Genomic DNA, 70147 nt, shown 5'->3' with positions numbered 1-70147 from the left:
CACCAAATCCGAATCAAGGCAGGAGATGAATGGAAGACGGCGTTTAAGACGCGGGATGGGCTATATGAGTGGCTAGTGATGCCATTCGGGATGACCAATGCACCGAGTACTTTCATGAGATTGATGAACCAAGTGTTGGGTCCGGTGATTGGGAAGTTTGTGGTGGTCTACTTTGATGATATCCTCATCCATAGTAAGACCCTAGAAGAGCATGTAGAGCACTTGAGAACCGTATTAACCTTGCTCTGGGAAAACCAACTCTTTGCCAACACTAAGAAGTGTGATTTTGTGATGGAGAGCTTGGTGTTCCTTGGGTATGTGGTCGGTGGGAGTGGGATTCGTGTGGATGAAGAGAAAGTGAGAGCTATCCGGGAGTGGCCGACTCCGAAGACAGTTGGGCATATTAGGAGTTTCCACGGGTTGGCTACGTTCTATAGGCGGTTCATCCGAAATTTCAGCACTATCGTGGCTCCTATGACCGAATGCTTGAAGAAGGGTAGAGGTTTCAAGTGGGAAGATGAGCAAGAGAATAGTTTTGCCTTGATTAAGGAGAAGTTAAGTACCGCTCCGGTGTTAGCTTTTCCGGACTTCGAGAAGCTCTTTGAGGTGGAGTGTGATGCTAGTGGCGTTGGAGTTGGGGGAGTGTTAATGCAAGAAAAGAGGCCTATAGCGTATTTCAGCGAGAAATTGTGTGACTCAAGGCAGAAATGGGCCACTTATAATAAGGAGTTCTATGCGGTAGTGAGGGCTCTCAAGACGTGGGAGCACTACCTTATTGGGAAGGAATTCATGCTGTATACTGATCACCAAGCCCTTAAGTACTTGGGGAGTCAAAAGCAAATCCGAAGTTCCATGCATGCTAGGTGGTCCGCATTTGTGGATAAGTTTCCTTATCGACTTCTACACAAATCGGGTCAACAGAATAAGGTGGCGGATGCTTTGAGCCGGAGGGTTGCGCTTATGAAAACAGTGGCATTGGAGTTGACATATTTTGAGCACATCAAGGGAGAATACGAAGATGACACCGACTTTAGTATTGAATGGGAGAAGTGTAGAACAGGCACCGAAGAGGGTGGATATCAGCTTGTGGATGGATTTCTCATGAAGGGTAGCCAGCTGTGCCTCCCACACACGTCTATACGAGAAAGGGTGATCCGAGAGCTACATGGTGGAGTGTTGGGCGGTCATTTTGGTAGGGACAAAACCTTGGAAGCAGTTAGTTCCCGGTACTTTTGGCCCAAGATGAGGAAAGATGTGGCATATATCGTTGAGCGATGTGAGAATTGTCAAGGCTCCAAGGGGCATACCACCAATGCCAGATTACGTATGCACTTACCAATTCCGGAAACTATTTGGGAGGATCTCTCGATGGATTTCGTATTGGGGCTGCCAAGGACCCAACGGGGAATGGATTCGATCTTCGTGGTGGTGGATAGGTTCTCAAAGATGGCTCATTTCATTCCATGTCGGAAGACTAATGACGCCACCGCCATTGCTAAGCTCTTCTTCCGGGAGGTAGTGAGATTACATGGGGTTCCAAAGAGTATAGTGTCGGATCGGGACACGAAGTTTGTTAGCCACTTTTGGCGAACTCTTTGGGCTATTTTGGGAACTACCTTGAAGTTTAGCACCACAGCTCACCCCCAAACGGATGGACAAACCGAGGTGGTGAATCGGACTTTGGGAAATCTATTGCGGAGCAAGTGCCGAGATCGGCCCAAGATGTGGGATTATGTGATCGCCCAAGCCGAGTTCGCCTATAACTCAGCCGTAAGTTCAACCACCGGGAAGTCACCCTTCGAAGTGGTGTACACCAAGGCCCCTAACCATTCACTTGATTTGGGGGAGATTCCGAAGGTAGAGGAGAAGAGTGTGGCAGCCCGGAATTTGGCCAATGACTACCACCTAATGCACCAAGAAGTACGGAATAGTATCGAGAAGAATAATAGTAAGAACAAGGCCAAAATTGACGAGCACCGAAGAGATGTGCAATTTAAAGTGGGGGATGAAGTAATGGTGTATTTGGGGAAGGAGCGACTCATGCACGCCCCTAGTAGTAAATTGAGGCCGAGGAAGTACGGTCTGTTTCGAATCACCAAGAAGATGAGTGCCAATGCCTACCAACTAACCCTTCCCAACTGGCTTGGGAAGATGTCTTCTTCTTTTAATGTGCAGGACCTTAGCTTGTGGAAGCCGGAGGGAATGTTGCCGACCAAGGTCATCGAGGCGGGACCCGACTCTTTCGAAGAAGGGGAGAATGATGAGGGCATCTTATCCCTAAGCCCGAGTCCGGAACTACTAGAGGCCACCCGGGAGAACCCACTCAAAGAGAGCAAGGAACGACCCAAAACAGAGAACACGCGGGGCGTGTCCAACCTGACGCAAGGCGTGGGAATGGTGGTCTTGGATGAAAGACCAGGTCAGTTGGTGACGCGGGGCGCATCCTTTGCCACCCGGGGCGTGATTGGTCACATGAAGCAAGAAAAGTTCCAGGAGGTTAAACACGCAGGGCGCAACCCTTGGACACCCCGCGTAGATTCCACTCCGCTGGTCTGCCAGTTTCTGGAACCTCATAACGCGGGGCTTGGTCCACAGGACGCCTCACGTGACACCGAGCAACCAAGTCAGGAGCTTTCTAACGCGGGGCGTATTCCGCAGGACGCCTCGCGTACTGAACTCGAGCCAACCTCCTGAAGTCCAGGAGCCTTTTCACGCGGGGGCGTAAGATCCGATACGCGGGGCGTATCATGACCTGGAGACTACTTCTCCTCCAAGTTCTTACATTGGGGGACCATTTCTGTGACACCTTATTTACTGTATTGCCACTATGACTTATTTACTAGACTACCATTCTCCCTATTTTACCCTCTTAGCCAAGTGTTAACCAAAACCCTATTCATAGGCTTTTGGGTCTTTCTCTTTGATTTGAGGGATAGTATTTAAACTCCCATATTTTGTAATGTTCTCAACTTTTGAAGAATTAAACTTATAGCCTCCTTAAGAGCTTGGATTTCTATCCTTTGGGTTAACTCAACCTTCAAGTATAGCTTGAGAAGATTGCATTCTTTGTGGATTTAAGATTAAAATCCTCAGTCGATTTCACCCTACATCACATTACCTTAAGCGATACCACATCATTAGAGAGATTGTGGCTAGAGGAGATGTGAGAATAGAAAGAGTACCTATAGAGGACAATGTTGCAGATCCGTTGACAAAGCCTTTAACCCAGAGAATACATGATCGTCATTTAACTTCTACTGGGATAAGTTTTAGAAACAATTGGCTTTAGTCCAAGTGGGAGTATGTTGGGGTTTAGTGTCCTATAGACAATTGTTCTAGGATACAAACTTAATGTAAATGAATTGTTCTTTATATCATTTGTTTAAAGAGATATATGTTTTATAACTATATAAAGGCAATCCCTTTTAAGCACTAAATAAAGTTTAATAAAAGGAAATCCGTAAGTTTATTTAAAGTGATTATAAATTGTTCATACAAGCATGAAGTGAGACAAAACTTTATAGTAAACTGATAAACTTAAAACCACCCCAAGTCAAGTGATATGTTTGGGATTGACATATCACTGTTGAGACTTGTATGTAACAATGTCTTCTGTCCGACAGAAAGCTGATCTCACAAGCTTCATATATACAGATATCTGGACAGTTACATAGATCCGATGAAACGTTGTTCATTAGGATTGGGGATCCGATTTGAGATAACAGGATGGGTAGATTCATCCTTGTCACATGTTCATCTCATTGGTATTAATAGGTATAACTAATCCTCAGACTCAAAGGAATATTAATTGGTATTCTGGATTACGGAATGTGATGCTTTGACTCTGGTGTAACATGATCCTTAACAGAGATGACTCTGGGGTGTGAACAGTAGACGTTGGGTATCACATAAAGTAATTGCGGAGTCGTTATATATTGGATTGAGCATTTATCACTCCCGATAAATGGGAGATACATCCATGGATCGCTTGTGGAAGACTTGACTCTAAATCCTTGCAAGTTGATAGCTTAAGAGTAAGAAATACAGATTTCACTTAACCTATCTTTTTGAGTTGACTCGGCCTGTACAAGTAAAACGAACGTCTCGCTATATGTGACTTGACATCACCCATAGTCATAAGATTCAGTTCAAGGATGTAGTTGATAAAGGATCGAATTATATTGTAACTAATACGGAAAGGTTAACGACAGAATCAACCTGTCTTCTTATAGCTCTGGGGGAATGATTATGGACTTGCTAATCACATTCTCTGTACATCATTCCGTTATGCAAAGATTAAATATAATTCTTTGAAAATTAATTTAATAACGTTGCATACGGCTAGAAGCAATAAGAACCTAATGGGATCACACATAAGACTTGGAACCTAAAAGAGAGATAGATGTTAATTAATTGATAGAAGCCCAATTGAGCCCAATAAGGCCCATGGACATAAGGGGGTCGAAATTCATGCAGTGATATACATGAATAATTAATTTGATTTTGTTAATCCTAATTAGATTAGGAATATGAATTAAATTAATTAAGAGATAATTAAGTTAGGAGTTTTAATTAGATTAATATACTCCTATTATTATCCAATAAGGTTATTATTATTATCCTTAATATATTAGATATATAGTGAGATAATAATTAGCAATTCTATTCCGAATGGAATTCCTATTCAGTAACCTAATTCTATCTAACTAGGGATTAGATACAAGAGATTATAAATACCCCTTCCATTGAGATTTTCGAAATCCAAGAAAGCCATACCCTACTTGTGATTTTCGAAATTCACCTAGTCCAAGAGAGAGAAAATTCGACACCCCTAGTTCGAGGACGAGATTTCTCTACGGCTTCGTTTGATCAATTAATTTTTCATCTATTTCTTTTATCCTTGATCTTGTGTTGATTAATTAGAGGCAATCTACTTTGGTTGCTATTCAACGGTTGATTCTAAATTAATCTTCCCGTGTTTTATTTCGTGTTTGGGAACTCGAAGAAGAAAAACAAACAAAAGGGAGAAATTCGTTTTACTACTCCTACATTAGGTCAGTTCACGATTTCACGGATTTTCGGAGATTAAACCGTCGGATCGTCGCGATTTTTGGACAGGAGCTTCTAGACATATTCTTACACGTTTCCACCGAAGGGATTGTCGTTCGGAGGTCTGGAAGGTCTGTTTCGGATAGGGGCAGATTGGTAGACAGTTTCTATCTCTTTTGAAGTTGTGGGCACTTCGTTTGCAACGGTAGATAGAACTTCTAAAAGGTATTTCTTCTTATCCTTCTTTATATGAAATAACGGTTAACGGATCTTGTGGTTAAATGGAAATAGGTTAAAAAATTTATATTTCCGCTGCTATACCTTAGCCTGGATTGGTGACCACTGAATCCGTAGGTTGAGAGGGCAAGAATGCCGAATCGAGATGAGCTCTTGGCCTGAAAAAGGCTGCTTGCCATGCTGATGTACTCGGCCTAGGTGGGCGGCGGTTCAGAGGGGGGACAATCCCTGTTGTGGGTCTACCTACAACGGGATTCTCCAAATAGGCCCTCAATCGATCCGCTGTAACTGGTCCATAGATGTTTCCCACAGCTCCTGCACAAACTGCCATGAAAGAATCTGGCAACATTTCCCTTTCATCGTGAATAATTGGTGCATCAGGATCAATCCGGCCAATTCTTGTTTGGGGATTATTGACTGAAATTGGTATTGACGGTGGTGTTGTTCCAGTTGAGAGGTTAGACCCTCCACTTGCCATTTTTGTGATTGTGAACTAAGACCTTTTTGGATTAGAACTTCCACGTTCACCGCACTAATTGATGACTGGTGGTGAATTCTTGATCGGTGATCTTCCCTGCGGGGGGCGCCGTTGGGTTCGGCAGGGGAAGCTCCGATGCTAAAGTCAGTATAATGTAGTAAAATAAACTGTAAGCACAAGGAATGGTTAAGGATAACGTGAATGTGTACCTCAAGAGCTTAGGATGCAAGTTATTTATAGTCATGTAGTTATAACTCTTGGTAACTAGAAAGTCTCCATTAATGCCTCATTAATAGCGGTTATTGATCTTAGTCAAGTATGACCGTTAGCTCATTAATGAGTTATTAGTTGCCTTTATCGGAAATTGGCTCAGCCGTTCAAGGGGCGGATCGAGATGAGATGGCGGGTCTCCCGTATGTTTGACTACGGATAGCGTATGGAGGAATCCATGTGATTCGCCATCCAGGTGACTTGCTTGATACGCCATAGCTTTCCCGATCGTCTTAATACGCGGTCGTTTGGTCAATTGCTTTTTTAGTCCTGTAAATAATATCTGGATGTTATAAGTCATATTCCTCACTGAACACTATCTTCAAATATCAAAACCATCAATCCGAATTACTCTAGATGGATATAAAAATCATAAAATCACAATATGATCAAATCTCTTTTCACAATCAAACTTCCAATTTATTCCATGACCATAAAACCACTTGACTTCAATTAACTATTTTCACAAAAATAATCACAATCATTAAAATCAATGAATATTTTAATATAATTAAAATTGGTAAAAATTTATATAAAATCATCAATTCATAATTTAATCAAATTCCAAAAATTAAATAGTTCAAAATATTCTATCGATAAAATTTAATATCGTTTAGAAGTAAATATTTTTATTGGACTATTTTCGGTCACCAAAACAAAATTCTAAACTGAATAATTAATTAGAACTATTAGACTCGTTAAACCATGTTAAACTACTAAGAGTATTGATATTAGTCCTAATTTTATATTCAAATTTATATAGACTCCATTTAACAAATATTGATATTAGTCCTTCTAATTTATAATTTATTTTAACTCGGCAATTTTAAGTCACTTAAATATTATTCAAATAACTTAAAACTAAATTTTAAACCAAACATTTTTATCGGACTATTCTCGTTTGTCACCGAAATTGTAATGTGTAAACTAAACTGATATCGCTAATTCCGACAGGAGATTCAGTTAGACTCGTGACACTGCTAGGAGTCTATCCGTATAAATTTTTCTTTTTCAATTTTTTACATTATCATTTTTTTTAATATATAAAAGTTCAGACGGACAATTTAATAATTAACTCGCACCAAATCTTTCCGTGACAGAAACTTTTAAATAATCGTCGATTGTAATATCTAACTACAACAGTAGTAAAGAGAAAATAATATTACCTCTTAAACGTTACAAATCATATTACCTCGTGAACGTTACAAATATTAATGAGTAATGAAATTTAGGAGTCATGGAATGGTTTATGAAAAACAAATATAAGATTTTAATAGACAAGAAAACTAATTAATTGTATTATAACAAATAAGAAAATAGAACTAAACAAAAAGATAACATATAAAGTTACTAGGAAAAAAAATATAATATGGTTAATTTAATTGTGACATTTAGTTTAAATTGGATATATTTTTTAAACGTTAAGCTTAAATTTGTATTATTTTGTAAACATTAAACCTATATTGGTGCTATTTTGTACTTGAGGCCTAAATTGATGCTATGTTGTAAACCTTAAGCCTGTATTGGTGCTATTTTGAACGTTGAACCTAAATTTGTACTTCCCAAAAAACCTTAGGCCTATTTTGGTATCTTATCCCATAAATGAATAGCTAATTGGAAATCGGAAGAAAAGACAACGCAAAGAGAAGAAGTTTTACCTGAAAATTGACGGTCGGGAGACTCAATGGGAACCTAAAATTTCATAAAGCTGGAGTTCAGCGCCGCCGCCGATTCTAATCGAACTGTGCATTGGATTTATAGAAAAGGCATAAAAGGGGAATACCTAACTTTGGGAAATCTAACTTTTATGCGGTGTCCTTTTTACTATATTTTTATATTTTATTTTGTTTATATCCAAATTAAAAGGATAAGGTCAAATTTAATCCTAGGTTTTAAGTGTAAATTTAGTTATAATATATTAAATTATAAACATAATGTGAAAAGTAGATAATCAAACCAATCTGTAACTTAAGTATCGGAGTGTCCCCGACGAATCCAATAGCGCCTCACATGGAAGCATTCCAGTGAAGGAAATTCCGTCAGATATCAAGGCTGAATTAAATAATTAATTATGAAAATGGCCCAAATTAAAATACGGGTGAAACAATCAATGTCAATCGTGCCAGATTGTCTGTATAAATCATATTAAGGTGTCTATAATTGTCATCTACAAAATAATGTTTTTTTAGGTATTTTACCAAGACAGAGGAGTAAATTTTAAACATTTTTTACATTAAATATGTACTGCAAATATAACATGTACAAGTTGCAACTTGTCATTAAATATAATTATTTTTTATTAGAAACATTAATTATTGATTATAATTTCCCACTAAACCTTCTCGTCTATTCAAATTCCAAGTTCCAAAACAAATATAGTTATTACTCCATGTATGCCCAATGATGGAAGGGTTGGGGGATTCGAAGAGACACATGTTTTACATTTATGATGTATTTTGCATTCTTAAATAATTCTTTCGGATGACTATAATATATGCATTATTTACTAGCAAACGTTTCATATTTTTCCAATTTATTGTTCTTCCACCGCAGATATAGTCAGTAAGTAATAATGGAGGAAAGCGATTCATCCGTTGGGGAAAGCGATGTTGGGCTTATGGAGACTAATATATATAGGCCCAGCTGAAGCGATGGGCCCAACTGCAGCGATCCAACTGGGTAAATGTAACCTCTTTCTCTGTAATCTGTATCTTATTCATTATAGTGAAATATCCTGGCTTGGTAGTGCCCCCAGACGTAGTCATTCTAATCGAGTGGCGAACTGGGTAAACAATTCTTGTATGTTTGCTTATTTTTCGTTTATCGTAATTTCAATCATTCCTAACAAATGGTATCAGAGTGAGGGTAATTACGATGGGAGACGGAAAAACCCCTATGGAGAAATTCGATGGTTCAGATTTCGGTTTCTAGAAGATGCAGATCGAGGATTACCTGTACGGTAAAGATTTGTACCAGCCTTTGGGTGAGCAGCCGGAGGATATGTATGATGAAGAGTGGAAGCTGTTGGACAGAAAAGCGATGAGCGTGATTCACCTGTCGCTGTCCAGAAACGTGGGGCATCACACGGTGAAGGCAAAGACCACGAAGGAGATGTTGGAGATCTTGAGTTCGTTGTACGAGAAGCCTTCCACGGCAAATAAAGTTCATCTGATGCGGCGACTGTTTAATCTGCAGATGACGGAGAATATAGCAGTGGCGACGCACCTGAATGATTTTAATATGACAATCACTCAATTAAGTTATGTAGATATTGATTTTGACGAAGAGGTATTAGCCCTAATTCTGTTATCTTCTTTACCAGAGAGTTGGAGCGGCACGGTTACTGCCCTAAGTGCTTCAGCAGGGAAAGAAAAACTTAGGTTTGATGATGTCAGAGACTTGATTATAAGCGAGGAGATTCGCAGGAAAGAGTCAGGTTCCACATCTGGATCAGCCTTGAATGCAGAGAATCGGGGCAGGTCAAATCGCAGGTCAAAGCAGAATCGTGGCAGGTCTAAGTCCAAAGGGAGAGGGAAACCTGCGAAGGACAAGAGCCACATCAAGTGCTGGAATTGTAATGAGAATGGTCATTACAAGAGTGAATGCAAGGCACCGCAGAAGGAGAAGTCAGTGAATTCAGCCAGCGAGGATTTTGGTGATGCGTTGATTCTGAGTAATTGAACTGCAGAAACAGCAGCAGAAGCCCTGGTATTGAGTGTAAGAAGTCCTCTGGAGTCTTGGGTATTAGACTCAGGAGCTTCGTTTCATTCATGTAGTAGTGCAGATTTGATGGAAAACTATACCCTTGGGAAATCCGGAAAGGTTTATCTTGCTGATGATGAGCCTTTGGAGATTGTAGGGAAGGGAGATGTTTCGATCAAATCTCCGAATGGATCTGTGATAAAGCTGTCTGGAGTAAAGCATGTTCCTGGCCTAAAGAGAAATCTGTTGTCCATTGGGCAAATGGATGATGAAGGTTATTGTGTAATCTTTGCAGCTGGTGCTTGGAAAATGACCAAAGGAGCCATGGTGGTTGCCCGTGGTGAGAAGGTTGGATCGTTGTACTTAATAGACAACGTTTTCAATAGCATTGATGTCATGAGGGAGAATTTCAATGGAGATTTGTGGCACTGTCGTCTTGGTCACATTAGTGAAAAGGGGATGAAAGTGCTATGTTCAAAGGGTCTGGTGCCGGGTCTGAAATCTGCTGATCTTGGGCTGTGTGACGATTGCATCTTTGGGAATAAAAAAAGAGTCAGTTTCTCTAAGGGTGGCAGAACTTTGAAGAAAGAGAAGTTGGAGTTAGTTCACAACGATCTATGGGGTCCTGCACCTGTGAAATCTCTTGGTGGAGCTTTGTATTACATGACCCTCATTGACGACTCCACTAGGAAAGTGTGGATCTATTTTCTGAGAAAGAAATCTGATGCTTTTGATTCCTTTCAAAAATGGAAGGCCCTGGTTGAGAATGAGACAGGTTTGAAGGTAAAGTGTTTGAGGTCTGACAATGGTGGAGAGTATGAGCTTAGGGAATTCAAGGAATTCTGTGCTGAGAATGGAATTCGCATCGAGAAGACTCTGAAAGGAACTCCTCAAGAGAATAGAGTTGCAGAACGAATGAACAAAACTCTGTGTGAGCGTGCTAGAAGCATGAGGCTGAAGTGCGGACTTCCGAAGATGTTCTGGGCAGAAGCAGTTAACACTGCAGCATTCTTGATCAACAGAGGGCCATCGAGTCCCTTGGAGAGTGGCATTCCTGAAGAGGCTTGGAGTGCCAAACAGGTAAATCTATCCTTTCTACGAGTATTTGGATGTGATTCATATGTTCATATTGGTCCCCTTGAGAGAAGTAAGTTAGATGTGAAGTCTATTAAGTGCACGTTTATTGGATACGGTGGTAATGATTTCAGATATCGATTCTGGGACAGTCAAAACAGGAAGATTATTTGCAATCGATGTTGTTTTCAACGAGCAGATAATGTACAAGGATAGTCTGGGCGCATCTAATACTGGTGATGCAGGACTAGAGGTCGTGGACCTAGACATCACGAATTTTGGTGGGAGTAAGGAGGTAGTTGTGGAGGAGACAGTTGTGGTGGAGGCAGTTGTGGAGGAGGCAGTAAGGAGGTAGTTATGTTTTCAAAGCTTTATGAAGTTGATACACCTTGCACTCCTCTCCCTTCTTCACATATCCCTTTGGTTGTTCAACATACACTTTTTCACTAAGTTCACCATGTAGAAAAGCACATTTGACATCAAGTTGAAATATTTTCCAACCTTTGTGTGCGGCTACTGCAGTGATGGTTCGAACAATGTCTAGTCTTGCAACTGGAGCATAAACCTCTGAGTAGTCTACTCCTTCCCTTTGCGAGTACCCTTTTGCTACGAGGCGTGCTTTGTATTTTATCACCTCACCATGTTCATTCCTCTTAGTTTTGTAGATCCATTTGACCCCAATTTTCTTAGTACCGCTAGGTAAATCTGTTAGAACCTATGTCATGTTCTTCTCAATACACTGAATTTCAGAATCCATTGCAATCCTCCATTTTTCTTCTTCAACAGCTTCTTCAAAGAATATAGGATCTTCAACATCACATCACTACAAGAAAATTGATTTTTGGTAACAGAAAAAGTTGTTGCCAAAAATATGTTTGGCAACGACATGTCATATTTTGCAACGACTTTTGGTCGTTTTGATACATTCCGTTACTAAAGGTTTATGCAACGACTTTCTGTTGTTGCTAAAAATATATATTTGGCAACAAAACGCTTATTGTGAAAGCTTTGTCTTTGCGAAATCTTGATCGTAGGTGAGAGAATGAAAGTTGTCTTTTGCTACAAGTGTCAGCGTTTCTATATATTATAACGTTTCACAACAAGTTTTAACATTGTTATATATGTTGGTATTTTGCAACAACATTTATTGTTGCTGTTTATTTTGACGTTTCGCAACAACACCTGTCGTTGCTATATATTTTCCTATTGCACAGCAATACCATCGTTGCTAATATTATATTAATAGTAACAACTTTCATGTTGCCAAAGTAATTTTTTACTTTTTTTTGTTTTCCAATTATTTTAGAAATTATGATATGTTTTTATTAATTTATTTTGGACTTTCCTGTTGACGGTTCTTGAAACGTTTGGGTTTTCTATTACTTTTAGAGATTGGATTCTTAACATCCTATCCTCATCACGGATTTCAGTTATGCTGGGCGGAGCCCCCAAAGGCTATGTTAGTTGCTCGAGAGGAGTTAGACATGGAGATCCCCTTTCCCCTATTCTGTTCGGAATCGCTGAGGACTTTTTTTCCAGATGGATGTCGAATCTTGAAACTGAGGGAGCTTTCACTCCTATGTGTTATTCCGGTGGCAACAAATTTTCTTTCCCATCTTCTGTATACTGACGATGTCCTAATTTTTGGGGTTGCCTCCATGAGGAATATTCGCACTCTCAAGTCCGTGTTTCAATTTTATGGTTCAGTCTCGGGTCAACAGGTGAGTTGGAACAAATCGTCAATCTATCTTGGTATATTTGTCACTCGAACCCGTGCGAACCGCCTCCCGCATTTCCTATGGATCCAGGAGGAAAAGCTACCGTTCACCTATTTGGGTGTGCCGGTCTTTAAGGGAGCTCCAATAGCTCAGTTCCCCTGCAGCCTGGCCGACAAGTTCCTTAGGCAATTCAGTAAATGTAAAGGGACTGCCCTTTCGCTTGCAGGAAGGCTAACTCTTGTGAAATCTGCTGTGACAAGGGCCTTAGTTCATTCTTTTCTTGTCTACAAATGGCCGGTAAGCCTTCTTAAGAAATTAAACAGATGTGTCCGGAACTTCTTGTGGACGGGCTGCACTGATAAACGGAAGCTGGTTACGGTGCCATGCCATGTCGGTTGCCAAAGTTTGGAAGCCGGGGGGCTTGTTATCAAGGATTACAGGCTTTTTAATCAGGCATTGCTAGGGAAAATGAGTTGGGATCTGCTACAGGGTGATAGCTGGATCATCAACTTACTGAAATGTCAGTTTTTTTCAAGCACAGGGTCCCGAAACCTTCAATTGCACCTTCTTCAGTATCGTCATCCTGTAGGCTGTCATATGCTACAGTGAGAGGCCATTCGCATTGGTGGATTGGTCAAGTCTCCCGTCTGAACTTTTGGACGGACAGTTGGATCCACCCTACTATGGCTGAGCAACTCGGCTGGTCACCTGCACGTCAGCGGCAAACGTTCAGCAGTGTGGATCATTTCCTGACTGACTCGTCCTGGCACCACATTGACCAGCTCCCGACGGCAGTCCAGGGTAATATTCTCGCGGTTTCGCGTGGCTTAGATCCCAGTGACTTGTGCATTTGGAAACCTTCTACTAAAGGAAAATTCACGGTCAAGGAGATGTATCAAGCCCTTTGTACGGAGCTGACCCCGGTTAATTGGCACCGGTTTGTATGGGGAACTCACATCCCACCGTCCCGTTCAATAACCTTATAGAAGGTGATGTATGGTAAAATCTTAACACAGAACATTCTTCAGCAGAAAGGAATCCATCTAGTTTCCCGGTGTTTTTTGTGTCTATCATCGGTGGAAAGCATTGATCATCTTTTTCTGCAATGTTCATTCGCAAGACGGCTTTGGTAGGAAATTGGGTCTATTTTCAGTCAGCGGCTAATGCAAAATGACAATTTCGATATTTTTTTGACAGACTCATCCGATGCAGGTTTGGTGCTCAAGTGGCTGCTGTTTGGAGTTTGGCTGTCGTGAGCTGCGTATGGCTGATCTGGCGAACGAAGCCTTATTTGGCACGGAGCTCCCTTCAATCCAAATCGGTCTCCATATGCTAACCCCCCTAATTCGGGAAGCAAATAGGAAAGTGTTAAGCCCAAAATATACCTAAAATATCATTAACATTTACATCATTTTTATTACAAATTCGTGTTATTTATATCTGTTTAGATTACTTTTACTCTCGAATATCTTTCTTTCTTGCAAGGTACCTAAATATTTGGTAAAATCCAAATAGGAACGAAAAAGGATCTAAAACAGAAGAAAAGCCCTACAAAAGGAGTCAAAGACGACGTAAATCGAAAGCGCCAAGTCGAAGACACGAATGAAAGCTAAGAAGTGAGAAAAATCACCGGGCCGCGACAGTGGATCCTCAACCCGCGGCCGCGACACGCGTGGTATAGCTATTTCTCCCCTTCGTCCGAAGCTCAACTCAATGCTACGTCATTCACGGCCGCGGATTACCATCCTCGGTAAGTGCAGAAAATTTACAAAGAGCATTTAACACATGCTGAAAATCCAAGAAACGCGTTCGTTCAAGTGGATAAAGACGTCCTTTCACAACGGACACGACTCTTAACCAACGGATACATCACTTCAAACACAACCCTTCAACATCTATAAATAAAAAGTTGATGTTGAGAAAAAGTGGCTGTGAAATGTTATAATATAGATATAGAATCAGAGCGTAGAACTTATGTCGAAGTTCTAAGTAAACACATTTCGAGAGTTAGAAATTAGATTCTGTACAAAACAAGATGAGGTACACATATTGTTTATAGTTTAATTACAACTCAGTAGCGTTTAGACATTGTTCCTGTTTTAGTTTGCATCATGGTAGTGGCCGACCGAATCCCTATTACGAAGTTACAGCGAGAAGATTGAGTAGAGTGTTCGCCCCTGAGCCTGACAACCTCTTAGGAAACCCAAGGAAGCGGAACCGATCAAGCCCTTCACTTGCACGCCCTCGAAGAACTCGATGCTCCTTGTTCTCTGTAAACTTGTATCAATTTATATTTCATCTAATAAAGTCCGTTCTATTCGACAAATCGTTATGCAGCACTTATGGTAACCAATCCAATATAAGTGAGGCTGGTGTTTTCATTAATATGCACTTGAATTCAAAATCATTACAAGGAAACTTTGTTGAACACTTAGGCAAATTATCATCTCGAAAGAGTTTTAATTTGAGTAAGGGCAACTATCCCGAAAGGGTTTTATCGCGTTCAAAGCTAATTAATTAGAGGTTCCGTCATTTATTTCATCATCATAATTGATACAAAGTTTAAGTTGTTTTCTTTGATTAATGCAAATGAATAAATTCTTTCGTTTTTCTAAAAAGTTCTAAATGTTCCTGTTTTGTAAAATTCATCCTTAAAATCAGAAGACCTTTCTAACAATCGATTTATTCTAAATATAAAATCTTATTCCAGCATTTTCAAATACTCAAAGTTCACAAATTCAATTAAACAAATTTCCTAAATTCAATTAAACCAATTTTCACTTTTCATTTACATTTAATAGTAAATCTAACTAGTTCGAAATTAACAAATTCAAAAAATAAGTTTTTTCGTTAAAAAACGTATCCCTGTGGGATCGATATTTTTATTACTACAAGCGAAACCGTGCACTTGCGGAAATCGCTCAACAAGTTTTTGGCGCCGTTGTCGGGGATACGCCAAAATTTTTGACAAAATTTTTATTTTTCGTATTTTATTTTCGAATATAGGTTTATACATTATTTTTATACAATTTTTATATTTTATTTATTTTCAGTTATATAACATACTTGTTTTCAATTTTGTTTTGAAGGTAGTTTGGCTCGTGTAACAATTTCAAGTTCATGCGCAGTTTGCGAAATTCGGGCACGCCACCAGATCCTTTAGATCCAGAAATTGAAAGAACACTTAAGAAAAACAAGAAAAACAACAAAAACAAAGACAAAACACCCTTAAAAACCAAAGCAGACCAGCCAGAGATTATGGTCGATCCACCGACACTTATGGATTATGCTAGGCCAGGAATGGCTGGTGTAACTAATAGTGTAGTTAGACCTCGTATAAACGCAAATCAATTTGAAATTAAGCCTGCTTTGCTTAATATGTTGCAAAACAACGTAACGTTTTATGGACTACCTAACGAAAACCCTAATGCACATTTGACAAATTTCTTAGAAATTTGTGACACTTTTAAAATTACTGATGTAACAGCCGAAGCAATCAAACTTCGCCTCTTTCCTTTCACTTTGAAGGATAAGGCAAAAATTTGGTTAACTTCTATGCCTGCTGCAACATTTGAAACTTAGGACCAATTAGCCCAAGCATTTTTACAAAAATATTTTCCCTTAGCAAAAACCGCAAGAGTCATCAAAGAGTTGACATCTTTTACACAAAATGATAATGAAACTCTTTATGAAGCTTGGGAACGTTTTAAAGAACTTCAATGTTTATGCCCACACCACCAACTGCCAGATGCACTTTTAATGCAGACATTCTATAATGGATTAAATCCTACAACTAGAGGTTCATTAGATGCTATGTCTGGAGGGTTATTTATGAAGAAGACGTCCGCCCAAGCAAGAGAACTTTTGGAAGAAATGGCAATCAACAGCAGTATGTGGCCCGCCGAGCGTGGCCATATACCGACAGCGAAACCATCATCCTCAGGTACATCATCGGTTAAAGGTATAATGAATCTTGATCCTGTAGCAATGTTACAAGCCCAATTTTCTGCCTTATCGCACAAAATTGATAAATTTATGGCACCATGCGATCCTAATGATCCAATCCAGAGAGACATTGATTACGAAGGTATGAATGAGATAGAACAGGTAAATTTTGTCCAAGGACAAAACCAAACTACTAATCCTTATTCTAATACTTATAATCCTGGATGGAGAAATCATCCTAACTTTAACTGGAAAGATGGTAATAATAATAATAATGCAAATGCTAATCAATATCGGATAAATAATTATCAAAATCAAACAAGAGATACGATTAGCACTTTATCTTCAAAAATCGACAAATTTATTGATGCTATGAATGGAAAGGTAAGTAATCAAGACGATGGTTTTAAACGGATCGAAAATAAATTCGATCAGCTTATCAAAAACCAATCATTTAGCATCCATAATTTGGAGGTTCAAATTGGACAACTTGCTAAATCAATTCCATCCCGCAAAGAGGGAAGTCTTCCCAGCCAAACAGAAGAAAATCCGAAAGAGCATGTTAAGGCTATCACTCTTCGCTCAGGAAAAAACTACATAGGTCCGGAAATGCCCGGAAATTCAACTTTACCTGGAAATGATTTACCAAAATCCAAAGAAGATACATTAAAACAAAAAGATACAAAAATTGACTCTAATCCGAAACCTTTTGTACCAAAACCACCTTTTCCACACAGGGTCCGAAATAAGGACCATGATAAACAACTTTTATCATTTTTAGATAAACTTAAAAATTTGCATATAAATTTAACATTCATGGATGCAATTACGCAAATTCCTAACTATGGAAAATTCTTGAAAGATTTAATCTCAAAAAAGATTAGTTGGGAAGGAATTTCATCCATTTCACTTTCTGAAGAATGTAGTTCGATAGTATCAAGCAAATTACCTACTAAACTCAAAGATCCCGGATGCTTTACCATTCCGTGTACTTTGGGAAATATGGAATTCCCAAGTTGTCTTTGTGATTTAGGAGCTAGTATAAACTTGATGCCATTGTCTATTTTTGAGAAATTAGGTTTAGGAGAAGACATCAAGCGTACCAATATGGTTTTGCAATTAGCGAATCAATCCACTAAAAGACCATATGGTATAATTGAAGACGTTTTGGTGAAAGTTGACAAATTTATTTTTCCTACTGACTTTGTTATCTTAGATTTTGCTTATGATGCTAATTGTCCACTAATCTTTGGTAGACCATTCATGAACACGGGACGTGCTCTAGTTGATGTGTCGGAAGGAAAAGTAGTTTTAAGAATAGGTGACGATAAGATCGAGTTCGATATGAATCAAGCAATGAAATATCCTATGGAGGATTTCGCTTGTATGAAGCTTGATTTAGTTGAAGAATGTGTTAATGAAATTGTTCAAAGAGAAGAAATAATGGAACCTATAATGGGTGAAGAATTAGAAGATAAGGACCCAGAGCCCTTAATTCGAGAAGATGGACCAGTTCCGCCTTCAGTAATAGTTCCACCTAAATTAGAACTTAAAGAATTACCAAACCATCTGAGATACACTTTCCTAGGCGGAAGTGATACTCTACCTATAATCATCTCTAACAAATTAACAGAAAATCAAGAAGAAAAATTGAAAGAAGTTGTTAGAAATAGAATAGGAAGTATGGGATGGCAGATTTCAGATTTAAAAGGAATTAATCCTAGTATTGTAATGCATAGGATTCACTTAGAAGAAGATAAGCCACCTAAAGCGGATAGACAAAGACGTTTAAATCCGAACATGAAAGAAGTAGTCAAAAATGAGATTACTAAACTTTTAGACAATGGAATCATTTATCCTATTTCGGATAGTGAATGGGTTAGTCCAATCCATTGTGTACCCAAAAAGGGAGGTATAACTGTAGTAAGGAATGATGAAGGTGAATTAATACCTACGCGAACCACCACCGGTTGGAGGGTTTGTATAGATTATAGGAACCTAAATAAGGCAACTAGGAAAGATCACTTTCCTTTACCTTTCATCGATCAAATGATCGAAAGGATAGCCGGTCATGCATTTTATTGTTTTATTGATGGCTATTCCGGATTCTTTCAAATATATATTTACCCGGATGACCAAGATAAAACAACCTTCACATGTCCTTATGGAACATTTGCATATAGAACAATGCCTTTTGGTCTATGTAATGCACCAGCAACTTTTCAACGTTGTATGACTGCAATTTTTAATGATTTCATCGAAGATATCATGGAAGTATTTATGGATGATTTTTCAGTTTATGGAGATTCTTTTGATGCATGTTTAAAAAACTTAGATAAAGTTCTTTCTAGATGCGAAGAAATGAATTTAGTATTAAATTGGGAAAAATGTCATTTCATGGTTGACGAAGGAATTGTTTTAGGTCATAAAATATCCGAAAAAGGATTAGAAGTGGATAGAGCAAAAACTTCAGTAATAGAAAAATTACCCCCACCAACAACTGTCAAGGGAGTAAGATCTTTTCTAGGACATGCAGGTTTTTACAGAAGATTTATAAAAAACTTTTCTGTAATTTCCAAACCACTTACTAATTTACTTATGAAGGATTCAACCTTCGACTTTAATGAAGATTGCATTAAAGCTTTCGAAACATTGAAAACAGCCTTAGTCAGTGCACCCATAATTGCTAAGCCCGATTGGGATTTACCTTTTGAAATCATGTGTGATGCAAGTGACCTAGCAGTGGGATGTGTTTTAGGTCAAAGAAAGGATAAAAGATTACATGTTATTTATTATGCAAGTCACACATTGTCCGGTGCACAATTAAATTACACAACAACAGAAAAAGAGATGTTAGCCGTAGTATTTGCATGTGATAAGTTTAGGTCATACTTGTTAGGATCTAAAGTTATTATTTATACAGATCACGCAGCTTTACGTTATCTGTTTGCTAAGAAAGATGCAAAACCGCGTCTGATTAGATGGGTTTTGTTGTTACAAGAATTTGATATAGAAATTAAAGACAAAAAGGGAGTAGAAAACCTTATCGCCGATCATCTATCGAGACTAGAAGATGAAAACGGTCCTATAGGTGAAACTGTCGGTATACGAGATGATTTCCCCGATGAACATCTCTATCAAGTAGAAAGTATCATGTCACCATGGTATGCAGATTTTGCTAATTATCTTGCAACCGATATTGTTCCGGAAGGATTATCTTCCCAACAAAGGAAGAAATTTTTCTTCGATATTAAACAATATTTTTGGGAAGATCTCTTTCTATTCAAATCATGTGGTGACGGGATAATTAGGAGATGTGTTGGAGAAAATGAATATGAATCTATAATAACAGAATGTCATTCCAGCTCATATGGAGGACATAATGGAGTTAATAAAACGGTAGCTAAAATATTAGAATGTGGTTTCTTTTGGCCTACAATGTTTAAGGACGTTGGTTCATTTATTACTCGTTGTGATAAATGCCAAAGAACGGGAAATTTAGGAAGGAAAGATGAGATGCCCCTCAAAAACGTGTTGGAAGTTGAAATCTTCGACATGTGGGGAATTGATTTCATGGGACCTTTTCCGCCTTCCAATGGTAAAACTTACATATTAGTAGCCGTTGATTATGTTTCGAAGTGGGTTGAAGCAATTGCAACCCCTACGAATGATTCTAAAGTAGTTATTAATTTTCTTGACGATATATTTTATAGATTCGGTTGTCCTAGATTCGTTGTTAGTGATGGCGGTACCCATTTCATAAATCGAAATTTTGATATGCTTATGAAAAAATATGGAGCACGCCACCGCGTGTCAACGCCATACCATCCTCAGTCGAATGGTCAGACGGAGATCTCAAATAGAGAACTCAAATGGATTCTAGAGAAAACTGTTTCATCATCAAGAAAAGATTGGTCACAAAAACTCAATAATGCGCTATGGGCATACCGTACTGCATTTAAATCACCAATAGGAATGACTCCATACCATTTGGTATATGGAAAAGCATGTCATTTACCAGTTGAATTAGAACATAAAGCCTATTGGGCTATTAGAAAACTTAATTTTGATTTACAACAAGCAGGAAAGAAATGTTTGCTCAATTTAAATAAGTTAGATGAGTTACGACATCTATCGTATGAAAATGCGAGGATTTATAAAGAAAAAGTGAAAAAATGGCACGATGCCAAGATCAAAGTCAAACACTTTAATGTTGGAGATAAGGTGCTGTTATTTAATTCACGGCTTCGTATATTTCTAGGAAAACTTAAGTCCAGATGGGACAGACCGTATTTAGTCGTCAAAACATTCGACTATGGTTCTTTGGAACTTGAGGAAACCAACGGTAATCGTTTTAAAGTTAACGGTAATCGATGTAAAATTTATTACGAAAATATTTCCGAAATAGGAACTAATTTCGTAACAAGATTTCCTGACATATAAATCATTTCATTTTTCTAATAGTTAGTTTTTATTATTTTTTATTTTTATTTTTGTTTTGTTTAGATTATATCATTTTATATTAGAATTTTAGATATAGAAAAATATATACAAGTCATGATTTTAATTAATTTTTAGGAATTTAATGAGAATTAGAAGAAATTCAGTGATTCTCAGTTGAGAATTTGAAATTCTCAGTTGAGGATTCACATATATAGAATTCTTAAGGAGGTAAGAAATTTCTGAACTTATAGAGAATTTAAAATTCTCAGTTGAGAATTTGGGTATAATTAGTAGCCAGGAAAATTTCTGGACTTGTAGAGGATTTCAGATTCTCAGTTGAGAATTCTGATTTCAAATTGAAAGGAAAATTTCTGAACTTACCGAGGATGAGGATTCTCGATAGAGGATCAGAAATTTGGAGTTTTGACAACTGATTTCCGCAAGGAAATCAGCGTGTCGCGACCGCGGGTCAGCATCCTCGGTCGCGACACGGGGAAATTATGCAAAAATTGACCCTTTTTCCAGCAGATGCAACTCTTCAGAAACGAAGCATTAAGTTTCTTCATTTCTAAAAGGTCTGTTTCATGCCTTTTCATTTAAAAAACAACACCTCTTTTCGTCCTAGGATCTTATAAATAGGTTCTAGAGGTTCAGTTTTCTGTCACTTTCTTTTCATCTCAATCAGAACAATTCTCTGATTTTCTTACCATTCAACAATCCAGAAACTAAGTTTAGAACCTTTCTTCCTTAATCATTCCAAACACCATGACTTCCTCAAACACTTCATCTAAGAAAGTTATTGCTTCACGCAATAAGCATGTTGATATATCAGAGCGTTACGGATGTAACTTTCCCATCTTCAATCATGATGAGGGAAGGCGATTCTTGAGGCTTCGATACACATTCTTTGTCGGAATTCTATACATGGATGACTTTCTTAACGATCAGTTGGGAATTAAAGAAGATATGAGTCGCTACATGGAACGCTTAGGATGGACCAGATTTGTTGATATGAAGTTTCCTATAATTGGAGACTGGATATTAGAGTTCTTCTGTACGGTTCGCTTTGTTAACAAGCGTCGGGTGCGTCTTAGTTTTCGTCGGGATGGCAAAACTTTCACTTTTGGATATCCAGAATTACATGCTTGGTTTGGTTTTCCCTTGAAGGATACTACCAAACGTCATCATGGAAGAGATATGACGTCCACTGATATTTGGCGAATGCTCACCGGCATCTGGCCTTTCCACCCAAAACTTGCCTATAATAAGTCTTTCTATTCCAACTCTATGCTATATTTGCATAAGTTTCTGAGTCACAGCCTGTTCGGTCGCACGTTCAGTAGTGTCGTCCAAGAATCTGATCTTTATGTCCTTGGCGATATATTTCAAGGCAACGTGGTTGATTCTTCAAAAATTCTGATGGAGGGTCTTGTTGCCGCATCTAGATCTAAGGCTAAGAAGGTTGGATTCGGGAATATTGTATGTGGAATAATTCTAGGGACCAAGGGAAGTATTTCTGTTCCTTGGAGTGATGCTGAGTCTTTCCCAATGCTAGACTATGAGTTTTTACAATATGAAGGTCTAGTGAAACGAGTATTTCGATCAGGACCCAATTTTCTTTCTGCACAAGAACGTCAAGCCTTCGTGCAGTTGAAAATAGAACGCTATAGGGCTAAGAAAATCCCGATTGAAAGGGACGAATTTTTAGCATAGCTTTTGTTTCGTTTGTTTGTAAATATGTTTCTATTCAATAAAAATCTTTCTCTTTTGCATTATTTCCTGTTTTTGATTATTTGGTTAAACTAACATTTAATTCCATAATTCTAAACTAATGCACTTATTAAATGCAAACTTAATCCATTCATTACTAATTAAATGATTAATAACTAAGTTTCAATTCCTTAAATAAAGATTCATTTAACTTACATTAATACATGCATATAAATGCTTCAATTAATTTTAGTTCCAAACCTTTCCTATTCTTAATTTAACATCCATTAATTAAAGCCTTTTTCATTTATTTTTCCATTAATAAGGATAAACCTTTGGTTTTCCTTATCATTTAATGTTTTACATTTATGTTTTTAAGTACAGATAACATTTTTAAGGAGTTCAGGATAGGATTTATCAAGAAAATGCACGAAATGAAGTTAATATGCAGATTTGGGTAGCCACGAGGTGATTCGCGGCCGAGAATTAATGGATTCTCGGTAACTTCAGCAAATTTACTCCAAATTCAGACAAAAAATTCGCTGCCAAACGCGATTCGCGGCCGCGAATGGTGTATTTCTCGGTAACTTCAGCAAATTCCCACAACAATTCAAAGAAAAAATTGGCTGAAAAACGCGATCCGCGGCCGCGGATACACATCCACGACCGCGACACGCGTGTTAAAGGCAACTCCAAGTCCGGATTTTTGGCCTAATTTTCAACCTTTTTCCTATTCAACCTCTACCTATTACTCTTCCTATTCCTCCTCTACTTACACCTCTTCCTATTCCAACTATACTCATTACTCTTCCTATTCCTACTCTACCTATTAAACTTCCTCTTCAAACCCTATATATATACCTATTCCTTACACAACCCTTACACCACCTCCAATTTTAACCAATTCCCTACTCTTACCTCTTCCCAATACTTCACTTTTACTCTTCCCAATTTCATCATTACCATTTTTAATCACTTACCCCTTTCAATTCAAGTCTACATACAACACTTCTACTTCATCTTCAACCTCAAGCTTTTCTCTCTTTTCATCTTTTTCATCTAAACCCTAAACACCATAACCATGCCTAGAGCAAAGCGTGTTGGACACAAGCCGACTGTCACTGAGGCTAATCGCCTAAGGATTAGTTGCGGGGCTTATTTCGACATTCATTCTGAAGAAGAAGTTGGACGTTTCAAGCACTTTTCAAACGCCAATCGTAAGTTCGTGGATATGCAGTTTCTTGACTTTGATTCGGTAAGGAAGTTGAACTTCACTACACAAATTACTGCTTTTATTGAAACTTTGGGATGGGAAACTTTTGCTTCTATGCGTTTTCCACAAATTCAAGAGTATGTGGTTGAATTTTTGGTTACTTTGACGATGAACAAAAAGAGGACTGAAATTTCTTTTCGGAATAATGGTGTCATCTATACCGTTGATTATGAGGCTATGGGTAACATGTTTGGTTTCCCTACTAGTGATTTTTATGATAAGCCTCGGGATTTTGACAATAACTCTTTTTGGCAAACTCTTTCCGACCAAACTTCTTTTGATTCTAAAAACACTTCAAGCAAGTTGATTAAGGACAATTGTGTGTTCTTCTTTCACAAGTATTTGAGTTTTTCACTTTTTGGTCGTGTTGAGAGTTCGAAGATTCAAGTCCGGGATTTGTTTGTTTGGGATTGTTTGTTCAAGGGTTTACGGGTTGATAGCATTGGAATGATTTTTGACAATTTATATCGTGCTTCGAGGGCTCATACCACTCAAGTCCCTCTCGGTAATTTCATAACCGCTATTGTTTTGGGAGCATGGGATGAATTGGCTACTTTTGATATGTCCACCTACCATGGATATGTTCCGGTTTTGGACATTGCGGCTCTTGAGCGGGCTCATTTGTTGGTTTCTGCGGCTCCTTCGGTTTTTATTTCTTATGCTACCCGTATTGCTCATCTTCGTGGCACTATGGGTGGAGGTGCTTCTAGTTCTCATAATGTAGGTACCGAGGAAGAAGGAGCGGAGGACGGAGCGGAAGATGCCCCACAAGCCCAAGCAACACACGATAATGATCCGGTGGATTTAAGGAGAATTTTGAACGAAATCAATGCCAATAATCGGCAAATGAATTTACGGATTGATGATTTGGTGGAGAACAACATGGTGATGAATGACAACCTCAATTCTTTGAGGCGTGCGAATAGATCGACTCGGCATCGGATGCTTTCGTTTTTACGACGCCGAAATGTGGAAACTTCACCAACACCTCCGAATTCCCCGCCGCATGCTTAGGTTTTATCTTTTATTTTTATCTTATCTTGTTTTCATTTCAATTTCGTACATTTTTATTTTCTTATGTTTCGTACAATTTCAGTTTTAATTTAATTTTATGATGCTTGTTTTCTTTGCTATATCTTTCATTTCTTTCCGTTTGTTTTATCTTTAACGTTTTATCTCCATTTTTGCACCAATGAGGACATGGTCCAATTTAAGTGTGGGAGGAGATATATACATATATCATTTTTATACAAACGAATGAATGAACGAATGTATGCAAATGAATGAATGAATGTATGCAACACTTGTTTTCAAAAATACAAAATGCAACGTATATTGCAACACTTTAAGTATATTGCAACAAATGAAAAAATTAACATTTTTTATGAAATATCATTTTTACATTTATAAATGCATCATAAGTTAAAATTTTTATGATTATTTTTAGGTTATTATTATCGATAGAAATAAATATTTCTATACGGGTAATATTTTTCAAATTTTTCACAAATCTTCAACACGATTTTAAGTAAAAATTGTCTCGAGTAAATGTATTTAAGTAAAAATTCTTTATTTTCAATCTCTATTTCATATCATGAAATTCATGATATAATAAATCTTATTTTAAATTTTCAATTAGGTTTATAGGCATTAAATTAAACTAACAATTTTTAGCTCGGTTTTGATTTTGTCTTACATTAACACCAATTGAAGTTTTTAAGGAAACTATAGCCATAATACATGTTGAATTTTAAGTCAATATAGGAAGAATGTGCTAATTTTCTTTTTCCCAAGTTATAATCAATAAATCGTATTCTTAACTTTTGGCCACGATTGAGACCAACCTTATCACAATCGAGGTATGAAAGGGAAGAAATTAATAAATAAAGCGTACTTTTGGCCACGGTTGCGACCACCCTTATCACAATCGATGTATGAAAGGAACGTTTAAATAAGAAAAAATTAAGCGTGTTTAAAGTTTAAAGTAACGATTGCGTCCACCCATGGCATGGTCGGTACCTCTTAAGCGAACACAAAACAAATCCATATAAAGTTACGATCGAGACCACCCTTATCACGGGCGTAACTAAGCAAATAAATTAAACTTAATACTCATATATAATAATTCAAGTTTGGGAAAGGAAATTTGGTGCTTTGAAATGCCTTGAGATGAAAGACTCAATAACATGCGTGCTTACATCGTCCCGAATACTTCAATTTAAACATTGAAATACAAGACGAATGATATACCGTACTTATACTAAGTTAGTTTGATATTTTGTGTATAAATTTGCCATGCAAAGTTAGTCTTTTCGGCTTAACTACCTTTGCGTATATGGCTGAGCTTCGAGCAGTGATTTTTGCAATTGATATGGCATGGGAGAAAAACTGGCACCATCTCTGGATAGAATCAGACTCACTGTTCGTTGTCAATCTCGTTAGAACCCACACGCAGACAATTCGTTGGACTATCCGTCAGACATGGTTGAGATGTCTTGAACAATGCACGCAAATGACAATCACTATATCTCATATCTATAGGGAAGGAAACCGGGTGGCCGATGCGCTTACCCGTTTTGGCGTCTCCTCATCAGGCATCAGCTGGTGGCCCTCCGCACCTCGATTTTGTCAAGAACTGATCCGTGATGATTTGTGTAATATTTGCCACTATAGGCTTGCATAGCTGTCCTTTTTTACTCTTTTCTCTCCTCTCTTGTATGAACCTTATTCTTTCATTTATTTTATTCTTCAGGTTTTACAGAGCTTGATCTAGGGTGCCGACCTAGTTGGGATGTCTAGTGATAGTCTCTGTATCGTCCCTATTCTTATAAAAAAAATAACAAATTAGACAAAGAACACAAGACTAAAGCCATACCACTTTCTAACATTGGGGAAGGAATCTCTTAGCTTGGTTGAAACGGTAGTGTGCACGTTTATGTCCTTCCTCTGTAAATTGATACCTAGATAAAAAAAAGTCCATCACAAACTCCAGGCATTTTTAGTATTTCAAAAATGAATGTGAAATGAAACTCACCTGGTGCTAGCAATTGGCATTTGACAACTGAAACTGCCCATTCTCTACTATATTTATTCAATTAAACAAGTCAGTAACATAAAATCATAAAGTTCACTCCAGAACATAATCATGAACTATTGGTACCTGAGTTAAAGAACATTACATCAATCAGTTCTTCGGTCCAAAATGTTGATATAGGACTAGAATGAAAATAAAAGGAATAAAATTTAAAAATACTCCCAACATTAATATTCAAGAGCAATTTCAATATTAATTCTAATGTTTAAAATTGCTCATGACTATAAACGTTAAGTGTAAAACTAAAAAAAGGCATACCTTCCCCTACAAAAGTAATCAATTCATCACTTGGATTTGTATTTTCTTCAGTTTCTACAACAGTTGCTTTTCTTTTCCCTGTAATGAATCAAACATACTTAACAGATTAAAGATCAGTAAATTAAATGGAAGATGACATTCAAGCAGTCTGAAAAACCTGAAATTGTTAGATTCACATTCATAGATGCATATTTTTCTACATTCATGATCAATATCCTCCCTTCTAATTCCTTGATTCTCTTTTGAGATAGATCAACATCAGTCTTAGCTTTCAACTTGTCACATTCTAGCCCACAAATTTTCCTTTTAAGTTCAATAATTTCATTTTGATCATCTTCTTTTTCTTTCAATATGTTACACAGTCCATCTTGCTCTTCCCTTAAGCGAGAAGCCATCTCTTTCAACTCCCGGTTCTCCTTCTCCAACCTTTATCTCTTCGACATTTCAATCTCAATTTCCTTCTTCAATTCATCATTTCTCCATACTAAATTCCCCGCATTTTTTACAGCCGAATTCAAACAAGTTAACAATTCTGATCCGTCCATATGCTTCTGAGTCCATGTAGCCATATTTTTACAAAAGTAGATGATCAAAACTGTTAAGAAAGAAAACAAATCAATCTCTCAAATTTCCGAGTTAAGAAGAAAATAAAACAATCTAATAATATTAAAATAACCTCCTGAGTGATGAATGATCTGTTCTTTTTGTGGTTCAACCAGAAGACATGCTTAAAAAGTCTTGTTCTGTTTTCGAGGTGTGGAGTTGGTAACTTTTTCCTTTTTATTCATTTTAAAAATTATTTGATTACAATTGTTGAATTGGAAAAGAAACAGGAAATTACAATTGAACTTACGTCAATTCCATAGAGGAATTAGGTCCAATATAATAAATAAACAACAACAACAACAACAAAGCCTTAGTTCCGAAATGATTCGGGGTAGGCTAACATTAACCATCATATAAAATCGTGAAATCAAGTCGTGTCAGCGACACAAATTCGCTCCCTGCACTCTGTCCTATCCACTACCATATTTTCCTCAATTCCCAGTAAACTCATATCACTCTCGATCACCCTCCTCCAAGTTTGCTTAGGTCTTCCCCTACCCCTCACCACTACATCCCTTTGCCACTCTTCGGTTCTCCTAACCGGCGCATCAAGCGCTCTACGTCTCACATGGCCAAACCACCTTAGTCGGTTTTCTCTCATTTTATTCTCAATAGATGTGACCCCTACTTTTGTCCTAATTATTTCATTACTCACCCGATCCTTTCTCGTATGACCACACATCCATCTCAACATACGCATCTCCGCCACCGACATCTTATGGATGTGGCAGTGTTTCACTGCCCAACACTCCGTACCATATAACAATGCTGGTCTAATTGCCGTCCGGTAGAATTTTCTCTTCAATCTGTTAGGCATGCCGGGGTCACAAAGGAAACCCGTAGCACTCTTCCACTTCGATCAACCAGCTTTAATCCTATGAGCAACATCTCCATCTACTTCTCCATCAGTTTGGATAATAGATCCTAAATACCGGAAGCAATCCGAGGCCTGAACAACTCTGCCATCTAGGGTGATTGTCCTTGCCTCCCTACTCCTATGGCCGCTAAACTTACACTCCAAATATTTTGTCTTACTTCGGCTCAACTTAAAGCCTCTAGATTCTAGAGTTTGTCTCCATAGTTCCAACTTCCTCTCCACTCCTTCTTTCGTCTCATCAACCAACACAATATCATCTGCAAACAGCATGCACCATGGTATACCATCTTGAAGTGAACATGTTAGTTCATCCATAACGATGGCAAAAAGAAATGGGCTTAGTGCGGAACCTTGATGCACTCCAATCGTAATAGGAAACTCTTCAGTCTTCCCAACAGTAGTACATACACTCGTGCATGCTCCCTCATACATGTCCTTTATGATGTCAATATATTTCCACGAAATGCCTTTCCTTATCAAGGCCCACCAAAGTACTTCCCTTGGTACCTTATCATATGCTTTCTCCAAGTCAATGAAAACCATATGCAAGTCTTTCTTCTTACTTTGATAGTGCTCCATTAATTGTCTCATTAGATGGATGGCTTCCATAGTTGATCTTCCCGGCATAAAGCCAAACTTGTTTTCCGAGATCTTCACCGTCCTCCTTAGCCTTTGTTCGATCACTCGCTCCCAAAGTTTCATAGTGTGACTCATTAATTTGATTCCCCGATAGTTGGCACAATCTTGGACATCGCCTTTGTTCTTATACAAAAGGATTAAGATACTTTTCCTCCATTCTGATGGCATCTTATTGTTTCTCCAAATTTTGTTGAAGAACGTCGTCAACCATTCGATTCCTCTTTCTCCCAAACATCTCAAAATCTCAATAGGGATGCCATCCGGTCCTATTGCTTTCTTCAACTTCATCTTACTTAATGCCATTTTGACTTCATCCTTTTGAATTCTCCGAAGGCATTCATGATTTATCATATCGTGATGGATACTTATATCTCCAACGTCTTGTCTGCGATCTCCATTAAATAAGTCATCAAAATAGGACCTCCATCGTTCCTTCATATCCTTATCTCCAACTAGGACTTTCTGGTCCACATCCTTCACACATTTAACTTTTTCGAGATCTCGCGTCTTCTTATCTCTCATTCGAGGAATTCTATATATGTCTCTTTCCCCTTCTTTCGTATCCAATCTTGTATACAGATCCCGATTCACCTTTGCTCTAGCATCTCGTATGACCTTCTTTACTTCCCTTTTAGCCTCTTTGTATTTTTCATAGTTCTCGCCACTCCTACATTTCCCCAATATTTTATAGGATTCTCGCTTACTCTTTACTGTTTGTCGTACTTCTTCTGTCCACCAAGATGTATCCTTACCCGGTGGCATACTACCTTTAGATTCCCCTAGAACTTCCTTCGCTACTTCCCTTACACTATGCTCCATCTTAGTCCATATCGAATCTATATCTAAATCCATATTACAAGTCCAAACATCTTTTTTGGTCATCTCATCCACAAATTTTTGTTGATTCTCCCCTTGCAATTTCCACCACTTAATCTTAGTCTCTACTTGTGGTGTTTGTTTTCTTATACATTTCCTACTTCGAAAATCAAGCACCACTACTCTATGTTGGGTTGTCGTACTCTCACCAGGGATCACCTTACAATCAATATAACTCTTTCTCCAAGCACTCCTTACTAAGAAGAAGTCAATTTAGCTCGCATTACCGCCACTCCGATAAGTCACTAAGTGGGATGTTCTCTTCATAAACCATGTGTTCATGATACTCAAGTCATAGGCTGATGCGAATTCCAAAATATCATTTCCTGCTTCATTCTTATCTCCAAAACCATACCCTCCATGAACACTCTCAAACCCATCTCGCCTAGAACCCACGTGTCCATTGAGATCACCCCCAATACCATTTTTTCATCCCTAGGAACCTGTTGCACCACTTCCTCTAGGTCCTCCCAAAAAGCTTGTCTGATAGAGACATCTAATCCTATTTGTGGCGCATATGCACTAATGACATTCACAACCTCATCCCCTATCACTAGCTTAACACTCATAATTCTATCGCTCTTCCTAGACACCGCTACTACATCATCAATATACTCCCTATCAATAAGAATACCTACTCCATTTCTACCTTTATCCTTTCCTGAGTACCAAAGCTTATAACCCCAAGGAACTATCTCTCTAGCCTTAGCTCCAACCCACTTGGTTTCTTGTAGGCACATTATATTTATTCTCCTCCTCTTCATAACATCTACAATTTCAGCTAATCTTCCTGTCAAAGAACCTATGTTCCATGTCCCAAAGCGTAACCTACTACCCTTACCCCTAACCCTACCATTACCGTGGACTAGCTTATTTACCCGCAACCCTTGCATATTTGACACCACCCCCGGGTCTTGGGGTGGCGCGCCGCTTCGGGGCGATGACCTAGCAACCCTTGCACATTTATCACTACACCCGGGTCTAGGAAGTGCAGCGCATCGCTGAGTAGGGAACGCCCCAACGGTATTTATAGTATGGTTCATGTCATAAGATGTGGCTAAGTTTTACGTTGGCCGCCACAAACATACCGCAACACTCCTCCTTTGTCCGGGCTTGGGACCGGCTCTAAAGGCCACCAAGTGACCCTCACAGGCGGAGTTCCAATATAATAAATAACTTAAAAAATTTGGAAATTGAAATAATCAAATGCGTTAACGAAATAAAAATTGAAATGACAAGCTTGAAGTCAAAACAAATGACAATTTTGAGGTATTGAAGCTGGAAGTAGTGTCGTGGTTATGGATAATGATCGGTGTATAATTCAGCTGGGAAATGAGTGAATATGATGTGAAAATTAAGTGAATTTCGATAATAAATTTAAGTAGATACGAGAAAAAAAGCAACAATACCTTCAAGATAATTTCAGGAAATCGAGAAAAATAGACTTGAGAAAACTCAAAAAATATGGCCGAAAATGATTTCACAAAGTGGGAGTTAAACCTTATGGTTTCGGACGATTTTAGGCTGAAGGGGTGGAGCTTAAAAGTTTGGAAGATACTACAACAATGGTGAAATAAATTAGACAAAGTGATTGCTGGAATGATTGTATGTGAGCTGAAAATTAATTGATGTTAAGTAAAATGGAAGGCTAGAAATATGATTAGAAGGCTTGGAGAAAATTAACTATGGCTGTAAAGACAAGTTTGAATAAAAGAGAATGAAGTTAAAAAAGCTTTGAAGCTGTTGGAACAATGGTGGAAAAATCGGATAAGGTAACAGTTGGAATTTTGAGTGATGGATATTCTTTAAACAGTAAGAAATGAGATTGAAAGCTTTGAATTGTTAGAATATCCGTCTTGTGTCTTTTTAGGCTATCCGTCTCATCACCGGGGGTATAAATGTTATGATATGGAGTCTAAGAAAATCATAGTATGTCGTCATGTGATCTTTTATGAAACTCAATTTCCTTTCGCCACTATTCCTCCACCCACTGTGTCTAGTTATGATTTTTTGGATCATGGACTTACACCCTATGTGCAATTTCATCTCACTAATGGGCCTCCTCTTGACACCCCGCTGGTTTCTACCCCAACCCAAGCCCAAAACATCCCTCCTATTAGCCGCGGGCAGCCACTCTTATCCGGCCCTCTCTCACCCGACCCATGTCGCTGGTCCATTGGAACCATCCTTGCCAAGCCCAAATCTGACCCCATCTGATATCTTGGCCTCTCCTTCCCATCATACAAACAGCCCACCTCTACTTCCCTCACGGATCCCAACTCCACCACCATTACCTCGTCTTCCCAATATGTCTTCCCGTCCTGTTACTAGGAGTCAACGTGGGATTTTTAAACCCAAGAGTCAATTTAAGCTAAATACCGTCGTGTCTAGGTCTCATTTGCCTCGTAACCCCGTGTCTGCTCTTCATGATCGGAATTGGAAAACTGCTATGGATGATGAATTTAATGCTCTTATTAAATATAAGATGTGGGTGTTGGTGCCTCGTCCACCTGATGTTAATGTTATTCGTTCTTTGTGGTTTTTTGCTCATAAAGAGCATTCTGATGGCTCTTTTGAGAGGCATAAAGCCCGTCTTGTAGGTGATGGGAAAACTCAGTAGGTGGGCGTTGATTGTGGTGAAACGTTTAGTCCGGTTGTAAAACCCGCAACTATTCGTACTGTTCTCAGTTTGGCTCTCTCCAAGCATTGGGATATCCATCAATTGGATGTCAAAAATGCTTTCTTACATGGTGAATTGAAAGAAACCGTGTATATGCATCCACCGGTTGGTTATCGGGATCCTGACAAGCCGAATCATGTATGTCTGTTGAAGAAATCCTTGTATGGCCTCAAACAAGCCCCTCATGCTTGGTACAAGCGATTTGCAGATTTTGTGTGTACTCTTGGATTTATTCATAGTACTTCTGATCACTCCCTCTTTATTTATCATCATGGGTCACATATTGCTTATATGTTGTTATATGTCGATGACATCATCCTCACAGCTTCCTCTGATGCTCTTCGTAAGCACATTATTTCTACTCTTAGCTCCGAATTTGCTATGAAGGATTTGGGTCCCTTGAGCTATTTTCTTGGTATTGCGGTTACTCGTAATTCCGGTGGTTTGTTTTTATCTCAAAAGAAATATGCCAAAGAAATTATTGAGCATGCGGGAATGTCATCTTGTAAACCTTCCTTCACGCATATGGATACTAAGTCCAAGCTTTCTGCTACTGACAGTCCACCATATGCCGATCCTTCCCAATATCGGAGTCTTGCCGGAGCTCTTCAGTATCTGACTTTTACTCGACCCGATATCACTTATGCTGTTCAGCAGGTATGTTTGTTCATGCATGATCCGAGGGAGGTCCATATGCATGCTCTCAAGCGTATTATTTGGTATGTTCAGGGTTCTATTTCTCATGGTCTTCATCTTTTTCCGAGCTCCACATCCACTCTTTTGGCCTATACCGACGCTGATTGGGGCGGTTGTCCGGACACTAGACGATCAACCTCGGGTTATTGCGTATTTCTTGGGGACAATCTTATCTCCTGGTCTGCTAAACGCCAAGCAACTCTTTCCCGGTCCAGTGCCGAGGATGAATATAGAGGGGTTGCTAATGTTGTTTCTGAGTCATGTTGGCTACGTAATCTTTTACTTGAGCTTCATTGTCCTAACCAAAAGGCCACGTTGGTATATTGTGATAACGTTAGTGTGATTTACCTGTCAGGAAATTCTGTTCAACATCAGCGAACTAAGCACATTGAGATGGATATGCATTTTATTCGTGAAAAGGTTGCTAAGGGCGAGGTACGTGTTTTGCATGTTCCTTCACGTTATCAAATAGCTGACATCTTTACCAAAGGCCTTCCCCAAGTTGTGTTTGAGGAATTTCGAAAGAGTCTATGCATTCTGATAACTTGTGGAAAAATCCTTGATCAGAGCACTTCCCTGTGAGGCGCCGTTGGGATCGGCCGGGGACACTCCGATGCCAAAGTCAGTAATATTTCTGAGAATAAACTGTAAGCACAAAAGTAGAGAATCAGTAAGTGTACTGATGGGTGCCGAATCCACCAAAAATAATCCCAACTTTCCCTAAACAAATAAATTGCGATAGAGTAAGTAGAGGTCGAACCCAAGGGAATAATATTGATTTAAAACCTCTAATGGCCTAACAAAATAATTAAATGGGGGGTTGAAATTGTGAAACTTATTAAATTAAAGGTAGTAATTAAAAGATATTGCAAAAACAAAACAGAGCTTGAATTGGGTTTGTGAATAATATTTGGAAAAGTTCAGTTAAGGGGAATCGTGGGATAATTCTTTCGTTAACGATCATCGACAGACAAGGTTACATTCTCATGTTTATGCCGGGTCAGTTTGAATGTTCTTCCTTAATAATGAACTAATTAAGCACTGCAAATAACTTGTTCCTAATCAATAAACAATCCTATCTCAGCGCCCATGGTTTAATTTACTGACAGCTTTAAGAAACAGAAGAACCTGATCTTAGTTAATCGTCTCTCAGCGTCGGCGATTATAAACTAACTTATCTATTCATTCGACTTAGATGAGCCTAACTTGATTCGTGTTAATGTCATGTGGAATACGAATTCTGGTTTGTCAGACTTGAATCCGTTCTTCCAAACACAAACATAGCTTGGTTCAAATAGTCGGTAGCTACTTAGTTCGGTTGTCCTAGGTGAAACTCTAATAAACCGAATCAGCCTTATGATTATTCAATGTAATAAACGATCCTGCAGTAACCATTCATGGAACAAATAATCAATTGAGAATAATACTCTGAACACAATGAACAAATAAACGACTTAATAAATGAGAAGAGTGAAATACAACGATCTCACGATAACGGAGAAGAATCCCTTGAACTATCCCTTAACCGAAATTAAAGAAATTAGCTATCAATAGCCATGGAACGTATGTGTTTTTCTGCTGCCCAAAAATAAAAATGTAAAAACTGATATATGAACTTGGAAAATCTGTCGTTCTTATGTTGATTACGGCTCCTCAAAATAGGGAACTAAATCCCTTTCAATTGCTTCAGAATCTTCTTTCAAATTTGAAATTGGTTGCTTCCTCATTTTTCTCCTATAATTTCGTGCTTCTGGTGAAAATCTTGTTCTCAATTTGTCCAATCCGGATCAGGGAAGCAATCCTATTCGAACTAGGAAACTGTCAGCCCGCAACTGCCTTAGTCTTGTGCAAGACTAACTCTGACTCAAACCAATATCTGTCCAATCAGCTCCGGATCACGACTCGACATCAGCTCGGCCCAAATTAAGCCCAATTTATCTCCCTTTAGTCATCATTGGCCTGTAGAGATGAAAACACCAAGAACAAACAATAAAACCCGCAAAAATAACAAAACACGACAATAATAAAGCATAAAAGTGGGGTTAATTGTTGTTGAATTACGCACTTATCATGTACCTTTGATCCTAGGAAGCTGGGGTATTTATATAGGTTTTTGTAACCTTCAGCATTAATGGGGAAGCAGGTGAAGAGTTGTGCCATTACTCATCTTTGATTGCTATCAATTCTCCATTAATCCCAGCATTTATCATTAAAACCCTCAGAGTTGAGGTATTCGAACAGTCAAGTCTTTATTCCCCTTTAATGGCTATTAATTGCCATTTAATTGTATTTATTCCCATTCATGGATGGTAATAAAGGCGCCTTTTGGTATTCTTGGATCCGTCAAGGCGTATGTACGCTCTCCTTGAGAACAATGGCGGGTCTCCATTACTCGCTCTCATCGGGCGTATCTCGTTATGGCGTATCTCGCCATGGTCCACGTGGCGTGGCATAATGCTAGAGACTCCTTCCTTTTCCTCATTATTTGCATATTTGCCCCTGCATTAATTATCATTAATTCCACATTAATCATGCATAAATATCTCTTTTAGAATGAATAATGGTTTGCCATTATTTCTATTAATTTTCCTTTATTCCTTATTCAAGAATAATTTGAGTTGTTATCAGAAGCCCCCCCTAAAGGTATAAAAAGCTCTTTAGGGCTGTCTAAATGGTGTTTTATTTTTCTATCTTGGAGGAAAGTGGACCCGCCCTAGATGGGGGATCATATATGGAAATGATGCGCCTTTTGGGGCTTCCTTATGCGGGATCTTATGAACAAGATCCGCCCTATGTGGGATCATATATGGATATGATGCACTTTTAGGGGTTTTTTGCTTCCTTGTGGATAGGTGGCCAACCGTATCCATTGTTATCCTCTAGGGGCTTCTTGAGAGTTATATTTCCTTTAGAAAGGGAATAACCCGCCCTTTATGGGACCATTTGTTCCTACGACATAGGATTATGATTCGCCTTAGGGACTTCTTTTGTTCAGTTCTGCCATATTAAGGAGAATGACCCGCACTTAGGGATCAGTAAGAATGATCAGCCATTTAGGGACTTTTGTGCATTTTGTGGAGGCGAGACTTTGTTATTTCTATGATGAAGATGCGGATTCATTACTTTGATGAAAACGAGACTTCATTGTTTGGATAAAGACGAGATTTCATTAATTGGATGAAGACGAGGCTTCATTGATTGGATGAAGACGAGGCTTTATGAATTGGATGAAGACGAGGCTTCATTGTTTGGAGATGAAGACGAGGCTTCATTGTTTGGAGATGAAGACGAGGCTTCATTAGTTGGATGAACCCTTTGCTTTCCAGAACTATTTTTACTAATGCATTATATCTTTTAGCAAGTAATTTTCTAGAATCTGGTTTAGGATTTCTCCGATTGTTTAGGGTAGGTGGCCAGCCGTACCCCAATGTGTGAACCTTTGTGAAGGTTAGAAGCTTTTATTCCTGGTGAGGAAGTTAAGCTGCCTTAGGCGATCGATTTGCTTCCTATCTTTGAGGTGGATCGATCCGCCGCTGAGATTATTGTCCGATTGTTTGTAAAACTTAAGTACAATTGTTTTAATCCTTATGGTCGCCATTTACTTTTACGTTTGCGTAAGTAAATATATAAGTTTGTAGGATTTAATATGGAGTAGGTGGCCAGCCATACTCCGTTGTGCGAACCTTTGTGAAGGTTTGAAGCTGTTCTATTCCTTCTAGAGGAAGTAAAGCTGCCTAGGGGATCAACTTGCTACCTATCTTTGAGGTGAAGCGATCTGCCCGTAGGACTTGTGAACCCTTCTTTGGGAAGGGAGTGAGAGAGTGTAAAGTCCTTGCGTCCAAGGAATGTTTTAACTCTTTCTCGAATGGTGATCATCTAAAGATGGATCCGCCCATGAGAGTGTTCTCCTATCTTTGAGGAGAAAGTTGAGGGTGTAATGATCTCATTTTTGAGACGATTTTAACCCGCTTTTGATGGTGGTCAATCCTTTTCCTGTCTTTGAGGAGAGAGTTGAGCTCATTTGAAAGCTCCTGAGGGTCTGTGCTTCTTATCTTTATGGAAAGGGGATCCACCCGTGATGGGATCAATTGTCCTATCTTTGAGGTAATTGATCCACCTGTGGAACTTTTCAGCCACTGGGCGTATATCAGCACTAAAAGCTAGGCAAATGAATATAAGAAGTATGGCGAGAAAGAATAAATTATAAAATATAGGATACTATAACAATTTAATGCACATATAAGAATATGTAAAAATACTGATTTTTAGGCCCATGGTTACGCCTTTTTGAGCAACTAGAACCGCATCCTCAATGATGTTTAACTTATGAGTAATCACATCTGGGCTTACTCCTGTGGGTATCTCATTCTCCTATGTAAATACGCTTTCAGACTCAATGAGAACTTTTTTAACATCCTCTTTGATCTCAAGTTTTAATCCTTTGGCGATCCGCACCCGCTTTCCATCAGCAATAAGGAGCGTTTCTGTGTCGCCCAAAGCTGTAGTGATAAGTTAATATTTCTCACCTTCGTCCTCTTTGGATTGTGGGCGGATTGATAGTGACGCCGAGTATAAGTCTCTTTAGCCACCTTTTGGTTCCCGCTAATCATTACTCCTCCTTTGCTGGTGGGAATGTACATTGTCAGACGACGGATGGAAATTAGGGCTGCAACCTCTGGCCCTTGGTCTGGATAGTGTGACCCGTCACTCCAATGATGTCAACAATGGTTGTTTCTATTTGGATCGGATCAACCTTTAGTTTGGCGAATGCACCTTTGGTGATGACATTGTGAGAACTGCCCGTGTCTTTACTCGCTTTATTTTATCTCCCATCCTTGAATTGCCATTGTTACTACCAATGCATCTGCATATGGAGAGATTACTGGACCTGTTTCTGCAAAAAGAGCAATGGAGGGATGTTTTATCCAGAGCGGATATTTTTGCTTTTTTCACGGGTGGCTGATACACTGGTCCATCTACTATGACATTAATGACACTTTTGAATTTATTTTTGGGATCTGTCTTTTGCTTGTCATCTTGTTATTTGTTATTCTGGACAAAGCTATCTAGTTTGCCAGCTGATGCGCCCTCACCTAAGTTAGAGATGAGAACTCACTAAGGGATAAGTGTACCCCGTCGTTATCAAGTAATAAATTTCTGGTTAAGTCCAGGTTATCGTCCACAGGATTTATTTCTGCAAGTATCGAGTTACTTGGTTTCAGGTGTTATCTAGGCTTAGGGGGTTTTGAGTTGGTTTTTCTAAGTTAATCTACTCCTAGGTTGAATTATACTATTCCTAGCTAAGTTATCTGATTCTAACTAAGTTATTCTACGCCTAATTAAGTTACTCTACCCCTAATTAAGTTAAACTACTCCTAAGTGATCTCTTACTAATGCAATTATCCGAAGGAACATGAAGGGATACGATGATAATGAAAATAGATTGTTTAAGCAATTGAATTAAAACCTAAGTCACTTATGTCCGAGGCGATTAACCCGACCTATCCTCCTAAAGTCCCTAGTTCGTGATTCCCTTGTAAGGCCGAAACTAGCTCTAAGGCTCAGTAATTTGGGCTTAATCTTCTATAGGGTCGTTAATCCTATAGGCACTGACTAGGTCAGATTCAGCTCGCAATATGTGCCAACTTGATTTTGGGATTATCGAATGAGTTAAACCAATCAGACAAAGCGTAAGACAAAGATTAAAGCATTAAAACAATTGAATGAACAAGAACTATAATATATATCAAAGATGGAGAATATTGTCACGAAGTTACAATAAGCCTAGAATTCATAACATGTATCAGAGGCTAGACAGAATGTAAAAGAAGAAAAATCCCTTTCAGGGAACCTGTCTACCAATGCAGGCGTCTTTCTAGGACTTAAGGATGGAGCTTGAGCAATCCTCGGTGAACGGAGCTTCGGAGGTGTCTTCAATGGAGGTTTGAAGGATATGGAGGAGGTGGAGAGGATTTCTCAAGAGGAAAACTAAGAAAATTACAAAGATAAAAGATATCTAATTTACATTGGAAAAACTCTATTTATAGGCGTGGCTCGGCCCTCTTTTTGACCTCTTTTCGTGTCCTTATTGGTGTAGGAAGTCATGGGGTCCATCGTGGCTTCGTGGGGGCGAAATTGGTCTTTTTGACCAATTCCCGCAGGTCTGCTCGCCGAGCAGGGCGAGCTGCTCGGCGAGCAGGGCTACTCGCGACGAGCAACGCCCTACTCGGCGAGCAGGCGCCTGGCGGCCTACTCGGCGAGCAGGCATCCTGCTCACCCGAGCAGGCCTCTGGTGGCCTACTCGGCGAGCAGGCACAGTGCTTGGGCAGTGCCTGGGCTGCTCGTCGAGCAGCGCCCGGGCTGCGCGCCGATGCTCAATTCATCGAGCGACTGCCGGGGGTCCCCGAGACACGATTTTTGCCTGAAATTGATCATGTTTTAACCTGCACACGCACATAAACTCCAAACAACATTAGTCCAAGGGCTAAATTGACCCGCCAATCGCTTATTTTGAGCAAACGCTTCGTTTGGTGCGACTTTTGGCGGACCAATTAGCTTCAAAAGATAACGGAATTATACTATGCATGCTATTTTGGCCGTAATTGCCTAAATTGGTCACAAAACGAGCCTAAACAATGAAAAATAAATAAAACGTTTCCAATTCCTAACTAACTCACACAAAAGCATTTAAATGCGAGAAATGCTCGCTTATTAACTAAATAATGCTAAAACCCGTCCTAAAACCGTACCCAAAGATAGGGGTTTTTGACCCCTATCAAACATCCTCGCACTTAAAACTTTACTTGTCCCCAAGTAAACTAAAAAAACTAAACCCGCAATCACAAGCAAGCTAGAAAACCTCCCGGTTTGACTAGGTGCTTGACACAATTTCGAGCATCTGTAATTACATGCATTCGGAAATACAAAGTAGAGACACGATATCCAAAAGCCGCATTTCAATTATCATAGGTCATAGTTTTAAGCAAAAGGACACATGTTCAATTAAACGAGTTTGAGGGGATCGCTAAGTAAAACACCTCACCATAGGTAGTTCACTCAATTCACACAATTTTGGTGGCTAAAGTGTTTACTCTCGGCTTATGTTCTTGCTTAGGATTACGTTGATTTTGCACGTTCATCCGAGTTCCTCTACTATGCTATATGACTCCGATGATATCAAAAACAGCCTCGAATTGGGGTTGTAATGTGGTTAGAGGGTTAAAGGTACAACAAGGGTTAATAGTTCTAGCGCTAGAAAAACAAAGTTAAAATGGCTTTAGCAAATGTGAAGTGACTGAGCTTTTTATTCATTATTTTTTTTTTCTTGAGACATTTTGATTTTAAGAACTGAGGAATGAAGTTCTCCTTTTTGTTCGTCTCTTTTCTTTTCTTTTTCTGTTTTTCTCTTTTTTTTTCTTTTTGGATAGTGATGCTCAATCACTTCTTAGCCTTTTGGCTTGCTACTATGATGCCATAAACAAAGATAAAGCGCTAGAACGACAAAGGCTCGATGTGAGCTTTGCAAAAACTTAGGGTTAAGTAGCAAACCAAGTTGTGGTTTGCAAAAATAGGTTAGAACGAAAGAAAAATCTATCAACTACAAAAATATAGGCTCAAAGGGGCTTCCTAGAGTGGATGAAAATGAGAAAATAAGGTAAAGAAAAAAGGGTTAATTCTAATGAGGCTGATTCATCGTTTATCATTTCAAATCATTGCATGTAGGTTCAACACAGTATTAGGTGCAAAATCTGTAATCTTTCCACAAGTCAAAGCATTCACACAAAAATGTCAAGAAAAAGAGCTTTTTGATGTTCGCTCTTAGGCTCAAATTCAACTCACAATTCTTTGGGTTTCAATTTTGTGTTTACTAGTTTTCCCCAAACTCAAGTTCAACATCACATGCCTTCAATTCTTAAGTTATCTACCTAAGTAATGATTTTAGCATTTCTTCAAAAGTAGGGTCTAAATGCAAACTTTAGCTCATGCTCTTACAGATACAAGGATTGTGTCCTACACCTAAACTAGTTGTCATGCAATCTTAGATTCGGTTCTCAGCCCTCAAGGGAAACTAACGAAGTTTAGATTCGAAGGAGGTTCACGGTTTTAGATCCTAAACATGCGAGAACATAAATAAAACCCGAAAACGCTAAACTAAACTAGACACGACGCAACAAAAATTTAAAAATTATACAATTTTTGTAAGTTTGTCTACCCCTCCTCCTCACACTAAAAATATGCAATAAGTTCCAACATTGCATCACAAACCATAAAGTACAAGTGCAAAAAGTTAGGGTGGAGAAGAAAACTTACGGATTTTATCGCAATCGCCAAAAATTTGATGATTTGCGGTGCAATTTTTATTTATTTATTTATTTATTATTATTATTTTTCAGCTCCATTCGGGATTTAAAAAAAAATCTCGAACAGTTTGCTTATCGCGGCCGAGCAGCAGTGCCCAGCGGCGGGCTGCGCGCCCGCGCCCAGCGGCGGGCTGGGCGCAGTGCCCAGCGGCATACTGCGCGCCAGCGCCCAGCAGCGGGCTGGGCGCAGTGCCCAGCAGCCCAGCGGCGTGCTGGGCGCAGGGCCCAGCGGCGGGCTGGACGCTAGCGCCCAGCTCGCGGCGAGCAGGGCCCTACTCGCCGAGCTGGGCGGCAGTGCCCAGCTCGCCCGAGCTGGGCCTCCTGGGCCAAAAAATATATATATATATATTTTTAAAAAAAATTTATTTTAAACCTGAAAACTTTAAAATAAAAATAAAAATAAAATAAAATAAAATAAAACTAAACAACTAAAAAAATATTTATTTATTTATTTTTTTTTTTAAACGAACATTTTTTTTAAAAAAACGTAAAAGAAAACTAAAAAGACTAAACTAAAAAAATCAATGTATAATCTAAATAAAATAAACCTGAAAAGTTTTATTAAAACTTGGGTTGCCTCCCAAGAAGCGCTACGTTATAGTCGGTGAGCTCGATATAGAATTCCCGCCTAGGTGTATGCTTCTACTCGCGTTAGGAACTCGAACTCCTTAACAAATAACCCGTACCTACAAAACGGATTAAGAGCCTCAAATAAGTTTAATGAAAGTAGGAGGTCGAATTTAAACATATTATGAAAAAGTTTGGTTTGCTCCCTTTTGGATTCTCTTGGTAGGTCGAAGAGAATGAAAACTTCTGAACAAAGAGTAAATCCAAACTTTTCGAACTTTTGAGGAAAAGGTAGTTGATATACACAAGCTTCGATTTGATCATTTATTTCTATCACATGATTTAGAATTTCAGATTTTGAACCGGGGTTGCTTACCGCTTCCGGTTCTTCACTTACTTTGAGTGATGCATGTGACAGTGGACTTGGTTCTACCTTTTCGTCATTCCTCAAAGAGATGGCTTGAGCTGATTCCCTCTGTGGGATTTCTATGTTTTCCTTTATGCCTGGGAGAGCATCTCGGGATTGCTTTTGCATCTCTTGGTTTATTTGAGCCAATTGGTTGCTCAAGTCCTTGCAAACCTCCTCGTTGATTGTAAGTCGGGCTGATATTCCTTTCAAAAGGGACAGCACCTCATCTTGTGAGCTAGAGGGTTGTGGAGGAACTTGGCTTGCTTGTTCGTAAGGGAACATTCCCAATTCGTTTTCCCTGTGCTCATTAACAAACCTATTTGGAGGCCTCAACATGTTAGGGTTCCCGTAGGACAGATTTGAGTGTTGAGGTCTCCTCCAATCACTACTATAAAAGCTGTAAGAATTGGGGTTAGAATTATACCTTTGGTGATTACCCACAAAACTTACAGTTTCATTGGTGTTGAGGCTCAGTTTCGCCATCAAGATATCCATTTTCTCATTTAAGTTGGCCATGGAGGGATTGGGAGCCTCATTCTCCAGGGCATGAATGTATTGTCTTGATGGGATAGTAAACTTTTGAGCTTGCCACTCGACTTTTTCTTGCCAATTCATTGATCAGAGAATGCTGAGAAAAAGTGAAGTTCTAGCACAAAAGTGGATAAGTAACAGTATACAGATATGAACAAGTATAAAAAAGTATAAAGAAATTATATATCAACAAGTATAGAGAATAATTATAAAGAATTATGTATAAACAAGTATAAGCGATATAAACAAGGATATTTACAAAAAGAATCGTATATAAACAAGTGTATGTATAAGCAAGTATATGTATAAACAGGTATAAATATGAACAAGTATAAATATAAACAAGTATTAACGGTTATAACAAGTATAGATAAACAAGTATAGATGATATTCACAGAGATATTCACAAAGGAATGCCTAAACTAACAAATCGACCTTTGGTTCGATGTTGCAGAAGAAATAAATCCCCGGCAACGGCGCCAAAAACTTGATGCGCCCTCACCTAAGTTAGAGATGAGAACTCACTAAGGGATAAGTGTACCCCGTCGTTATCAAGTAATAAATTTCTGGTTAAGTCCAGGTTATCGTCCACAGGATTTCTTTCTGCAAGTATCGAGTTACTTGGTTTCAGGTGTTATCTAGGCTTAGGGGGTTTTGAGTTGGTTTTTCTAAGTTAATCTACTCCTAGGTTGAATTATACTATTCCTAGCTAAGTTATCTTATTCTAACTAAGTTATTCTACGCCTAATTAAGTTACTCTACCCCTAATTAAGTTAAACTACTCCTAAGTGATCTTTTACCAATGCAATTATCCGAAGGAACATGAAGGGATACGATGATAATGAAAATAGATTGTTTAAGTAATTGAATTAAAACCTAAGTCACTTGTGTCCGAGGCGATTAACCCGACCTATCCTCCTAAAGTCCCTAGTTCGTGATTCCCTTGTAAGGCCGAAACTAGCTCTAAGGCTCAGTAATTTGGGCTTAATCTTCTATAGTGTCGTCAATCCTATAGGCACTGACTAGGTCAGATTCAGCTCGCAATATGTGCCAACTTGATTTTGGGATTATCGAATGAGTTAAACCAATCAGACAAAGCGTAAGATAAAGATTAAAGCATTAAAACAATTGAATGAATAAGAACTATAATATATATCAAAGATGGAGAATATTGTCACGAAGTTACAATAAGCCTAGAATTCATAACATGTATCAGAGGCTAGATAGAATGTAAAAGAAGAAAAATCCCTTTCAGGGAACCTGTCTACCAATGCAGGCATCTTTCTAGGACTTAAGGATGGAGCTTGAGCAATCCTCGGTGAACGGAGCTTCGGAGGTGTCTTCAATGGAGGTTTGAAGGATATGGAGGAGGTGGAGAGGATTTCTCAAGAGGAAAACTAAGAAAATTACAAAGATAAAAGATATCTAATTTACATTGGAAAACTCTATTTATAGGCGTGGCTCGGCCCTCTTTTTGACCTATTTTCGTGTCCTTATTGGTGTAGGAAGTCGTGGGGTCCATTGTGGCTTCGTGGGGGCGGAATTGGTCTTTTTGACCAATTCCCGCAGGTCTGCTCGCCGAGCAGGGCGAGCTGCTCGGCGAGCAGGGCTACTCGCGACGAGCAGCGCCCTGCTCGGCGAGCAGGCGCCTAGCGGCCTACTCGGCGAGCAGGCATCCTGCTCGCCCGAGCAGGCCTCTGGTGGCCTGCTCGGCGAGCAGGCACAGTGCCTAGGCAGTGCCTGGGCCGTGCCTGGGCAGTGCCTGGGCTGCGCGCCGATGCTCAATTCGCCGAGCGACTGCCGGGGGTCCCCGAGACACCATTTTTGCCTGAAATTAATCATGTTTTAACCTGCACACGCACATAAACTCCAAACAACATTAGTCCAAGGGATAAATTGACCCGCCAATCGCTTATTTTGAGCAAACGCTTCGTTTGGTGCGACTTTTGGCGGACCAATTAGCTTCAAAAGATAACGGAATTATACTATGCATGCTATTTTGGCCGTAATTGCCTAAATTGGTCACAAAACGAGCCTAAACAACGAAAAATAAATAAAACGTTTCCAATTCCTAACTAACTCACACAAAAGCATTTAAATGCGAGAAATGCTCGCTTATTAACTAAATAATGCTAAAACCCGTCCTAAAACCGTACCCAAAGATAGGGGTTTTTGACCCCTATCACCAGCTCCCAGCAAGCTTCAGTGTGGTGGCCAACCTGTAGTACGCTTTGGCGTTTCTTCCAACGGTTACATGCTCCCCTCCTTTGGGTTCGAGATATGTAATGTCCCGTTTATATTGACTCTTCTCCTTTATATTATGGCAAGTTGGAAGCTTTAAACATTCTGTCCGCCTCGTACCTCAAGATCTGTGTTGTGAATGGCGAATTCCTATTAACTAGATGGCATATCTTTCTGCATTGTTCTCTTGTCTATCTAGAGCGGTATGCCCTCGTCTTTCAATCTCATCATCCGTGTGTTCAATGTTGAATCGTGATGGTAAATCCGGCTCTTGATCTTGATATCGATCATGTTGAGGTTATACTTGGAGCTATGGTTTAACGCGGATGGATGTTGTCACAACCGTGGGAGCCATTTTATCTAGCTTCGAATATCTTGTCTCCACATCCTTCAACATTTCGCTAACATAATAGATGGAGAACTGCTGACCTTCTTCTTCTTGAATAACCACGGTGCATATAGCTTTATCCATGACAGATTGATACAAATGCAGGTCTCCCCTTTAGATTGGTCTGCTCATCAAGGGTGGTTCTGTTAGGAATTGTTTTATACCTTGATATGCTTGTTGACAATCTTTCTAGTATGATGATCCGCCCGTTCAACCTCTGGATCTTTCTCACCCATTGTGGGGTTTTCATTTAGGCGCTCTTTTCACCTTTTTCCTCGCATGGCTTTTATTTAGGCGCTCTTTTCACCTTTTTCCTCGCAAGGCTTTTATTTTATCTGGATTTGCTCTAACTCCTTTTTGGCCAATGAGATAGTCAAGGAATTTTTCTGAAGTGACTCTGCATATACACTTCTTTGGATTGAGCTTTATTTTTCATATCAGTGTTTGCACTGGTTGTAGTATTAGCAACTCCCTTGTACTTATGGGTTAGCACTGAAAGAACTCCAGAAGTGGGGCATACTCTGTCCATTATTAAAAGATTGTGGTAAGGCATAAAAACTATATTCACTTACCTTGGGGATCAGTGGCTTGATCCACGGAACATACTTCATAGCAAAAGACTGTTTGCATTGACCTTGTTGGCAAATATCATGTATAATGCAATGTCTCTTTATGGAATTTTTAGTTCATCTTGGAATCAACTTAATAATTCCTTCACGTTGGTCCCTGACTCTAGAATGAACTTAGTCAAAGGATAAAATCGAGTAAATATTATATGTCAAACAAATTCATAATAGAATTTTAATCGTGCTTGTTTTAATAATAATATCACGTATAACGGTCATAACCATGAAGATTGCTACTGCACATGAATATCATAATGAATTCTTAATAAATAACCATAATGAGAATGCTTTAAGAATAATGTCCTTTTGTATTTCAATGCGCATTAATATCCAAGATAGCATATTTATTTTAAACGTCATAAAAGTTATGACATTCTATATTGGGTAAGATATCTTACATAGTTGCTATTTACTTGCAATTAATATTGTGCATCCATACATTAATGGCATTCAGAGATCATTAAAGCCTCATTTGAATGAGGTGTAATTAAAGAAAGGTAAGTGATGATTTAATAATATAGTTATATATAAAATTACTCTTATATCATTTCATTTGTACGAATAAAATAAAAGAGAAAGAGTAATTTTGGAAGAAAAATACATGTACCATGATTCTCCTCCAATTTGGAGTGTAAGGAAAATTACTCAAAATCCACTCTCACCTACCTTCACATACAATCCTCCAATTTTTAAGGAATTCTCATGTATATCTTAAGAATTTCGCATAAATTAATGTTCCGATCCGAAACCGACACTTGCACTATTTTGTAGTTAGCTCAGGACATGAAAGTTTTGTTTATCCAATTTGGTAATTCATCAGCCCATAATGGCCTTAATAGTTAGGGACAATTACAGGATAATTACAAATAGACTCAATATTTTCAAGTCTCTTGTGTTGATAACAGAAATTCTAACAATGTCAAATAAACAGTTTTTATATGAATAGACACATCCTTGTAAAAAAGGGAATGAAATAACTATTTGACAAAACAATATTCAAAAATATGAATTTCTGATATTAAAAGTACTATATAGGAGAAAAGCCATACATAGATGGTGAATTGTACAAGAAAAAACCAAATATGATTTTTTTGTAATTTCTTCTAATAGTTATATGCATGTTCATCCAAAAGACCGACCAGATCTAAATCATTTGTAATTACATGAGCCCTTTTATGATATTTTAATATCAAATGACAAAATCACATTGAATGGATGATTTTTTTTCGTAAATCCCAAGATTACGGGTCTTATACATGCGTTTGTACTAATTCAATGATAATATCATATTACACTTGTCATGCATAAAAATATGAGGGCATAGTAAGCATGCAAGATTTAATGAAAGATTTGTGTCTATGATTTCATCTTTCACAGTTTATTAGATTTATCATAATAACATGTAATGATATTCATAGCACTTTATAAGAGTGAGGGATCTCAATTTTCTTTAATTAAAAATGGAATAAGAAAGGGGAGGAAACTTATCTTTTTCATCATAAAATTCCAGATTTAATGTAGAAAACTATTTCTCACCAATATATGGAGAACTGTATCTTTGGATAGATTTGTTGTACTGATTGAGCCAAAGTTTGAGATTGTGATTTCTATTCTGTTGACTCCATTGTTTTGTTCTTTGTGAAACTCTATACAATCAAGATTTTGTGATCTTCTGTTTGTTAGAGATCCACCTTCACCGCACCAATTGATAACTTGTGGAAAAATCCTTGATCAGAGCACTTCCCTGTGAGGCGTTGTTGGGATCGGCCGGGGACACTCCGATGCCAAAGTCAGTAATATTTCTGAGAATAAACTGTAAGCACAAAAGTAGAGAATCAGTAAGTGTACCTTTGATCCTAGGAAGCAGGTGAAGAGTTGTGCCATTACTCATCTTTGATTGCTATCAATTCTCCATTAATCCCAACATTTATCATTAAAACCCTCAGAGTTGAGGTATTCGAACAGTCAAGTCTTTATTCCCCTTTAATGGCTATTAATTGTCATTTAATTGTATTTATTCCCATTCATGGATGGTAATAAAGGCGCCTTTTGGTATTCTTGGATCCGTCAAGGCGTATGTATGCTCTCCTTGAGAGCAATGGCGGGTCTCCATTACTCGCTCTCATCGGGCGTATCTCGTTATGGCGTATCTCGCCATGGTCCACGTGGTGTGGCATAATGCTAGAGACTCCTTCCTTTTCCTCATTATTTGCATATTTGCCCCTGCATTAATTATCATTAATTCCACATTAATCATGCATAAATATCTCTTTTAGAAGGAATAATGGTTTGTCATTATTTCTATTAATTTTCCTTTATTCCTTATTCAAGAATAATTTGAGTTGTTATCACATTCGTCCTTCTCCTGCTTCGACTGAGGGGGAGTGTTAGAATAACCGAATGGTTATTATTCTGTTTTAGGAAATATTGTTGTAGAGTTATTTGTGATTAGTAGGTTGATTTGTTTCCTAGATTAGCTCCTAAAATTACTCCTAGATTAGCTCCTAAAATTACTCTTGTATATTTGTATATATGCCGTGTTAGGCTTAAGAAATAATCAACAGATTATCTTCTATTATGAATATGAAATTGATGGCTTGAGATTAATGATTTTAAACTTGAATGTTTGAAAACGGCCATAAAGATGAAGAATGAGGTTCTAATTATAGTTGTGATTTCCTAAAATCACTAACCATGTTCTCCACTACTTTAATTTACAGATTTGAATATAAGGACAACATTTTTACTAATAAAGGCACAAAATATTGTAGAATAATCACCTCATGAACAGAGTGAGTAACCTTAGCAGTCAAAGCCATCAGTGGGACATTAGGAAAATGCTTGTTGAGACATTCCAATGCCCTATAACCAGAACGAAAGTCATGTCCCTAGTCGCTGGAAAGCATCAATGAGATTATTAGAAATTGATAAGCTGCAGATGATTCATTTTAGTATTGATAGGCAGGGCATAAAACTGATGGATAGACTGCAATTAATCACAGTAAAAGCATCAACTAAACCAGTTATGTACCGAAATATACTAAAGCTAATCGAAAATACCATACCTCGGAGCTGTATCAGATTCGAACTAGACCCCATTTCACCTCCACTCTTCCGCTCAATAAGGACTCAAACGGTTATGCTTCCCGTGCCGTGTGTTTACTGCAGTCGAAATCGAAAAAACAATGGATGGAAACCAAGATCGATGTTGATTCCGAAGAAACCCTATGAAATTTGGAAGGAAAAGAAAGAAAGAACCAAGAGATGAAAGACTAACCACGATGAGTGAGAACGAATATGTGGAAGGTTATGGAGAGCTGCTGACGTTGGTAGAAAGGAGCCTGTTTTCCGCCGGAGTTCGTGCATCTGGAGTAACCATGGAGAATTCTGAGTAATAAGGTAAGGTTGTGAGATAAAGGAAGAGAAAAGGGTGGGTGGCTGTGGTTTCAAAGAAAGAAGCAGAGAAAGCACAAAGAAGAAAATGCGCAGCTAATGTGTTTCATTCGAAGAGAATATGATTAGGGTTTCTAAATATAATTTTTAAATAGATAATTAATTAATATTACTAATAATGTGACCTTCCTCATTACGGAATGGATTCTCTTATTTACAACATTATTTATTGAATTACTAACTTCTAAAATTTATTCAATCTATATTTAAAGTTAAAATTTATTAATATAAAAAAAATAAGAAATGTCATTTTTTGTAATATTTTGCAGTTCAATTTAAATTATATAATTTACTAAATATAGTATATAATTTTAAATATTTATTTTATATTATATGTATTTATTTTATTTTTTAATTAGTTTAAAAATTTCTTTCACAACCATCTCTTTTGTTGTAAAAATATTTAATTCTTATGCAACAGCATAGGGTCGTTGTTAAAAATTTCTTTCATTTACAGCAACAACATAGAGTTGTTACTGTAAATTGATTTGTTACAACAACAACACATATTCGTTACTGTAAATACATTCATTTACATCAACAACACGGATTCGTTACTGTAAATACTTTCATTTACAGCAACAATATTTTGTTGTAGCTATAAATGTTTTCGTTACAGCAACAACAATGTGTTGTTGTAGTAAATGCTTTCATTTAAAGTAACAACATGGAGTTGTTGGTAAAAATATTTTCATTTATAACAACAAAGACATTGTTGCCAAAGTTATTACCTTTTCTCATCAAATCCCACCCGTCGAAATAAATTTACAGTAACAACCTTTTGTAACGACTCAAAAAAGTTGGTTGCTAACGTTCGTTTATAGCAACAACTTCTTCCATTGTTGCCAAAGCTTGTTACCAAAAAGCGATTTTCTTGTAGTGATGCTACCATATAGGCTGTCTCGTCTTCTTCACTTAGATCCTCCCCACTTACATACTCTCCCATCCAAGTTTGCATCCTCCTATCTCTCCTATTCATTGTTTTATATGCCCCTTCTTCATTTTGCTCTTCTCCTTCACTAGTTTCTTGTCTCAAAATGTTTTCTGCCCCACTATCAAGATCTGTATCTATCACTACAAGAAATTTGGTCTATAACGAGAGTTAATCTCGTCGTTAATTAAATAAATACCGTCGTTATTAACTTATAACGACCGTATATACCGTCGTCCACCCTCGTTAAAACCTCCGACACTAAAGGTATTAACGACGGTATACCGTGTCCCGTCGTTAAAACAAAACAACGACTGTATGCAGCCTGTCCTTACTACTCAATAATTAGGACAATAATGACCGTCGTTGTTAACTGATTTCACCGTCGTTATTAAGACGTATTAATGGGTGAATAAACGGTCATTATTCACATAATTCACTGTCGTTATTATGACCTTTTAATGAGTGAATAAACGATCGTTATTTCCGTTCTTCACCGTCATTATTATGAAACGTTAATGATTGAATATACGGTCGTTATTTCCAAAAACCACCGTCATTGTTATTATACTTTAGCGAGTGAATAAACAGTCGTTATTATAACCTTTTAATAAGAAAATAAACCGTCGTTATTTCCAATTTCTACCATCATCATTATAACATTCTCACGAGATAATAGACCGTCATTATTTCTATATGTACTGTCATTAGAAGTGATATTTTACAACTAAGAGATTAGTAATTATATCATGAATTAATGTGTTGTGACACTAGAATCATCTAAATACACAATAAATACAAATTCAATAATTGAAACGTAAATTCAATAAAATATAAACCAATTTGTCATTTAACAAGATTCAAAATAAAAGTGCAAAACTATGAACTGAAATGTGTTCTTGTTCTTTCTAAAATAGGAAAACAAATCATCTTGTTTCGTACATTAATATGATATAATCAAAGGCATATATAATCTCCATTAAAGCTACTTCAACAGTTTGTTCCAAATCTCATCCCAGAAGAATAATCCAACCGAACAGAACAATTAGCTCTGCTGTTACAAATGTAAACATCCAATAATAAGGGAAAGGTATAAGAGAAAAGAATAAGCAAAGACTTGGACAAAGCGTATTGGTCTATATTAGTAAGATGGACCAAAATAAACATTATTGGCATAATATTGAACATTATTGGTCTATATTAATCATATACTCCTATATTATAAGGTAATAAAGTTTGAAGATAAATAAACCTCAAGTACTTTTTCACTATCCATACTTTTTCTTTTGTGGGTGAAATTAAATATATACTAAAACTCTCAAAGTAAAACAAAAACTTACTTGAATTTTGGGGAATAAATGAGTAGCTAAACGCCCTGGAGAAAGAAAAAATGAACTTAAAATTCAAAGATATAATGTAAAATATTATGAACTAATTTTCTGCCACATGTTATACATCATAAAAAAATGCCTATAAATAATTAGACAGAATAAACAAGAGAATATGAGACATGTAATTACCAAATCATGCATCAAGAGTAAAAACTGTAAAAATGTATATTAGAATAGAAATTACAGCCTATTAAATCCTTAGCAACATAAGCATTCAATTTGCATTAACTTGATCACCCTGTAAACTATCATTCATTAATTCAAGGGCAAAGTACAAAAATAAACGCTATTGTTAGGGCCATTTTCAAGCAATAAACTATGAGGATTAAAGGTTGTCAAATAGGTACATTGAGGTTTATATCAAGTTTTTAATGTGCAACAATGGCTATTGAAATAAATTATTTGATTCAATCCAGCTAATTTCCAAGTTAAACTCAAAAAAGCACCAAATCTTAGACAAACATAAAGCTATGGAAAAATCCAACTGAGAAAATTTAAATTCCTTACTCTATCCAATAATCGATGACAAATCAAACAATCTCATGTTGTTATTGTTATTACTAGGCTCAGCAAGTTACATGATGAAAATTGTGTGTTTAGCTCAAACATAAACTCAAAACACACAATAAGGCAAAACTGTTAACCCAAAACTGAAGCAAAAATTAATTGAAAATTTAAAGCAATTGAATTTTGATAGCCTGAACATAGTTTTTAAAACCTGGGACAACTTAATTTCTTCTACAAATTTAGAGCTATTTGCTTATAGTTAAGTTTTTAAGTTTGTATTTGGGTTTAGTAATTTGTTTTCATATAAATTGTTTGCATTAAATTGTAAAACGCATCCCACAACCAAACAAAATCTCAGAACTCAACTCTACTAACGAAAAGTCAGATTGTTATGTAATTTATGCATTGAAACTAAAATAATCAGCATCAAATATATCCCACGTGATTTTTGCACCAGATTAAAACAACAATTAAGAGGGATATGACATTGAGACACATGATTTTTTTCTTTTTACAACAACAGTACACTAATGAAAATCTAAGCACACAAAGCATGAAGAAAAGCAAGGATAATAGACATAGTATCATTTCATTTCAAACTTCTCACTTTACTTCAAAACTCGATATCACCAGTTAGCTCTTAAACAAACTTTGGCAGAAAACAAAAATAATAATGCATCCCTAAATCCATTAAAAAAACACACAAAAATGAAAAGAATGTGAATATAAAACAATCCAAATTAACACCAACTAGATTCTTTTATCATTGAACTAGCACACACAATTTTTTCCCTATATTCAAGCACATTTTCCTACAAATAATTAGACAGAAACAGTCAACTAATATTGAGAGAACGCACATTCATATCCTTTGTATATCAATCCTTGAAAGCACTAATAAGAGACCTTATAAGGATGACACTTTATCTAGAGTAATGATGCAACCAAGCTTAAGTAACAATATAATGAAATTAGAGGATATGAATGTACCTTTTGATGCTCATCATTAGTATTTGATGAAGTATTTGTATCTGAGTGTTCCACACGTTCATTCTCCACTTGGACTAATAGATTTTCAATTTGCTCCAAACGATCCATACGCTTACGGTTTTCCTCTTCCTTATCATGAAGCTTGGTCTTGAGTTCTTTGATTTGAGAAGTACTTTCAAAATGTTTTCGCTTCAAGCCACCTCCATAACCAAAGACACGACCATGGCGTTGTCGTCCGAAGCACCTTTCCACAACTTGTAAATTAGTAAGAGTTGGCTCTGACTCCATTGTCATCTTTAGTTCATCCTACAAATTTTAATTATGTCAAATATAATAAATATAATTCAATGGGATGACTTGACAAATTGGAACTTACATATTTTTTTCTTGTTTCTGGTTCAACTATGTTTTCATCAATCTTTCGAGTTTTAACAAAGACTTCTCTTACATCTGGCGGGTTGCCGTCTTTGCCTCCCTATAAAATGATTACAAATTAATAGAAAGGAAATATTGATAATCAAACTAATGAAAATTTTGAAAGAGTGGTGAAAATACCATTTCATATATCACTTCCCTATGAGGCTTGCTTCCACAACGATGGATATGCATACTTTGTTGACAAGCCCTGTTCTGAGAATTTCTTACGCTTATCTCCTATGAAATTACACCACCGACATCAAATTGAAAACCTTGTTAACTAAATTAGATTTAAGATGCACAAAATCATACCAGAAACTTTGCTGTATAGAATACGTTATTTCCTAGCCATTCCCAATCTTTTGAATCCATGCCTTTAGCCACATTTTTCAAAGCCTCCACCTTACTTTCACCAGTCTTCACATACTTTTTATTCAATTCTGCCCTCTAATTTCCCCACAGTTCCTTCATATGCTCTAAGGTGTGAAGATAGTACGACTGGATATCAGGATGTTTAAAATACTCCTACATCAAATTGATTATAGCCAATATTATTAAATATATATATTGAAATAGTTTAAATTGATTAGTGTTGAAACTACTTACTGTAACTGTGTCCCACATGTGCTTTTTTGTGACATCACTTATATCCATCCATGTTTGTACCCATACAGGACAAATATGTCAATTACGTACAATCTTCCCTAAATGCCTCGACCAATACTTCTGATTCTCTCCAACGCCACGATTGTTGTAGAAACATATGTCAAGTTTCTCTCCTTGTTTGAGAGAACAAATTTTTTTGTTCTTATTACAACCTCTAACTTTTCTCACAATTTTTGGAATATCACCTAGAAAATGAATAAAAAAGAATTAAAAAGAAGAAACAAACTCATACTAAGAATTCAGAATGTTCATGTTTTATTTTCTTAGGAAATTAAGCAAAATAAAACAAGCACAAGAAAGTATACATTTATTGAAATGAAAGTATACATCAATTAAAGATGCTTACTCTTAACAAATGTTTGAGATATTGCATACTTTGGATCACCAGATTTTCCATCCTCTGTCATGGGAGTTAGTTTGGCAACAACAAATTGACCAACAGCTTGTAATGGTAATTCAAGCTCCTAAATAAACAATATCATCATCATAAATTAATAATGCAAATATGTCCAACATAATAATTATTGAATAACAAAGAATATTTACCTTCTCTTTGCTAGGTGAGCTGATAGGTGTAAGACCATTCTCAATATCCAAGTTTTTATTCATAGTTATGAAAAATTCGGCAATACTCGCAGTCTCCACCCCGTTACTAATAGCACCATATACCATCACTTTCTGATTTACCTTAAGCTCACCCATTATCTTTACATTTGTCACTATTGGTATGGGTGCAATATCAGAAGCTAATAACATGAAAATTTAGATAAGAGTTAGAGTGAAATAGGATATATAACTAAATGTTAAAATAGATTATCTTTAGCAATAATATGAAAGTACCTAGATTAGGATTCTCACTTGGGAGTTTGTATATTAAACCTCGTGAGTTTATGTCTCTTTTGGCATAAAGATGTATGACTGTAGAACCCGAATAATTTTTGAACATATTTAAGACATCTAAATCATTTTGTACTGGTCTTCCATCATCATCAGCAAATCTCAAGCCAACAGAATAAATATCGACAAATTTTTTGCATATGCTCAAAATGTCCAGGAAACAACATTCTTCGTTGAAACCTTTATCGTGGTATTGTAGATCACCAAAATGCACAATCAAACCAACATCTACAAAGCATTAATTTAATAAAGATAATTATAGTCGAATATAATAACACAAATACAACATTTTACCATCAAATTGCAGATGCAGAGGCAGTATATATTTACAAAAAAAAATCAATTTTGTATAAATAGAAACTATTTTAAAGAAATTATATAAATGGAAAACTACCTTAAAGAAATTGAAAAATACCTTTAAGGTTCTCTTTTCTTGGAGTAACACCCTTCGGAGTGTCTTCAGTACTTTTATCATGAGGTACGCTTGAATGTTGGAAAGCACTCAATACTCGATTTTTGTTCCCCAGTTTGCCTGGCTGGATGAACTTTTTGCGAGTAGGAAGTTGGCTTGATTGCATTTTCACCTCAAATTGAAAAAAAGGTATATGCAATATTTGTCAATAGAAAACTATAGAACACAAACAAAATGAGCATAAGGAATTAATATTGAACATATTTGAAAGGAAGTGCATGTCTGAGCATTTTACTTATTTAAAGAAGTCAAATAATATAACGACTTCAAACATATGTGATACATCAGAAAATAATAATGAACATATTGAAAAAAAAATCTCAGCTTCAAGATATTATTTACCGCTTTCTTTTCTTTTTAGATTTTGACACATCATAAGTAATTGGTAATGAATCACTTCGTGCCCAATTTTTCCCGTCTGTTGTATTCAATGTAGTGCCACATTGAAACTTGAATGATTCACCCTCTTGATAAGCCTCACCAAGATCATCAAAATTCTCATTGTCATCATCTATTTGAGAAGACATATTGTATGAATCTCGTGGTTGTGTCTTAATAACAACATGCCAATTCTTATTAGCATTATCTATAGCATAAAAGACTTGAGAAGCTTGACTTGCTAGAATAAATGGTTCATTTGTTTTCAAACAACGTTGAGGATTGATACAAATGAATCCAAATTCATCTATTTTTTATCCCCACACATTGTCATGAACGTCAAACCATTTACATTTGAATAGGACAACTCTTTTCTCACCAAGATACTGCAATTCAAGAATCTCAGTTAAAATCCCATAATAATCAATAGGTCCTCCCTCATTTCCAACATCACTGCTCACACACACACCATAATTTTGTGTTCTACGTCGTTTATCACAATCTTCAATGCGAAACCTATACCCATTCACAATATAACCATCAAAGTTTGTAGCATATTGGGATGGACCACGAGATAATGACAACAAATCTCGAATATTGGATTCCTTGCTAGATGCATACATTTTTGCAACCTACAATAAAATTATGTATGAGACATTTAAACGTGGTATATATTTTCTTGATGAAGAGTTTAAAGATATACTCACTGTATCTTTAAACCAATCATTAAAAGATTGTTGTGGATGAATACTTTCTCGAATCTGGGAATACTCTCTGCAACGAATTTTTAGAAATTATTATTCATAATTATTTAAGAATTTAAAATACAATTATAGCTCTTCAAGATATTGACTTACTCGAGAAAAGGTATGACTTCATCACAATTATTTATGACATATGCATGTGCTTCCACCCATTCATCGCCCATGTTGCGAAAATAAGGAAAATCCACCATCAAAATAATCTGAACAACCATCGCCATTTCTATCTGGTTTATTAAATTTTGTCTCAATACCATTCAAGTACCTTGAGCATAGAGTCATGCACTCTTTTGCAATATACCCATATGCAATTGACCCTTCTGGACGAGCCATATTACGAATAAGAAGTTTTAAATCATGTAATGTCCGCTCAATAGGGTACATCCAACGAAATTGTACAGGGCCACATATCAAAGCTTCATTAGCCAAATGAATCGGCAAATGAACCATTATATCGAAAAAGGAAGGAACAAAACATTGTTCCAATTTACATAGAGTTATAGGAATCTGATTGCGAATTTCTTCCAACTCTTCTGCCTTTAATGCCTTAGCACTCAAACTAATAAAGAATAAAGATAGCTCGATAAAGGGGTTCGCAAACATTTTTTGGAAGGAGGCCACGTATTGTAAGAGGAATTAGATGTTGCAACAAAACATGACAATCATGACTCTTCAAACCAGAAATTTTGTGCTCTTTCATGTTCACACTTTGAGAAATGTTAGATGAGAAACCATCAGGGACCTTTAGTTGCTTAAAAAATGAACAAAATGAGTGCTTCTCATCATGAGATAACATGTAAGATGCTATAGGAATCTCAAACTTATCCTCCTTGAGAATCAAATCCAAGTCTGGACGAATGTTCATTGCCTCCAAATCTTTGCGAGATTGCATAGTGTCTTTAGTCTTCCCTTTCACATTCATGCTTGTCCCAACAATATTATCACATATGTTCTTCTAAATGTGCATCACATCCAAATTGTGTCGTAACAAAAGACTACTCCAATATGGAAGTTCAAAGAATATGCTTTTCTTGTTCAAATTGTCACCTCTATCTGCATGCTAAGGTCTTTACTCAAGATGATTCCCTCAAGGCTAGTAACTTGAGCAATGATATCAATTCCAGAGAGTGATTTCGGTGGCGGCCTCAATTCTTGAGTACCATCAAACTTTTTTTTTATCTTTTCTCCATCTGTGCTTGCTATCAAGAAATCGGCGATGTCCCATATAACATTGCTTCTTACAATTAGCTAACCTCAAGTAACAAGTGTCTTTGTTACAACAAGGACAAGCCATCTTACCTTTTGTACTCCAACCAGACAAATTTGCATATGCAGGAAAGTCATTGATAGTCCATAACAAGGATGCATGTAACATAAAGTTTTGTCTTGTCGACACATCGAATGTTGCAACTCCTACTTCCCACAAATCTTTTAATTCTTCGACTAAAGGTTGGAGATAGACATCAATTGCATCTCTTGGACCATCAGGACCCGGTATAAGGGTATAAGGGTAGAAAGGATAAAGTTAGGTTCTTTCATGCACATCCATGGTGGCAAATTGTATGGAATTAATATGACTGGCCAAATACTATATGAAGTTTTAGAATGATTAAATGGCTGAAAACCATCACTAGCAAGGCCAAGTCTTACATTACGAGGATCAGAGGAAAAGTTTTTATGAACATCATCAAAGGTCTTCCAAGCGGGGGAATCAGCAGGGTGTCTCATAACTCCATCATCTACTCTACCTTCCTTATGCCATCGCATCAAAGAAGATGTCTTCTTTGACATAAACAATCTTTGAAGTCTTGGCTTTAAAGGAAAATAACGCATTGTCTTGACTGGTATTTTCTTCCCATTTTTCCGAAGTTTAGTTTCCCCATTACGAATATCATCTTTCCATCTTGAGAGACCACATATTTTGCACCTGTCCAAATTTTCATCTTCTTTCCAATACAACATACAATCTTTGACACATGCATCAATCTTGTCATAAGAGAGACCAATATCTTTTATAATTCTTTTTGCCTCATAATATGATTCTGGCAAAGTAGAACCATTTGGGAGTATTTCTTTTAACACTTGCAATAACATGTCAAATGATTTATTACTCCACCGACCAACACTTTTGATGTATAGTAATTTGACAAGCGCATCCAACTTAGAGGTCTTGCAACCAGGGTAAACTACTTTATCTAAATCTTGTAATAACCTATAAAATTTCTTCGCTTCATCATTGGGTTCCTCTTCATTCAATTCAATATCAGGATATATATCATTTATAATATCTTCAGCCCAATCATCATCATCATCATTATCACTATTGTCACACCCGATCCAAAACGGCATCGGGTATGAACAGAAAACAGGACAACCAACTTCTAATATCCTGAAAGCCGAACCAATTTTTTTTAGATAAAAATTACCTAAAATTTTATTTATTATTTGGCTTGGACTTGATAATTCTATCAAGCTTCCTACGTATCCCGAGCATCTTTTAATTTTTAAATCGGGAATCAAAGCCACGTAGTTCTACCTATTTTAGGTAGCTCTCTTAACTCCGGTAGTTCTCTTAACTTATGAACTCATTGTAACTTATTGACACGTTGATTGACACGCTAATAACTTAATTGTATATTTCATTTTATTACTCTATATATATATATATATATATATATATATATATATATATATATATCACTTTATCAAAACGAATCAAATCGAATAACGTTTTATCAAAACGAATCAAATCGAACAACGTTTTATCAAATCGAATCAAATCGAACAAACCGCTTTAACAAACCAACTCATAATCAAATAAATCGTAAAACATTATAATTCAAATCATCAAACATTATCAAAACGTAATACAAAATTTGCGTGTGTGTCAATCCTCGAATTCCACCCGTGTAGCTTATCATAACATCAATCATATCAATAATCGAGATATCTCATTCATATCTCGCCTTGCCTAACGTTAGGACTACCAGCCGTGCACTCTGGCCATACCGCCCTTAGGTATGGTCTTAAAACTTACAACTCCTACCCCGGGCAATCCTAGATGGACAAAACCATTTTATCTTTCAAAATATCACAACTCATAAAAATCATATTTGGACTTCAATCCCAAAATAATAACAACAACCGCAATAGTTTCTTCAATTCAAAAACAATTCGTAAGAAATCGTCAAACTCATTTTATCAATCCGATTTTCAAAGTACCACAATAATAATAATTATTCTTCCAATAATCAAAATCCAGAGTATTCAATCGAAATCCAAAGTATATAATATTTTAAACAATTGAATCGAAGTATTCAAAGTAACTCAAATATATTATATAAATAATTTTAAACTAAACACTTTTATCAAACCGTTTATGTTTGTTACCGAAATTGTTACGTGTATCGCTAACTGAGTATCGTTATTTTAGACCGAATATACCATTAGACACATTATATTGTCATAAATCTATTTGAACTAATTTTATATTCAAATTTTTATACAAATTTTATATTCGACTCGATACCGACTTTATTTGGAAAATATCCATATTAGTCCTTCTATTTTCAACTTATTTTAACTCTAACTGTTAAAGTCGCTTAAAATATTTTACTGATCGAAATATTCTTATTGGATTATTTTCGGTCATTGAGATAGTTAATTCAGACTGATTATACTTTTAAACTCATACCGATTATACTTTTAAACTAGTGACGATGCTAAAATACCGACTTGAATAAATCTAATGGACAACTGTCTAAATTTTACATTTTTATGAGTAATTGATAGAAGCTAACTCATTAATCGTAAATCTATTAAATTTGACGGAACTATCGAAACTAAACTTACTCAAAATCATACTTATAACATTGATAAAATAATTTAGATAACAAATACAGTTACCGAAATATCGTCGTCGGTCACTGAAAATTAATCAGTGTAATCCATTGATAGCTGATCCGAAATATCGTCGTCGGTAGCTAATCCAAAATATCGTCGTCAACAACGACCAAAAACGCTTTTCTCCAATTCCTAACAAAAACTCTTTTGTTTTCCTCATTCATCCCCCTTTTTAAGATACCCTCCAATATATATAATTGTGTGTATATTTTTATTTTAATTTCAATTTATGAAACACTTGTCATCACTAAATTCTATATTTTGAGACATCATCTATTATTAAAGCATTCTTTTAATATCTAGTTGACACATAGATATAGAAAACCATGTTTTCATATTTAATTGACACAAACATATATAAAAGCCATGTTTTTATATTATAATTTAATTAATTGGATGTAGTAAAAAGCTTTGTGCACATTACATCATAACCATATTAATCCATTTACTTTAATATGAATTATTCTTTACTTTTTTTTTATATAGGATAAGTTGAAATTACTTTCAACTATACTTACACGTGTATGTATATTAGTAATTAAAAAATATCAATTTTGGTCCTTGAATTTATAACTTTTTATTACACTTACCCAAAACTTTTTAATTTAAACTTAAAGACATTAAATTAAACCCAATAGTATATTTAAATTTATAAATAATTAAAGCTATGTATTTCGAAAAATAAAAATTTTAGACACGGATGTTACAATTATCATCTTCATCATATTCTTCTTCATCAGAATCAAGATCATGTCGTCTTTCACCATGATGATACCAAAAGGTATAGTTTTCCATTATTCCATTTGTTATTAAATGTGTGTGAACCAAGTTTCGAGTTCCAAAATTGGTGTTGTTACACCTAACACATGGACATCGAATTTCGTATGCTTCTCCTGTTTTTTTGAAAGCGTAGTTCAAGAATTCTATAACACCAATATTATACTCTTCACTCAACCGATCTATCTTAGTAAGTCTTATCCATTCTTTATTAGGTGTCATTCTCCTAAAATCATCAAATAAAGAAACACATGAAGAATAGAACATGCAACAACAAAACAATTAATACACTGAAATATAAATGTAATAATAATTATAATAATACACTTAACTCAAACCATTAACCAAATTCATCTAAAAAAGAGTATTATTTTAGTTTCTTAAATTAATTCTTCATGATGAGGGTTTTTGTTGTGACAGTACCAATCCACACACTAAAAAATATAATTTGACAGTTTCATATACTAGACCAAGTTTATTAAAAGCTGAGCCATTGTCTATTTGAGTGACTAAAAAACTCTATGTTTCTACCATATTTCATTGACTAGTTCTATATATATATATATAGAGAGAGAGAGAGAAAGTTACATGAGTAGAACTGGTCTGCTGTGTTAAGTGTTTTCCTTTGGTGAGCCATATATATATATATATATATATATATACAATGATGATAGCCTCCAAATTAGATGGCATCATTTTTCACAGCCCAACATTGAGGTCTTATTGTGTCTAAAGCCTCAAATGTATCAGATGGAGAAAGGGTGAATGTGGAGATGAAGAACAATGAAGAAGAAAGTGTTAATGGAAAGAGAGATTTGGTGTTTGTAGCAGCAGCTGCTACTACTATTACTGGATTTTCATTTGGCAAAGTTGATGTGGCTGAAATTGAGCCGCTGAGAGGGACACCAGAAGCTAAGAGGAAGTAAGTGTTAATGGATGGAGAGGTTTGGTGTTTGTAGCAACTGATGTTGCTGTTACTACATTTTCATTTGGGGAAGTTGTGATGGCTGAAAATTAGCCGATGAGAGGGACACCAAAAGCAAAGAAGAAGTATGGTCCTATTACACCTTACAATGCCTACTGCCTACTGCTAGTATTTGTCGCAAGTGATACATTTTCACTTCTTTGTATTATTTAGATTGATGTAAAAGTTGTGAACTTTCTTGTATCATTTTCATTGCGGAATTCTTAATTTTCTCTATCTTCATTTCATTCTCTGGTTATTCTTTAACTACTTCACAAATTTAAGTAGATGTTCCTCTCCAATTTAATAATTTGGGGTGTTGGTTTCGTGTACATATTATTGTTGCTACAACTCTTAACTTTAAAACCTCAAATACAGATGCTTTGCTCTATAATTCAATCAAAGGTACAAAATTTAAGATGAAAAGTTCAAATTTTGACAAGTCTCATTTCTGGGGAGGGATCAAAGACTCAATCTAGTTCAGAGATTCATAATAGGTGTTTTGTCACTCCAAACTTTACTTTGGAGGTCAGATCATACAGATTAGATTTATGCTTATTTCGGTTCTTATTCTAGACTTATTCTAGAACTCGATCATGCAGATCCTAATTAACAAGTTGGATTACAATTAGGGAAATTTATCCCCTATCTTATATTAATCAAATTGGATTTTGTAATTAATTACACATTTAATTAGCTAATGCAATACACAAGTTATTTTTCTAGATTCTTAATTCCTCCTTGAGGTTTGTATTTTTATGATTAGTATGGCCAGGTTTAAGGATATTAGTTTGTAGGTTTTTAAGGATGTTTTGAGCTGTTGACTTTGTAGATCTACTACTACTTTAAGGTAAGAATAAGAAGTTGTATGTTTGGATTAATGTGGATTGGATTTTTTATGATATCAGCTAACATAGCACATAACAGGTGATTAGATTTGGGTTCTGCATAACTTTCAAACAATGTTTTCAGAACCTGACTGGATATTAAACTAGATTTATAATTGGGTTATGGATCATTTGGTTCAACCAATTGACTCGGATTGGTCGGACTGGATGACGTAATAATAATTAAATAAATAATATAACATATATTTATATATAATAACTTATTATAATCCAAAAACTTAGCAAAGACAAAACTCATTCTCTGATGTTGCATCAAGATAGTTCAGCTCATAAGGTTTTAACCTTAAATGATTTTCTTCTTTAACTCTTCCTAAGTTCACCTCATCCAAGCTTTTATTTTTTCAATAAAGTCAGCAAATAACTTAGCACATGCAGCAACTAGTTAATTTAGTTAATTAATCAATTAGTTCATAGCAAAATTAGACAATAGCTTGCGGAGAAGAATCAAGAGAGAGAACACGCAAAAGGGAAGTAGCCGAGACTGAGAGAGCAAAGCAGAAGACTAAGAACAGAAGAAAATCGAAGAAGAAGCACGGTTGTTGAGAGTTTTCTAATGACTTTTCAATTTTTTTTTTAATAATTAAAAAAACAGGGTGAATCCGGTTCCCATGTTGACACCAGTTTCAGATGGGTTGTTGCAAATTGAAAAACCCATACTAACCCAAACAGGAAAGCAATCCAATTCCGGTCCAATTCTGACAACATTACTTTCAATCTTTGTTTTCACTATAAATTATTTGAATAAATTATTCCGAACACATTAATTCTTAGTAATTTTGATTAGGAAAAGTCCTATAGCATTACTACATTCTAAAGAAGTGAAAATCCTATCAATAGAAATGACATTTTACATAGGCTATAACTTATATAGAAGCCATAAAATATAATAGGGGTAAGGTATTAAAACAGATTTATGGTTTTTGGAGAAGTATCAATTTAGGCTCCACGTACAAAATAGCACCAATATAAACTTAACATTTTAAAAAAATATCAATTTAGGCCTCGATAACGGAATGAGACATGTCATTGATATTACTCCGTTAAGTTCTATCAATTCTACGTGGAGGGAGAAGTCAGAACTTAATGGAGTAATAGGAATGACGTGTCCAATCCATTATCCGAGGTCTAAATTGTTACTCTTTTAAACTTCAAGCCTATATTGATGCTATTTTGTACGTGGCGCCTAAAATTGATAACCATAAATCTGTTTTGGTACCTTATCCTGGCCAAATAATATATATTCTAATTTGGGTCCATGAACTAATAGGATTAATAAGAAGAGACTTTCTTTCTTTCTAATTCTAAGATCCTAAATAGTGTAATCAGTACCATAAGAGTAAATGCAGTGTCATTTTCATCTATGCTTAAAAGTGAGACCCCAACAAATGAATGATAATTACATTATATACAATTCTTAGTTTCAGAGGAGTAGATGAGGGCGTGCAAGGAGTGCTAACCCACAGGGCCTCAAAATTATAAGGGCCCCAAAATTTAAGATGTGCTTAGTCGAATATAGATATTAGCTTAAAATAATAAAATAATAATATAATGTAATAAGATTTATTTACACTTTTTCATTACATTGAGTACGTATGTGATTTAGATATTCAACCATTCAAAATTTACAACCTTAATACAAAATTCTATTAATTAGTAAGGGTTTAAGAAAAATTTAGCACAGGGGCCCCAAAAAGTTTAAGACGGCCCTGCTTAGTTTCTTATATTTTGTGAAATATTGACATAAGATAGTTGGCACATGTCAAGTTAATATGAAAACTACTTTTTTGGTTGATTTAATTACAAACAGCACTCTTAAATATTGTTGGTAAAACCATTTACTATCATTCTCTGTACCTTTTTCTGTTTTGATTATTATTTAATGTATCTTCAAATTTTTTGTTAAACTACTTATCCATTTGATGTTGTTTCTATATCTGTTACAGGATAGGCATTTTATATCACCATTTACTATCATTCTACCTTAAGGTTTTAATGTGGTGCAAAGGTTACCACTTGAGCTGAAGGTTTAGAGTTTTTCTAGAAAAAAGGTAGGGGAAGGACTCCAAATAATAGATGGCCTTTAGCTGGCCAGGGTGAAGTAGAAAGTTGCACACACTTAGTTATACATTTTAGGCATGTTTTATAATGTCTGAACTGATAAACTGAATAAATAAATTGAATCAGTGACATGAAAATACATTGATGAAAAGTGCTGCTCTACACTTTCGTATAATACCTATATATTGCCTTGTAATATTAACAGAAAATGAAGGATTTTATTGAAAATTGAAGAAATAACAGTTACAGTAATCAAAATGATACTTCTGCAAAACAGAATTACCTAATGAATCAATAATCCATGACAAGTGATAAAAGGACATTTGGACCTATGAGTTGGCTTTTTAATTGCAAAATTTAACATATTCATAGACACAGTAAATTCAGGAAAACAATGCACTAGGAACATATTCGGGTAAGTTGGTCGTGTTGTCCATTATGGTTGTATCCTTTTCCTTGCTTCTATCAATATGGACTTGACACTGTATCCTCATTTGAACCCCAAACACATAGAAAATGAATTTGTATAATTTTTTAATTCTTTATATTTATAAGTTTTTTTTTTTTTGTTTTTGCACTCAATTAACTCTGTACCCTCATGTTCACCACATCCCTCATCTCTCTAATCTTAATTCGTACTAGCCCTAAAAAGCTTAACCTTATCAATCTACTTTATGGGTTTCTAAGTTCAGAGTTTAAGCAAATAAAAACTGACAGCAATTTCTCTAAAATAAATAAAACCAGTCTTACCAATTTGGGAACAAAATTTCTAAACAACAAAAAAAGCACAATCAAATTATACAACACTGAAAATTTAACAATTCCACTAAAAAATCAACTTATGTTAAGATGAATTCCACCATTTGACTTTTAATTTTCATAAATTGGAACATTGAACAAACATACCTGAGTTATGCTACAGCTTCAACTTTATCTTTTCACTGTTTGTAGACGTTGAGTTACGGAACAGCTTCAACACTTCAACTTTTTGGTGCTCATGAAAGTTTTCTGAACTTATCTATACCGAATATAGAGAAAAAAAATGGAATGAATGGAGGTGTGGAGATGGTGTGGGAGACAATGATGCATAACGTGGGGTTTGGGGATTATGCTTGTGAAAGTATCTAGACTGATACAGAATGTAAATGCGATTACGAAACGGTGGAGGCGTGGAGATGTTGAGCATGGCCAGGTTAACATCGTGAGGTTTTGGGGGAAATCGTCTTCTCAAAATATCATTATCTCCAATATTTAGGGATTTGCTCCAGAGTTTGTTTTGTTTTCAATGACCCCACTATATTAATTTGGGTGCTATATCTATTTAATTTACGTAAAAATAGGATTTCCTACTTAGAGTGGAATTTTTTTTTTACAAAAATTTAGTAAGATTTTAGCGCCAAATTTCTGAAGATTTACTGTGAAGGTAGTATTAATAAATAATGACCGTCTTTTTTCTAGTTAATAAATGATAATATCAATGACGACAGTAATATATGTTAATAACAACAACTTCAATTTACAGTCGTTAATAATGTAATTTTAAACGAGAGTAATTTTTTACCCACGTAGAAAAGCATTTTTAACGAGAGTATCAGAGGTACCTTCGTTAAATTTGGTCGTTATAGAATGAATTTCTTGTAGTGTATTTCAGCTCCGTTGCTCTCATTATCATCTTTTCTTCTATACTCATCATCGTCACGAAGATCATCATCTCCCCACACCAAGGTTGCCTCTATTTGCTCTTCAAAAAATTCCCCGCAATCCTAACCTTTTTCTTCCTCAAGGATCACGTCTTTAATGACAACAATTCTTTTAGTCTTAGGATCAAATAAACGATATCCTTTCGACTCATCACTCACACCTAATAGAATACATGGAAAGCTTTTATTATCGAGTTTACTTCGCTTTACCTCCGGGATGAGAACATGTGCAACACATCCCCAAACTCTGAAATGATGCACCGAGGGCTTAACTCCACTCCAGGCTTCTTGTGGTGTAACATTCTTAACAACCATAGTAGGACATCTATTCAATACATAGAAAGTCCAGGTGACAGCTTCAGTCCAAAAAGGTTTGGGAACCTTTTTAGCCGTGATTTTGCGCTCTGCTACTCCGTTTTGATGAGGGGTGTATGTTGTGGTGAGTTGTCTTTTGATTCCTTTTTCACAGAAATTCTTGAAGTTTAGGGAAGTGAACTCTCCCCCTCGATCTGTTCTCAAACATTTTATGAATTCTTCTGTTTCTTTTTCCACCACTTTCTTCCAAATTTTGAAACATTGGAGAGCTTTTGATTTTTCATTAAGCAAATAGGGCCAAGCTTTACGACTGAAGTCATCAATGAAATAGAGAAGGTACCTTTTTCCACTATTGGATATAGGCTCTATGAGACCGCATATGTCTGCATGTACGAGCTCTAGGATTTTTTTTGCACACCATTTACTTTTCTTTGGGATTGGATTTCGATGTTGCTTGCCAATGAAACAGTCCACACATATTATGCTTGACGTCTCCAATTGAGGCAATCCTTTCACCATGTTTTTGCTCTGTAGAGTTTTTAAACCTTTGTGATTTAAATGCCCATATCGCTGGTGGCAGAGATGAGTGAGATCAGATGTCGTATGTAAGCATTCACCAACATTAGAACTTGAAACATCTGTAGGTTGATGAAACAGCACGAACATTCGATTGGTACTCATATTCGTGTGAGTAATTAAGCCCTTGTGAGGATGATAATTGTTGCAGATGCCATTTTTAATCAAGATAGAAAGTCCTCTCTCTTGCAACTGACCCACACTTAATAAGTTGTTTTTCAAATCAGGGACATAATAAACATCTTTTACAGTAAATTTAGTGCCATTGAATACTAGATGGACACTACCTTTTATAGCTACTGGCATTTTAGAATTATTTCCACATCTAACAGAATGTTGTATCCCATCAACCATGTTTGAAAACATACCTCTATCTCCACACATATGATTTGAACAGCCAGAGTCTACGAACCAAGCATGGTTCCTTTTGGCTTCATTTTCTTTCACATATAACATCAAAACTAACTCCTCGAACTCAGCATAGTTAGCCTCCTTGTCCCATTAAGGACATTCATATTGAAAATGCCCCAAATTATGACATTTGAAACATTGTACAGTGGCTTTTGAGAATGATTGTCTTCCTCTTCCACGTCCTCGACCTTTGTAAGTTCCTCTGCCTCTGTCTCGGCCTCAATTGCTTTCTACTTTGAAAGCTTGATCAATGTCGTTGTTGCTCTTCTCCACCATCTTCTTTTTAAACTTCTGTTCATGTATCACCAGACAACTTTGAAGCTCATCCACAGACATGGATTCGGTGTCTTTGGATTCTTCAATGGAAATCACCACATAGGTAAACTGATTTGTTAATGTGCGAAGAATCTTTTGTACTACGTCCGAGTCTTGCATATTTCCTCCATTGATGCGCATTTTTTTGGCTACTGTCATGACCCTGGCAAAGTAATCTATGATAGTTTCTCCTTCTTCATTTGCATAATTTCAAAATCTCTCTTTAAAGAGTTAAGAATTGATCTCTTCACTCGTTCATTTCCTCCAAACTTTCTCTTCAGGGACTCCCAAACGATCTTTGAATTGCGTCTATCCAAGATCTGTTCGAAAATTGCTCTATCAATGGCTCGGAAAAGATAGTGCTTCACCTTATGGTCTTTGGTTCTAGCATTCTTTAGTTGCAGCTGTTGTGCGTTTGTCAACACAGTCTCAGAGACTGGTTCTTCAAAACCATTTTCTACTAGACTCTGAAGGATTTGAAGTGGAAGTATCTTGGTATTTAAGAAACGAATTTCAAAAAATTTCCCTAAACAAACAATCAGTGTGATCCAATCACTCTGATAAACAGTCAAGCATCTGATGTCTGACATCAAATCCTTAACTAAGATCA

The 70147-nt window shown here is 36.7% G+C and overlaps 1 protein-coding gene and 1 non-coding gene across 6 annotated transcripts; both read right to left on the bottom strand.

Annotated features, from left to right (window-relative positions):
* Positions 1–16164: 16164 nt before the first annotated feature.
* Positions 16165–16271, bottom strand: LOC136201609 (small nucleolar RNA R71). Its single transcript, XR_010673956.1, has one exon. It is a non-coding gene; the product is annotated as a small nucleolar RNA R71 (small nucleolar RNA).
* A 35717-nt stretch (positions 16272–51988) lies between these two features.
* LOC136234770 (uncharacterized) lies at positions 51989–67221 on the bottom strand. Of its 5 annotated transcripts, XM_066024244.1 has the most exons (14): positions 67127–67214; positions 57707–57813; positions 57557–57623; positions 56415–56583; positions 55943–56227; positions 55649–55848; positions 55449–55566; positions 55043–55287; positions 54749–54961; positions 54575–54673; positions 54396–54494; positions 54020–54325; positions 52472–52506; positions 51989–52185 (listed from the first exon to the last, which is right to left on the bottom strand). In XM_066024244.1, the coding sequence occupies exons 2-8, from the start codon at positions 57802–57804 to the stop codon at positions 55121–55123; spliced, it is 1104 nt and encodes a 367-aa protein (XP_065880316.1). In that variant the 5' UTR covers positions 57805–57813; positions 67127–67214; the 3' UTR covers positions 51989–52185; positions 52472–52506; positions 54020–54325; positions 54396–54494; positions 54575–54673; positions 54749–54961; positions 55043–55120. The 5 variants fall into 5 exon arrangements, with proteins under 5 accessions (XP_065880316.1, XP_065880313.1, XP_065880314.1 ...); XM_066024241.1 differs by lacking the exon at positions 67127–67214 and having other exon boundaries at positions 57707–57867; XM_066024242.1 differs by lacking the exon at positions 67127–67214 and having other exon boundaries at positions 51989–52182; positions 57707–57867.
* Positions 67222–70147: the final 2926 nt, after the last annotated feature.

The sequence above is a fragment of the Euphorbia lathyris genome, chromosome 7 (genome assembly GCF_963576675.1).
Source record: "Euphorbia lathyris chromosome 7, ddEupLath1.1, whole genome shotgun sequence".
NCBI lineage: Eukaryota > Viridiplantae > Streptophyta > Magnoliopsida > Malpighiales > Euphorbiaceae > Euphorbia > Euphorbia lathyris.
Note: the sequence above shows the minus strand (reverse complement) of the source record. Positions and strands in the feature narration are given on the sequence as shown.

Coding starts and splice junctions, on each gene's coding strand:
- LOC136234770 (XM_066024241.1), bottom strand. CDS start 57,867: ATGGTATTGAGACAAAATTTAATAAACCAGATAGAAATGGCGATGGTT. Junction 56,584..57,556: donor ATGATTGGTTTAAAGATACA/GTGAGTATATCT, acceptor TTTCAATTTGAG/GTGAAAATGCAATCAAGCCA. Junction 56,228..56,414: donor AAGAAAAGAGAACCTTAAAG/GTATTTTTCAAT, acceptor AATGCTTTGTAG/ATGTTGGTTTGATTGTGCAT.